Source organism: Cicer arietinum, chromosome 5 (assembly GCF_000331145.2).
Source record: "Cicer arietinum cultivar CDC Frontier isolate Library 1 chromosome 5, Cicar.CDCFrontier_v2.0, whole genome shotgun sequence".
Lineage (NCBI taxonomy): Eukaryota > Viridiplantae > Streptophyta > Magnoliopsida > Fabales > Fabaceae > Cicer > Cicer arietinum.
This window is the reverse complement of record NC_021164.2, coordinates 73,003,140-73,073,113: the sequence shown is the minus strand read 5'-3', so window position 1 is coordinate 73,073,113 and position 69,974 is coordinate 73,003,140. Positions and strand designations below refer to the sequence as shown.

Here is a 69,974-nt window from a genome sequence, read left to right as displayed (position 1 = left end):
AACCAAAACAAAATCAACTTTCAGCATTCCATGTTCAGATACTCAAGTAAACCAGTTTGTTTTAGGCACCGCATAACCAGCTCACCAGAAACTTCCACAATATCCCCAGGAACAAGTTCAGTTGCAGGAAGTATCGAAAAACAACCTGCACGAAATAGACTCCCACACTTCAAATTTTGTATGTCCTGAACTAGCTTTAACCAATTATTTAAAAATACCCATAATATCATCATGCTAAAGGGAAGAAAACACAAAACAATTTGAAAGCATGAAGTCTAATGATTAAACTACAACTACATGGGAAGGGTTGAGAAAACGGAGGTAGACTGGATTGCAGGGGTTTGAAAATATACACACATCCACAAACTATACCAAGTGAACGTTAAAACTCTTCACGAATGTTTTCTGTTTCTTTGTTTCCGTTCTTTTTTAACTTTTTTGTGACGGATTGGGATGTCTACTCCAAGTATTCAGAACAGCAACAATAACCAAAGTCCTTTTCCACTCGAAATATGGCTTACTATTGCAAGTTGCAACAATGCCAGCAGTAGGGTAATACTACCTTGTTTCACAAACTCTGAATATGAAGAAAACTTTTGAAATATGCAGAGATACAACAACAAATAACATACTAAAGGTTTGTCAATTGTCAACAATGGACACACCATTAGCCATAGATTACGTGAACAAGCCAAGTATAGATTTGTAATATATTTCCCAAGGGAATAGAGAAAAGAAATGGATCTAACCTAAACTGTTATCGGTAGGACAAAACATAGGTGTATTTCCTTGGGTGCTATTTTTTTGGTTCTCCAATCACAATTCAACACATTGACAGTGTATCTAGTGGTATAAAGAGAATCGTTTTAAATTTAAAAAAAATTGAAAAATTTGATGTGTCATGGTATAAATGGTGAACAGCACTAACGGTGCCTACAGAACAACACCTAAGTTTTGTTCTGATAGAAATTATTCATAAAAGAGGCAACAACAACAAAGTACCTTAAAAACTATCCCACCCTTTATTTAAATAAAGGTTGTTATTATATGGATCAATTATACAGAGCAAAGACACCGTATTTGATTAAAGTTCTCTCCCCTTACCCACTCCCACACCTCAAAAAAATAGGAAAAAGGATAGAAAGTACTAGCAAAAGCCTATCATCAAAATCAATTTTTTTACTATAAACGACCACCATTAGCAAGGTATTTTACAGAAAAATTGAGGTGAAACAAACTGCGCAGTGGCATGACATATTAGTTATTAAAAAAAAGGCAACACTAGTTTCCATCAAACATATCACAACCAATAAAGTGCATCAAACTATCATACTACTCATGCTACATAGAATCAGACAGGTATAGAAGTTTTGTTACCATTTCGCAAGACAGTTGCCACATCAGCTTGATAGGCACGTAGCTCCTAAGACAATGAAAATATATGGGAATAGATGAAAGTTTGTTCAACTTGAAACAACAAACATAAGAGAATTCGACAATAAAACTGACCTTCTTGTAACTAGTTTTGATTAGGCATATCATGTAAGGTATGCGATAATACTATCCAATATTTAATTATGTGTAGTAAGATTGGATAAACAATTCAAAAAATAACATTTTAAACATAATACATTTTAATATGAATATACTATATTTACATAAATTTGGTATGTTATATTTACTTCTGGAGGAATAATACCCTAAATTATAGAAGAAAAAAATCATGACAAATGTATACATTTAATAAATAAAAAATCAGGTCTTCCGTTTAAAGATTATAAAATTATAACAAAAATTGAGACACAGTAGTAAAAAGTGACAAATATTTTGGTGAAAAAGAGGAGCAAAGCTTCCAAGTCAATGACAAATTTAACAAGCTCTTGCAAGAGCATTGAATTCTCAAGACAGTCTACAGCTGATGTGTGTAATATCTTTTTGATGATCAAATAAACTAGCTCTTTTATTAGCAGAGTTTAAAATTTAAATTAATTTAAATCTCATGGTATATGTAGTTGAATAATTTAAAAATACGATTTTATTTAGGCTAGTCAAACTGACCTGTTGGCTCATATTTTCTTTATTTATAAAATTAGAGTCTACAGTTAATTTATTTTTTTCTACTTGCACTAAAATTCTAAAGTAATTTACATTTAAAATTAATTGTCACATAAAATATGTGACAGTTTTTAGGGTTATAATTCATACCTTGTAATGTTGAAGTTTTTATATGAGCTTATACATCAAAACCTAGTCAAGTCTAATCCCACGCCTCAAGGTTTGATCAAATTATCCATCACTTTTATGTAAAAAGAATGTAATGGATAAGTTTATAAAATACAGTATTCACACCAAACAACTGATAAATTCATAAAATATTATTTCAGTTTATCCTATCAAGCCTAATACGGCATGCCAATCAAGTCCTTACCCTTAAATTTGGGAAAACTTATGCAAACCCAGTGAAATTTTTGATAATACAAAACTCTTATAGGCAAAATTGTTTGGATGTCTAATTTTATCAAATTTACCTCAAGAGCTTTTTCAGCATTTGTTTCTGTGATCACTCCCACAGCTGCATTGGCAGCCAATATCATCAGAATAACCTGCACGTGCAAAAAAATTGGAATCAGAAAAAATGTACAATAATGAAACTAATCCACTAATCAAAGATAATATTCCCAATATGATAAGGACAAGGTCATGCAGCATTCTACATGTGAACTCTACAACTTGAAAAGAACACAATCAGCTCATAATCTACAGCTGCAATTTAAATGCTACAGCTTTCACATCTTTGTGCTAAATTATTATTAAGGAAGGAACCCATTAAAGAAAATAAGTATTTCTCTGAATAGAAGAAACTGTCCACAAAAACATTAAACACAGCACATAAGTGCACAACAATCTTACAGAAGGCTCCAGAAATGCCATCAAGCCTGTTTCGCCATTAATTAATGCCAGAATAAATGATATAAGAGCGGCTGCTATTAGTATCTTTACAAGCAAATCATCAAATTGCTTCAAAACCAATTTCCAAAACGGAGCTCCTGCATTTCAAAATTGACAGGAATTAATTAGTTACAACAAGAATCACTTAAGCTTTAAACATTGAACAAAATATTACAGTATCACAAATCCAACAACAATGAACTGGAGCAAGAACTATGAACACCTCAATCGTATGAGATGAAGTTTCTAACAGTGGTAGTACAATCGTTAATGGGCTTTTTTGGATGACCCTCAAATTGCTTATATCCACAATACAATAAATCTAAATTAATTTATTTTTCTATAACTAGCACAGTCTTGACTGGCCAGAAAACAACTACCTGTCAAGCAAACACTAACATTTTCATCTATCAGATGCAATGTTGAAGTGTAATGGTGAAATATTGTCAATTAAGATCAAAAGCAAACCATACTCTGTACATGCACAACAATAAAAACCACTGAGTTGCCTTACATTACATATTATTTTTTAAAAAGTAAGTGCAAACACCATATACTTACTTTGATCTTCATGCAGCACTGTGTAGCAGGCAGATACCATGCACCAAAAGAAAAGGCAAGAAATGTTCAGAGATCAATAAAATAGCAACAAATTGAATATTGGAATAAAACAAGTTTGAACATATGCATAAGATTAACATCCCTATACTGTGATAAGCAACTTTTTTTAGGGACTCAAAATACTTGACTTTAAATTATAGTGAATCCGCTGAATTTGTATTCGTCCCGGATTTACTTTTCCTAATATAGGGAATTTTAATTTCCACCACGATAGGTGGAATTTTAAAGTTTCACTTTTCTTTTGTAACATTACTTTCTGAAACATACTGTGTTGTAACTTAGTACCCTCAAACGTCTCAAAACCCATTCATGATTTAAACCTTGGCTTATTCATTCTAGCCTTGAGTCAGCACACTTAAAGGGTTTGCATCAATTACCTCCTCTCTTGTCTCTTGTTAACATTTGGCACTCCTCTCTCATTCACATCTTTCAGTTCCCTTTCTTCTTTGTTAGAGTTTAGATGGGTTTGGAATGTTGTGTACGATGAAATGTTCATGCTTGTTTCAGGGTAAACTGCTAATAAAATGAGTATTTGTTATGTTCTGTGTTTGAAACAGTTTAGATCACATGCTTTGAGTTCGTAGCAAATGTTTTGAGTCTAGATTGTAGAACCGCTGTCAAGTACGAATCATAGCTTACTTTAAGTGAATTGGATCTGATTTATTTGATCCATTCCATATTCAACCAGTACCCTTTTCTATTTTTGGAATAACTTATTTGATTATATGGTGGGTGACACTCATGCATCTCAATTCAGCAGTCTTATTCAATTATGTATCCAATACATAAAAATCTTCTTTTGAGGAGTCTTAGTGAAGGAATTTTAATAATTTTATATATATAAACAAGGGATTTTATAAATGAAGGAAATTCAATCACTTCATAACAACAAAAGATTTTGAAAATGAAGGAAATTCAATTAAAGCAACTAAACTCCCTTGTATTTTAAATTCTTTCAAATTTTAAAATAGCATATCCCAGCTCACCCTTAATATACCAGGTTCAGTAGTTGGTTTTTGCCATCCTGTGTACCATCAATATAAACTAGGTTGTTACATCACTAATACAAATTCATTTGAATTTAAAACCACATTCCTTGATATCACTTGTCCATAAACCAAAAATTACTGAAGGAAAAAAAGTTAATAAGTGCATGGTCCTATTGAAGGCGTACCATTTGTACCATAAAGTCTACCATGTTGTACCACCTGGGAAAAAAAGAGAAAAAAAATTAATTATTTGGAACCACTAACATTGTGACCGAACATGGAGGATAAGGAAAACCCAACTACTCCTAAATCTGACCACAAAAAAAGGAAAAGAAAAGGAAATTGAAGTACCTGTGTGTCTGATAAACCCTTTATTGGGTCCACTCCAAAGAAATCAAGGACCTAATCAACCAGAAAAAAAAAATATAATATAGTAATCATCACCATCATTGTTATCTAGATGCTAAATGTAATAAATAAGTGAATTATCATTTCGGTCCTTCAAATTGTAGGGGTCAGACAATTCAGTCTTCAAAATTTACGAAATGACAAGTTAGTACCAAAAATTGAAAACTGGCAATCAATTTAGTCCCTCTGTCAGATTAGATATACTGAGTTGGCACATTTTTAGGGCATGCTTAGTTGGAGCATGTTTCCAAAATTTTGTTTAGAGCTTTCGTTGATTTTATATTTTGCGATCAAGAATCATCAAAATTGATTGACAGAGGAACTATATTAATTGACGACCTTCAATTTTAGGGACTAATTTGTTATTTCCAAAGTTTGGGGTACCAAACTGTCCGACCTATACAATTTTGAGGACTAAAATGGTGATTCACTCTATAACAAAATGACTCTAACAATCTCAGAACACGCCAAATCATAGTTGCAGAAAATAGAGATAAAAATTGATGCAGAATTTACAATCAATTTTGCAAGAAAATGTCACTGACAGCAGCAGTTTATCAACATTACCACATTGTGGGATCATAAAAATTCTTGTGTAAAGTATAGATACTACATAATAAGTTGCACAACAGAAAACAACCAATTTAACATTCCAAGCAGGTAGTGAGTTAGAATACCGACATTTTATATTGAAAACAAAAAATGTTCTGCATCCAGAACTTCTTTCTGAAGTTATAATAAGATTATGTGGTTTTAGCAGCAACAAGCAGTTAGATAAGCAGTGGGAGTTTACCTCGGGAATAGATCTACCAAAGGCGTCGTCCATGAATGGAGAATTGGATTGGAGACAAGAGCCTCACGAACTAGGCTTTGTGTTGCTTGAAGTTTTAGAGGGAATGAGAAGAAGAATGTTTGAGTGTCATGCCCAATTCTTCAATTTTCAGTCTCAGTGGCTTTGGGTTTTCCTCTGGCACCTATTACTGATATGGGGCAGCACCGCCTTTATAACAAATCAATGTCGTATTTGGCCTATTTCATCCCAATTGTTTTGGGATTTCTAGGGCTCGTTGCCAGTTAACACAACTCAAAACTTGGCATATAGATAGCATGCAGTAGAAGACCCTTGGAAGTTCACTTTGGCCTCTGCCAGCAACAAATAGTGCATTAGATTAAACTTCACTGTAGAACTAACTTATAATACACTTCCAAATATGTAGTTTCTTCAGAATCTAAAACCTAATGCAAAGGGAACGCAATGCAGGTGACTTTGAAAAATGAAATATGAATCCAATATAATGTCAAGTTGAACTATGCAAAGAAATCTAAAGAAAACACTAACTGCAGTCAAATCATGCTAAGAGCCTTTTTTGGATAGAACACAAACTACATTCAACAATAATAATAGAACTCGTATATTTCCCCCAATTATAGTTTTCCTCCAACTCAATATATAAGGAATCCATTTCTATCTATCTTTCCATTGCAAGAATTACTACTACTTCAAAATGAACATGAAAAACAGATTAATTAATAACCAGCAGTAGTAAAGGTTCACAAACAAAGGCATTAAGTAATACATCCATCACGCGACTATACCAAATTCAAAAAAAAATAAAAAAAATAAAAAATAAAACAACAGTGTGATTGACGAAATTTCTCAAATCATATTAAACAGACAGCGTAATTCGATTCAGCTAAGTGCAGGCAGAAAATAAAAGCATTCGAGAAATTCATTCATGGACAAATTTAAACACGCAAATCATATCTATAGAATGAGGCAAAAAAAATTGATCACACGGCGAAGGATTACCTACCTGAAATGGCTCGCCGGAGTTGCGATTTCTGGAATAGAACGGAAGAAATCGCAACGGCGGCGAATGGTGATTGGGATCTGAGGTGGGGTCCACGGGATGCGGTGGTTTGTGCTGAGAGAGAGTGAGGCGTAAGTGAGGGACAAAGGTAGAGAAAGTGTAGATTTGTTGTAAGAGTTTACTTCTCCATCATCTTACCGGTTTCTCCGCAGCGGAGGAGTTAAGTTTTTACGCGGGTCCCACTTTTTTTTTTCTTCCTTTATTTACTTTTTATTGCATCCAAACAAGGAAATACAGCTCGATGGCTTCGTTTCTATTTATCTTTTTTTCTTCTCTCGAATTTTTTTTCGTTCCAAACAAGGGGTAACTTCGTGCCGACTCATTGTGTTTTGGATGATCTTGGCCATTCACTTATAATCTTACAATTTATTATGTTTTAATATATTCATGCGCTTTAAATATAGACGGTTGGATTCTGATCAAAGGACCTAAAATCTATCGACGCAGGAGTTCTTTGACGGCAGGGGGTCGAGATCTTTACAATCATGGCTTTTTTCACAATATTGTAAGTATTTCTCCAACGTTGCCCAAAGTTAGACATATCTAAAATTATTATTCATTTATATATATTTTTATAAAACAATTACATATATTATTACTACACTTTTATACTGAATAAATACAACATAAAATAAAAATGTGATAGATCCAATAGTAAAAATATCTATATACTAATGAATAAAAAAATAACTCATATCAAAATTTGCATTTCATTTTCTCCATAAAGTATAAAATAAATAAATGTCAATTGTATTAGAGGAAATATAATTCAATAGCGTATATAGAATTAAGATGATCAAAATCGAATATTAATGAATACATAAAAATTTACGAATTTATAACTTTTGATATCAAATCAATTCAATAATAAATTTAAAATTTGATAACTTTGTAATAGAACCGAATTAAGACACGTAGATTCTCAAAATTAGAGTAAATTTGTGTAGATTCACACTATATTATGTTCTTACCTTAATTTAAAATGTTGGTCCTATTTTTAAAGTTTAACTTAAAATCCCACTTTACAATATTCTCCAATACCTTATGCATTATCTCTCACTTCAATATATTCAGCAATTTATGCATTATAATAAAGCAAACATAATAAATTGGCAAGTTTGATACGTGTCAACAGGTTAAAAAAATGTCAAATTTCTATTAATAGAAATAATATGTGTTTAAGTTTGAGAAATTAATGACCAATTAAAAAATAAAAGGAATGAATTAAAAATAAAAAGTTTTTTTTGTAAGAAAAGCATAAAACTTCTGTTATATCACGATCTTTGTGGACGATACATCCGTTGAGAATTTAATGGTCAATTAAAAAATTAAAAATAAAATACAATACACCAGTTTTTTTTATCCGACCGTTGAGAAGTTAATGGTCAATTAAAAAATATGAAAAATAAATTAAAAATAAAAGATTTTTTTTAAGAAAAAAATAAAACTTCCATTTCATGAGAAATGCAGAAGTGAACGACCAATTAAAAAATAAGAAAATAAATTAAAAATAAAATATAATGCACGACCTGACATTTCACATTTTATGGTTGAGAATTGAGTCGCAATTGAAAGGTAATTATTTTTAAAGCACTACTTTAGCAACCGCTACTTCAAATTAATTTAATTAAAAAAATTATTCTTCTTAATTCGCCGTATTCCGTTAACCGTCTCTAATGATCTCTCATTTTTGTGTTTATCTTTCTCCGAAAAAAACAGATTTTGTTGCTTCAATTTCTCCAAATAAGGATTCATGGAATTTGGTTGATAAAGTTGTGACATTGTTCGTGTCAATGTCAAAACATAAATTTTACGCTGGAAATGGTCTTGATGGGTGATGTTAAGGTTCAATTCTTTTGTTTATAAATTCAAATTTTAAATTATACAAATCTTATTTGTTATTACCAAATATGTGTTTCATATTTTTAGGGGATAAAATTGAAGCAATCGTGAGCTTTTATTTTTGGATTTGAGATTAACATTCTTGAAGGAGCTATCTACAACAAATTTGTGGGGTATATGAAACAATGGAACACTATTTAATATTGAATATGCAAAATGGCACACATCAATTATTTTGGTAGATGTGTTCACATGAATTACTGGTAAATTTATTTCATTGTTATTTTATTCTATTTATAAATAAAAAATTACTATTTTGTTATATATATTTTATTATTGTTTATGTTTTTAAATTTTGTTTAAAAAAATTATACATTTGTGTATGTATATTTATAAGATTTCTCCCACACATAGTTGTTGTCGGTCTTAATAATTTTGATTATAGTTTATCTAATAGACTGTGTTGCCACATAGTTGTTATCCGTCTTAATAATTTTGATTTTAGTTTATCTAATAAACACTGTTAGCACAAAGTTATATTGAAGAGAAAAATAATAATTTACTTAGGTAAATTAATTTACATAGGCGCCATTAATTCAAGTTAATTTTCAGCGAGGAGAAAAATAATAATATATTTAAATAAATATAAAATTTATTTAGGAATTAAAAAAATTACAATTCATTATCGATTCGACGGTTTTTATATAAAAGTAATGGTTTTTCAAACTTAACTACTGATTTAACAAATTTGTTCCACCACGATTTGACGAGTTTTTGTGAAAGTGTGTAATGATTTTTTTAAAACTACTTTTTATGTTAAAATAAATTATAAATTAATAAGTAGTAATAAAAAAAGAGAAAAACATCAATTTAGTCCTTAAACTCTATCTCCAATTTAGTCCATAAACTATAAAAAAAATATAATAAATAGTCTCTGAAATTATCATTAATACATCAATTTAATTTTCTGAATTATCATTCATTCTTATACTTTTAAAATAATTGAGAGACTAAATTGATTAAAAAAATTGTTTTATAAATAAAGGGAAAAACAAAACAGAATTTGTTGAGAAAATTGCATTGATAAAAAAAAAAATTATAAATAAATAAAAGAAATTGATCATTAATCCATTGATTTAGTTTGTGAACTATCATTCACTCTTATAATTTTAAAATAACTGAGAAAATAAATTGATGTAATTTTTTTTATAAATAAAGAAAAAACAAAATACAGAATTTGTTGAGGAAATTGCATTGATAAAAAAATATTTTTATAAATAAAAAAAAAATGATCATTAATCCATCACTTTAATTTATGAACTATCATCACGCTTTTATAACTTTTAAGATGATTGAGAGATTAAATTGATTAAAAAATTGTTTTATAAATAAAGGAAAAATAAAAGATGGATTTTGTTGAGAAAATTGTATAGATACAAAAAAATTAAATAAATAAAAAATTGAGAATTTAGACGAAAGCAACATGTGTCATAAATTCTTAAATTGATAATTTGTTAGAATATTTAATTCCCATAAGAGTAATATTTAAAGATGATTTGCTTTTTAAATTAATTTTAAAATTATTAAATAAAAATGTCATTTATTTATCTTTTTTTACCAGTTCCTATCTCTAGGGGTGAATATTTTGAAATATTTAATGCTTCATACTCCACATTTCATTATTACTTTGTTTACTTGATACTTCATAGTGTATAAATTTTTACATTTCATTACTTTATTTACTTAATACTTCATAGTGTATAAATTTTTAGTTTCACACGTTCTTGAGTCATCAAGGTCTAGATAACTTTGTAAACATTAGTGACAAATATATTTAAAAACTCTTGTCGAAAGAGGCAACTCTCTTTATTGCTCGCAGAATGTATGCTATGAAAAATTATGTTAGCAACTCTCTTCCATATGTTGGTCTTATCCCTACACCCACAGATGTTTTTATCCATAAAGTACGTACACCAACGATTTAAGTTGTTTATGTATTTACACTGTTATTATTTTGTTATATTTATATAAAAAAAATGATAAACATATAATATAAACAAAAGTGATGTATTAATAATAATATTTGAAAGAATGCAGAAAGGGCAGGGTATGAGATGACTATTGAAAAGATTGGGTGGTGTCCGTATCCTAAAAATCCAAATTATATTTCTAATAGATCCATGGGTTGGTTTGAGTCTGAGGAGGATACAGAAACACTTTGAATAAAAGATTTTGTTGGATATCATATAAAAACAAAAACAATAATTGTACCAAGTGTTATGTATGGATGAGATTTGAGGTGGGTAGGGCATGAGATGAGATGGTGGTGGGGTTTGGCTGAAAATGAAGCTTTGTGTGTTGGTTTCATTTGGATACGTTGTCTATTTTAGGAGTCAAGCAGCTTAGGTTGCCTTATTTACCCACCCAAGGTGGTTGAGAGCTAGCCTGGCAATAGCTTAACTTAATTAAGTGGGCCACAACTTTTGCTTTCTTAATATACATCACTTATACTCTAGACCAACTCCTAAGTGGTTTAAGTAGGGTTTAATTGTAAATCGTAGACCATTATTTTAAAAAAAATTAACAAAATCTTTTTATTTTTTTCAGAAATAATATTTTATAATTATTATTGTTTTTATAGATAAAATAATAGTCTTATTAATGTTAATTTAATATAAAATATATATTTAACTTTTCTACTTTATCAAACGAATATTATTTAAATTATTATTTTAATTATAAAAATAAAGATAATTAATTGACATTTTCTTTGAAGCTATTAGAATTTTAAATATTTTTTTAAGTATATCCATAGTAGATGTGGTTGATAATCAATCTAAAGAATGTTTATTTTGATTAAAAAAATACTTTTAAATTGATTATTCTGTATTTTAAAAGCTCTTGAGAGAATAAATGATGGAGAAAAAAAACTACCTGAAATTTGTCTTATATAATTATTCGTGTTGATGACTAGTCACTAAAAACTGCCCTATCTCTCTTTCCTTCTGTCTGTCTTGCTGGCTTCTTCCTTTCCTACAAATGGAAATCCTTTTCCTTGGATATTGGCTATTGAAAAATACATACAATATTTAACTTATATATAACTATAGTCTTCCGGCTTTGATGTGTCGCCAAATTATAGGTTTATGCTACTTAAGATTTTAATTTAACTTTTTGTGTGATTGTTTTCATGGCAAAAGGCTTATGCCGTGCATCTAAGAAAAAATTATTCTAATGTATAGTTTCATTGTAATCACATGTCTAGGGTATTATGAATGTGGTTCCAAACATTCATTCAATGTTGGTATTCGTGAGACAAAGTTTTAAAGATTAAATAAATTTTTAGTATTTTTATAAAATATTATACAAATTGTTCTAGTTATAGGTTAGAGTGATAATATATATATTTTGGATAAATTTCTTTTATATATGTTTATAACTTTGTAAAAAGATATTCTACAGAAAAATAATTCAAAAATTGATTTATAAATTTACATTTTTGTTATTTTTATCTTAGGTTTATGATATTTAATAAATTCATATTTAATTCTTCTCAAATTAAATACTTTTAAATTTATGTAAATTAATTTTTTATAATGTTATAAATATAGTTGCAAAAAATTATTAAAAAATTTAAATAATTAAACCAATTAAACGTATTTCATTAAAATAGGACTACAACTATTTGTATGATATTTTTGTAGGGATTAAAAATAAAATTTTATTTTATATGAACTAAAAGTAAAATTTTAAAATTTTATAATGATTAAAAACTTATTTAACTCAAATTTTAAATAAGGATTGATAACTAGATATGATCTTATTGACACTCTAATGCCTTTTGGGATAAAGATCATCTTCATTTTTTTTAAAAAATTTGAGATATTCTTAGCTATAATTTTTTGATATATATAAATAATAGGTTTAAATGCACTTGGTTCATCTATTTTGTCAATAATATTTTGAATGATGTAACACTTTTATTAATTACGTGACACTTAGAGGACATATGTGAGTTGAATATTTTGTATGTCGTTATTGTTGTAATTAATTTTATTTATATATTAAATTAAAAAACAATTTATTTTATTTTATTAACTATTAAAATATTTTAACTTTATTAATTTTATTTATCTTTTTTAATAATTTTAAAATTTAAAATATTTATAATTTTATTTTTAATATTTAAATTGGTTACATTTTTAATATTTATATATTAAAATAAAAACTAAAATTTTAAATTTATTTATTTTACCCAATAATAATTCAAAATTTTAAAATATTTAGATATTTAACATTTTATTTTAAAATATAAATAAAACAAAATTAATTACAATAATAATGAACTTAAAAAAATATTTTATCTAAGTCATAAATGTCATATAAGTGTTACATCATAATGAAAATATCACATAATAAACAGTGATGGAGGACAAAAAAAATTTAAATAATTAATCAATAGAGGACCAAAAATTAATTTTAAAAATAATTGACTAAAAATACATTTTTGATTCAAGAAAATAAAAAATACTTTTAAATATAAATAATGATTTCGAAAATTACCGACATTAATTAAATATTTATACACCAAAATTATTAAAATTGAAGAAATAAAAAAGATATCGATTTGAACTTTAGCACCTCCATTTGGATCTTGACCACAATGACAGCAAAATTATCTGCATTTTTTTATAATACTTTGTCATATAAAAAATTATCCCAATTATTGATGAACCTATAACATGATTCCATAAAAATTGCTCTACACAATTGATTTTTTTGTAGTATATTTATGAAATTCATTTTATGCAGAGCTGGTTCCTTTTTATGTACTTAATAGTTTTAATTTAGCTGAGCAGACCATTTATTTTCAATTGGTTTATGTTTGTTAATGGAAAAGAAAAGAAAAAGGAACGAAGTTAGACATGTATGGTAATAATTAATTAAATAATTGACTAAGAAATTGCAATGAGAAACCCTTTTTTTACATTGTTCCAAACTGCTTTGGCAATGGGACAGCATCATATTAAAAAAACAGCAAAATTACAGAGAAAATAGCTATTCCTTCTTTATTTGAAGCTAACCCTTTGACCTTTGTCCTCGAACACCTTGCATATCCTTTCATACCCCTTAATTTTAGCTTTTGCAGCAAAGAAAGCTACAGCTACAATTTTCATTTCCTTTCTTCTTCATTACAACCACCTAATAAACAATCCACACAATTTAGACCCTTCGTTAGCATTTTTTTATGTTCATGTAAGTCTTTCCAAGTTCAACATGTCATACGCTATCCAATAAAATCACACCACCTAATTTAATATGAATCAATTGTGTTTGAATTTGTAGAGATAAAGTACAAACAAAAATTCTACCGGAATTAAAACAAAAAAAATATTATAATTGCATATATTAATCATATTTAAACGGCTATTAAATCACCTGGTTCCTCTGAAGCTTGTTTTCCACCAAGAGAGCGCTCTAAGAAACTTGAATGCTTCTGTAATTTAGTCTTTCTCTGCTGAGAATTACAAATTTAGTTAAACACAATGGATATATATTGGATCAATTAATAATAAAACTTGAGATATATACATTTATTTACCTTTATTATTCTTGTTGCAGAGAAAGAAGGGGGAAAATCAAGTGTGTTCTCAACTGCTCCATTCCCTGGGAAATTGACTTTCATCTATTCAATTAAAATAAAAATCCATTAGCCCCACACACACACAAAATGTTGCTTAGGAGAAATTAGTTATGAACACACATATATAATTATGTGAATGAGAATATGTTCTTCGTGAATCATAACAGCTGATTTGAGTTGAAATCCGATAATTTTATTTTATTTTTTAATATTAAATTAGCATTGTGACTTGCCTTGGGATAATTAAGAACAGGGGAACTAGCAGTATCATCAAGAGGTGAAGGTTGTTGACTTTTTCTACCATATTCTTTGACTTTCTTTTTGGATTCTTTAGAAGATGAAGAATGCCAATTTACACAATAAGGTTGTTGTTGATAATCTTCCTCTACATGATAGTGTGGAGGTCCAGAAGAAGCATCAGAAACCATGGATAAATCTTCTTCTTCCTCTTCCTCTTCCATTGTTGCTCCTTTTCCTTCATATTCCACTTTCCCACTTTTCCTATGAAAATGTTTTTCAGAAAAAGAAGAATGGTTAAAGTAATTAGTCCAACCAGATTCACTTTCACTATTGTATTGTGAATTTGACATATCCATTTTTTTTTAAAAAGAGACCCTTTTCTTAATTTATTAGACAAATGCACTAAGATAGGAATAACTAACAAGACTCTTATATAGATTTTGGTAAGTGAGTGAATATGAGAGTAGAGTGGTGAAGAACCTATAGAGCTAGAATTTCTTTTGGTGCTTGTTAATGTGTTTGTTGACACAGTATAAGTAGAAGGAATAGAGGAAGGTGAAATAAATAAATAAATAAATAAATGATTAATTAAGTGACATAAAGAGGCAAAAAAGAGAAAGAGAGGGAAACAAACGAATCACACTAGAATTCTAAACTGCTTGTCCCTTTACTCACTCCTTTCGCCTTCTTATTTTATCTTTATGCGAATGAAATCAATATTTGCCAGTTGGCTTTGTGTGCATGTGTACTACAGTGTCAGTTAGTGTTGTAGACTCACTGCATAATGTGAGTGATTGAGAGAGAGAGAGAGAGAGAATGAATGAATGAAGAGAAAAGAAAGTGAAAGACAGAGAGATTATACATGGCTGAATTACCAATTACCATGATTCCATATATATGAACTCAACATAGTGCTTCTGTCCTTTCAAGTTAAAAAATAAATACTTTTTATTTATTTATTTATTTAATGTTTGGTACAGTTATCATCACTAATGATTTTTTAATTATTATATATTTTTCTTTCCATTAATGGTTAATAGAAAACATAGTACCAACAAACTAATTTATTTCAAGTATTGTGTTTTTTTAATAATGTTTTTAGTGAACAGCTTTGACACTACAATATCAATTATAATGCAACATATATAAACTTAGGTGAATTTGTATATTTTGTGTTGTGCTCATGATTCACTTCTTATATTTTCAATTATTTTGGTTTCTTCAACATTTTAAGTTGAAAATGGTGGGGGTGCATGGAAAGTAATATTGGATGTAATAATATAATGTAACAAAAGGATTAGACACCAATCCATTGTTGGAGCTAGACAGTCCAATGTTTCATAAAGAGAAACAATTGTGGTAAGCACAAAATTTGAGTGTAATAATGCCAACAAAAAGAAACTATGCTTACAGAAAAAATAAAATAAAAATGACTGCTATAGTTATATATTTAATGAGTGGAATATTCTCTTTAATTTAATGCTTAAATGCCCTGCATGCAGGCATGACCATGATAGAGATTTTATTTGGACAAGCAGAGGACCCTCTCGTTTATGTACTCTTTGGATTTTTCCTAAACGTTACTCAAGCATAGTATAGTAGTAACACTTAATTGTAATTTTTCATGATAAAGATCCAATTAAATTGAGAAATTGATTCATGGCTTGAAAGGACACAGTAGAAAAAAATATGAATATATACTAAATTATAAGTTATACCACGTGTACAAATTGCTTTTAGTGACAAAAAAACTCAGGTCACCCAAATTTGAAGAAAATCCATATGGTACTTATAACACTTATATGGCCCAGTACAGTAACTAGCTATTACCATATGTGTGATTTTGTACTGGGAAAATAATGTCACATTTGGGTAACACTATGCTTGGGATCCGACACTTTGTGCCAGATATCTACCTGGCTTACTATATCTTATGCATTGTACAGGTAGAAGATACCTTTCAAATAGTAGTAAAAAGTGAAAATGCAATTGTTCCGTAACGACAACTAAATTCTTAACAGTAACAACATTAATATGCATTCTCTCAATTTTCAATTTCGGATTTTCTACTTCAAAATAACTCATCACTGCACTATTTTTACCTATACATTTTTCATATAATCACACTTCTCTCTTTCAATTTCCACAACACACATTAAGACTTTTTACAAATTATAATTGTCATCTATCAGATTTTATTTTTAAAAATATTGAATGATTTTTTCATTGTTAACATTTTCAAATATATCACTCTATATATATATATTTTACAAATTATTCAATCGATCGTTCTCAATACAATTGTATATTTAATTCTTCACAAAGTTCATAGTACAAAATTAAAACTAATTTATAAGTAAATATATCATTAGATACACGATATATTTTTTAAAACTAAAAGATTTTATAGAGACTTAATAAAAGTAATAGATTATTAAACTAATTTTTTATTTAATTGTGCGGGCAAGAGCTCCATTAGCTCTCTACAGTGGATCCGTCCCTCACTATAGTACATAAAGAGAATCCTAGATACTTTTCTATATTGGTTTTGGTTTTGAATTGATTTTGTAAGTATTGAATTACTATCAAGTAGTTTATGGATAATCAAATAACTCAGTGCCCCTAGCTGATTACAAGCAGCCAATTCTATTCATTATTTATTTTTATTTAAAAAGTTATTAGGTCAATTGACATTGAAATGTGACTTTACGTAAAGGTGTCCCGCCATTGTAATAGATTATGTCCTTTTGCAATTTTCGGATTTGCATGTTACTCTGTTAAGCACTTGAGTTATCAAAATCATATCTACTTCCGTAGTCAGCCAAAGCTTGGGCCCTCAACTATCTTAAACTAAAAGTAAAAAACAAATTCATTGGAATTTGGGATTCTGAGTTTTTTTTAGGCAAAAGATTCTTAATGTATGTTTTGTTAAAATTGCATTGATTCATCTTTATTTTAGAAATATAAAAATTTGTACCACAATTATAATTGTTATCATTTTAATTTTCATATGAATTCATATGATATGTATAAATAAGGTTGCTTGTATTCTTTAATGATCAATTGATTAAGTTAATATTTTTCTCTAATCTATACTTTTATCTAGAATTGTAATACTTGATTTCGTTTATTTTATTTGTAAATTCAACATATACTGAGTTTTACAGAATTGAAAAAAATTACATGTCAAAAATGTTTATCTTTTGATTTTGTTCACATAGGGGAAGGGGTTTAAATAGCAATTTGAAATTTTTGTTATGATAGTTCGTGTAATTTGTATTCAAATAATTAACTTATTTAATTCATAAAAACATTTTTAATTTGATCCGAGAATTACGTGGAATTTATTAAAAAAATATAATAAAGAATATGAATATGAACATTATATTACTAACACATTTTTATCTGTACATCAATGTGGTTTTTTTCTATCCACACTAAAATATAAAAAAAAAAACATATATTTTATGCTTTAATATGCAATTCAGCGTATGAAATATTCATACAGATATTATATAAGTTGTATTTAAGGTAACTATACGATAATGCAATTTATTGAAATAAAAAAATAAAAAATAAAAACAAGTATATGACAGAGTGTATCTCCGATAGGTTTGGGTTTTGTAGTCGTTATCATGCCAACAAGATGAGCGTCACTGTATGAGGATGGGCTATTCTAACCGCACGAGCTTTACTACTACTACGGTCACTTTCTTATGCCAAGGTCAAACATTGCACATTGCGCAATGATACCAACACCACTCATTTATATTTTATATACATGCTTAAACTAAATTCTTATTTTTTGACAAGATGCTTAAACTAAAATCTCTCAACAGATTTATTACTTTTCCTTTCACACTTGAGAAAATCAACCTAGTCCATATCACATGTCAATTCCCCTAACAGCAAGTACAAAGTTGATTGATTAATTAATCATCAACATTACAATTATTATTATCAATTAATAAAAGTGTACGCACGAACGAACGATATCTTATCAATTATTAACTGGATTGCATTGAATAATGATAATAATAGTACCGTTGTTATTCATGAACCACTAGTTTTTATTTGGACGTTGCGACAAAAAACATTTATTAATAAAAAAATAAGGTCCTACCGGGAGTCGAACCCAGGTCGCTGGATTCAAAGTCCAGAGTGCTAACCACTACACCATAGAACCAATTTGATGTTATGTAAACAACATTTAATAATAAAAAACTTAACAATAGAGAGAACAAATCAACTAACCACTTTTTTTTTTTATACAATGTGTATGACGATTCTTGATGTCACAACAAACTAGTGAGTTAATACTTTCGTCATTTTAAGTATGCCCTCCAATCAGTTTTTATTTTTTGGTTACTGTGTAATATTTTATTTTTTATTGCAAAAACTTTTTTTTTAGTTAGAAGATGGATTTGTTTAAAAAGTGTTACAAATTTCCTTTTTATGTAGTAATCAATTATTTAAATTTGGGACTTATACAATATATTTGTAAATTAATAGATTCTTATATTATTAAATCTAGATAAATAATTGAATGATATCACTTTAATAAAACAGTTTGATTATGTTATAAATTTAACACTATTAAACTTTTAAATTTTGTACTTTTAATATATTATGATTTTTAATTATAAAAATAATTTATATAATTTTAAAGATTAAATTACATAGACAAATATATTCATACTATTAATTTAATTAAACTTTAATATACAATATACGAATATTGACATGAATGATTTGATGAAAAATTAATTCCACTACTTCATCTATCTCATAATATAAACGAATTAAAGAAAAAAATATATGTGATTCAAAATTTTGAACTACATACATTTATTTTATTTGACATATTTTTATTTATATAATAAAACAAATAAAACATTAATTAAAATTTTGATAATACTAATATTATTTTCTAAAGTATTGTAAAATTCTCTTTAAACTTTATTTAAGAATTTTGAGCCACAGTCACGTTTCAAGTTCCCACGACATACAAAAAAGAAAAGATAAAATATCCATATATACTAGTTTTTATTTTATAGGAATCCATATAGTATATAGTATTGGAAACACTAGAAGCTAGTTGAAATAAATTATAATACGAGGAGGCTATAGGAGAGGAAAAGCGGCGATCCAGCTTCAGCTGACCATGTTTTCCGGATGAGATGACACTCGTGTGATTATTAAGATTCACTTCAGATGCTATCTGGTTTCTGTCCAAACATACGTACAGATCAGCATGCCAAACACCACCACGCTTTCTCTGTTTTTTATTGGCAAAGGTATCGTTGCAAAACGAGTTTAATTACACCTCATGATTCTTATATTATTACATAGGTTAAATATATTTGTAGATAAAGTTTATCATTTTAATTTTATTGTTTATAAAATAAAAATACAATTTATAGTGTTTATAAAAATTTTCTGCAATTAATTTAGTTTCTGATAAAATAAAATATGATAAATTGACCTTTAAAATTAATTTTTCTTAAATGATTTTTTATAAGTATGTTCAACATTATAAAAATTTTATTCAAAAAATTTAAATTTTTTTAACTTGAGATAAATTAAATATGAATTTTTTAAATATAAAAAACTAAAAATAAGAGTAAAGAAAATGTTGATTTAAAATTCGAATTTAAATTAATTTTATCTGGAGGAACTTTTTATTCCATTATAATAATACTTGAAAAAACTTCATTAAAAAATATATGTTAACTTAACAAGACCAAAATTGTATGCATGATAATTTTATAGGAACTTATATTTTTATTTTACAAGAAACTAAAATTGAAAGGTTGAGGTTTTATATATGAGTTTAATTAATTGTGGTTAATTGATTCTAGTTAAGGACGAATCGAGTTCGAATGATCAAGGAGCTTGGTTAGACTCCCAACTAAACTCTAAATTATCGGAACTAAATTCTCATGAAAACTGGAGAATCGAAAAAAACAAAAAGTCTAATTAAAATAATTAAATTATAATTATCGCACATAAAAGTAATATTTATTTATTTTTAACCTTTTTAAGATTTTTTTTTGTCTATATATGAGATGATGTAATTATCACCAAAAACTTACACACAACTGCAAATTTTTAAGTTTGAACTCAAGATATGATATCAAACCTAACATGTTAATTGAGGTAAGACTTAAGATACTTATCGAAGAAGAAATCTAATAATCCTTTTGTCTCTCTATTGCATAGTTTATACACAAATATTATAAAATTGTCTTTTGTGAATATATGTATTTAATATTAATTTTTTATATTTCGAGATAAATTATAGTAATTAGTAATGTTTGAAAAAAAAAATCATTTAGTAATTTAAATGAGCTTATATTTTAAGATAATTATTTTTTCTTTTGATTCCTATAATTAGAGAAGAAGGAGGGAGTAGAAAATGAAGTTTGAGCGTCACCGATACACGTCTGTCTTTCACCGGCAACACTTCAATTACATGATGTATCAGCTTTTATGGACACCACATAATTTAGAAAAATAATTGGAGCACTCCAATAATAATAATATCTCAATTTAACAAAGCCTGGTACATCATATAACCTTCCACAGTTCATGCATATAATTAAGCCAACAACAATTCATTTACAACATCTAAAATGCCTCATAGTACTTAAAAAAACCATAAACTTTGGTTTTATGCTCCAAAAAATTGTAATAATTCAATCTTTTGGACTACACGTGTTGGATCTTTTGTTGGTGGTATGCTGCAGATTTTGAACAAGAAGATGATGAATTTGATGATGATGAAGGTTGTACAAATAAATTTCAAAGCGTGTGCATCACACTAAGCTTTAGGTTCGATTCGCCCCTACCAATCTATATATATTGGATGCAAACGGGTTAATCGACGAATTCCCTTCATGATACTTTGGAATCCTTGAAGTGAATTGCACGTTCACATCAAGCCTATCGATCAATGATAGTTTACAGAATAAAGTTTCTTCATTTACTCTCGTGCACTAGAGAAAAGAAGAAATGACTCAAAAATATTTTTGATATAATTTTGACTCATGTAACATAAATTTTGTGTTGTTTTTCTTGTGTTTTTTCTGCCTCTAAAATATATCTATTTATAGAGATACTCATACCAATTGGTCAAAAAAAACAACTATTCAACTCATACCAATTGGTGAAAGAAAACAACTCTTGTGAAAGATTGCAACTTTTGATAACTTAATAGATGCATTGATTTGAATTAAACCCAAATATTGCAACCCACTTGACCAAGTGATACATTCAATTATTTAATTTTGCTACATTAATATAACTATTAGAAAAATCCAAATATATTTTGGAAATTTCCCTAACAATCCCCCACCATTTTCAAAATATATCTAAGTCCGTTATTCCGGAAATCTCATGGTTTCAGATAAAGGTATCTTACGATTTGAACCATTACTTAGTAAATTATGTTTCCACTCATCCCCAAATAGATTGGTAGACAAACTTTGAACCAACTATTCATTAGAACAAGTGTGCATAACTTACACATGAAATATCGGTACCATTGATCGAATTATAAAAATGACACATTTGATAAGGCCATGTGTCTCATATCCTTTTCGTGAGAATTTAAGAGTCAAACTCTTGAACTCTATGAAGCGGCCCACTTCATTCTCATATTGGTAGACTATATTAGAAATGCACTTGTAATTATACATTCCAGCAAATACATGTTATATGTCCATTAAGAGGAGACTCCATCCTACCACTTTTGTTTTATGGTCCAAGTACTTTTATCCTTTGGGATGTATTTATTGTCAAGTACTTCAATCACTCTAATAGTGTACCTTCATCATTGAACTCAAGACTTGATGCTACTCAAGTGTGAGTTGATGTTTCCACAATTGGTGATTATCTAGATATGAGTTTGTATCACATCCCTAATGATGTTTTCAACACCATGTCCTTTTTCAGACCTTTCGTCAAAGGATCTGCAAGATACTTTTCAATTCTTACAAACACTATGGATATCACTCCATTAAATCATTTACATAGCTATGTCTTAAACCAATATGTATTGATTTTCTATTATATATTTGGCTATATGCTTTTGATAGTGGGTATTGACTATCACAATGTATAGATACTGATGTCATTAACTTTGGTCAAATTGGTATTTCATACAACAAATTTCTTAGCCATTATACCTTTTTACTACCTGCAACTAGAACAATAAATTGTACAGCCATGGTGATGTCGATAATGCAAGTTTGTTTCTTTGAACTCCAATAAATTGCACATTCACCAAGGTTGAAGATCCATCCACTTATGGAAGCATGATCCTCAACATGATTTATTCAACCGACATATGTATGTCCTTCCAAAAGTAAAGAATATCCACTATAGATTAAACTATAGTTAATTGTTCCTTTCAAATATTTTAATATTTTATTAGTAGCATGTCAACGTTTTTTACATGGATTGCTTGTATACCGACTTAATCTTCCAACAACATATGTTATATCAAGTCTTGTACAAGTCATGACTTACATCAAACATTCGATTACCTTTTACATTCTTGATAGTGTTGACCAATTATCACCAAACCATGACCCCTTTTTTTCTTTTTCTTTTCTTTCTTTTATTTAATCTCTTCATATTGTATCACATACAATTTATAAACATTTCAATTATCACAAACACAAAATTTTATGTCATTCTACCTTTTACCATATTTAATAAGCATCTCAATTTAAACTTCTAATTCTATTTTCAATTAAACTATATTCAAGATATATAACATTGAGTGCGTTAAATATATACTACCATAAGTTAACAAAGCATGATCATAAAAATTTCTCATAATCAAATATCATAAGGTGGATCCAAACATGTAAATCATCTACTTCTTAACAAATAAGAATTCATTTCATTTCTATTAAATAAACCATTTCTTCATAGTTATATTATAACTAATAAATACACCATGAATTCTATTTGTTAATTCAAGTTTCATATTTAAATATGTTCTATAGTAAATCCAAATAAGTATCATAATAGAAAATAAACAATGAATACAATCATTAAGATTTTTCTATCGGTTCTTTTCATAAACATTTGTCAATTTACAATAACTTTGAAATTATATGTCCAAATCATTTTTAATATTAAAATAAGCAAGAAATTGACACATACTTTTATACTATCATTACATATATAATATGAATTAATCAATTTTAGATTTAATAACTTCTCATATGAAGCGTCACTATCATTGAGACATATAATTGATATTTATGACAATTTATTTAACAACGTTAAATAAATTAATGTATTAAATATGCATCTTACATATTCATACTTGTCAAGATTTAAGAGACCAAAATTATAAACAAATTTTCTTCCACCGGTCAATCATAAATTCTCGTTCTTAGTCTAAAATCATCAACCATAGGTAAACCAAAATTTTATCACAACATTATATTTCTAATTCCATATTATTAATTTTCCACATCTTATGTCCATATTATTACATATGCATCCGAAAAAGAAAATTTATTATTTATATGCATTTCAAATATGAATGTAATATATAAATGTATTAACACTTAATAACTTCCGGTGTCCAACCATGAATTTTCATGTGATTATTTTCAAGACTAATTAATTTTATTTTTAAAATTCAAACAAACAAAACTCATGCATAAACCATATTAAATTCACATACTTGAATATATTCTAAATCATGCATATCAATCTAACCACATGTTAAATTTAACATAAATACATATATAATTACTTTGAAGAACCATGTATGAATTTAGAACTTCAAATATATCATATATATTCATATAAATTAAATGTGTACCTTTCACTATGGTCAAGAAAGTCCATCTCATTTAAAAGTTGCAGTCATAAATAAATTTGTTAATCGAAAATCGAACCTAAAGATTGTTGGATCTTTTGTTGGCGGTATGCTGCAAATCTTGAACAAGAAGATGATGAACTTGATGATGAAGAAGGTTGCACAAATAAATTCCAAAGCGTGTGTATCACACTAAGCTTTAGGTTCGATTCGCCCCCACCAATCTATAAACGGGTTAACCGACGAATCCCCTTCAGGATACTTTGGAATCCTTAAGTGAATTGCACATTCACATCAAACCTATCGATCAATGATACTTTACAGAATAAAGTTTATTCATTTACTCTCGTGCACTAGAGAAAAGAAGAAATGACTCAAAAATATTTTTGACAGAATTTTGACTCATATAACATGAATTTTGTGTTGTTTTTCTTGTGTTCTTTCTGCCTCTAAAATATCTCTATTTATAGAGATACTCATACCAATTGGTGAAAGAAAACAACTCTTGTGAAAGATTGCAACTTTTGATAACTTAATAGATGCATTGGTTTGAATTAAACCCAAACATTGCAACCACTTGACCAAGTGATACATTCAATTATTTAATTTTGCTACATTAATATAACTATTAGAAAAATCCAAATATATTTTGGAAATTTCCCTAACAAGACGGATGTTGATTAGGGTGAAATTTAGATGACAAACCATCAACTTAAGCTATTGAAAGATTTGAATATCTAAGATTCAAGATAAATGTTACAAATGGAAATTTTATCTTGAAGGGGTGTAACCAATCAACACGATCCTTGTAATTTAAAATTCAATGATCACTTGTTGGTAGCTTACTTCATCTGTTAGTTATAGATTATCCCTTTATCATTTAGCTGTAGCATCAGCCATATCTTATGCAACAAATCCTTAACTTTAGAACTATTAACTAAAATTAATATCTACATGTTTAACAATTCCAATCTATCTTATATTTTATGGTACAAACGTGTTTTTAAATTATTGTTCCAAATATAATATTTTAATGATATAAAGTAATTTGTGAGATTCATTTAAAGAATTTTACATAGTGATATTATTAGTGTGAAAAATACTTTATAATCAGAAATATTGATGTGTCGTAATAAGTCTTTTAGAAAAAAAAACTTATGGCGTGTCTAGAAGCGCATTAAGATATTTTGGCACATGACCAGCCACAAGCTACTATATGTAGCTTCACTATTTAACGTCCAAATCAACATTAAGACGCCAGGCGAGACACACAATTCAAACATAAATCCAAACATTTGCTTAAGCAATAATCAACTCATTACTAACGGAGGTGCACTAAATACATAAATGGATACATGTAATAATATACTTCATAATCGTGGTACAACAGAAAATCCATGTATCATCTTAACTTGTAGATTCATAAATCTAACACACACAAAAGAACAATGAAGCTTTGCTATACAATAATAGTCCACAATTGATTTCTTCATCTTTCATAAAAAATGATATCTAATTAAATTTTGAACATCAAAGAGAAATCCAAATATACCTACAACAAAAACTCACTACCAAGACTAACAACCTTTCAAATCTCTCCATCTAAGGTAAATTAAGCCATCAAGATAATGTGTGTATGCCCCTGCCACAACCAACACATGAAAAAGTTGGTGACTATGACCAGCAATATCAAATTTCCCCGGCATCCACCTCTCCGGTATCCTCGCGACGTAAATTAAAGCTCCCAAACCATACAAAACTCCCATTAATATCTCATATCCTGTAGTCTGCAAGGCCTCAGGCTCATGCCTATACAGTATCAACTTATGCATTATCGGCGCCACGCCCGAAAACCCCATCAAAAAGAAGAGTGAAGCGCGGTACTTCCTAAACTCGGACTTTTGGAAAAAAGGTAGAAGAGAGAAAACAATAGTAGCAATTCCCATTAATGTTATGAAGCCTAAGTAGAGGAAGCAAAAGAAAGGGTTGCACATGAATGAGTAATATACAGGAGGGTAAAATGAAGTTGAAATTAATGCAGCAATTCCAGCATAGTCAATTCTTAGCATTATGTAAGAAAGGCGTTGTGAGTGACAAGCAAGGAGGTGGCATGTGCTGCTGGCTAATAAACAGAACATAGCTCCACCTAAGAAGGCATAAAATGGCCACCTTGTAATTGGTTGGATTATTGAAGGGGATACAAACTCCATTGTTTCATCTTTCAATTCATTCTGTAATCAACAGTCTAACAAAGTGTAAGAAACCAAATTCTTCCAATGTCAATGATTATTGGTAGATGTTAGTGTCTAGTATAACACAGTGCAAATTCTACAGCTAACTACAATACAAGGTATTATTTGTAAACATAGTATAAAAGCATAGTTAAAATGTATGCAAATGCTATATGAAAAAATTGTCTGTAATGGTTTTATCTAAGCACATGTATTAAGTGACCTTTTACAATTTTTGACATATTTGAGGAAAATAAAACCAGTGACCAAAATATACTAACATCTCACTCTGGTTTTATAATGAGTATGGATCGTTTACGACACCTAGACAATGTAATAGTTGTGGAGACTATTAAATTTAGAAATAAGAAGTGTTATCTTTCTAGAACTAATAGTCCTCACAGTCGCTGCTGTAGAGGAATTTGAAGATCTCGTAAATAATTGTGTATTTGAAGTACATTGACCAACTACTTTGCTGTCAATTTTGTGTGTCAAAATCTCATTTCTAGGACCAAAACAAAACAAAGTGACATTTACAAAATTAAGAATGAAAAACAGATAACATTTTCTGAAACTAAATGAACTTTTCATAATCCAAATCCAAAAATACATAACAAATTGAAAACATGTGAAAAGAATCATATATTTGATACTCCATGAAGTGGAATGAGGACTTACAGGGGAAAACTTCTTGGGAAAGCAACTGGTGAGAAGTTCTATAATATTCAAGCCTGATAATGAGGAGAAGTTCATTGAATGAAGAGATGTACTCAACTCATTTTTAATTTTATGAAGATCAGGCATAATGGGGAGTGAATGCAAGCACTTCAAAAGCTCCTCATGAATCTTATTCAAATCAGCTTTTCCTAAAAATTCATGCAAATGTTGAAGGGAGTCCACAACCGTTGGAGTTCTCATAGCTGTGTATATGGTGAGAAAGAGAAAAAGGAAGAACCCAATCAAATGCCTGAAACAATGTCATTCACATTAAGTAAGGAAATGCAAAAAAAAATTGACACCATGATAATTAAATATGATTGATCTCTTGAGCTTATATACTGACATAAAGACTTGTGAGATTGTTTTAGAAAATTTATGTCCATAAGTTATTTTTAGTTTATTTCCATAAATTTTATAAGATTGTTTATAATTTTATCTTTTATTATAGAAATAACTAATATTTTATTTATATTACAATCACACTTATGATATAAATGTTAAAATTATGATGTTATCTGAACACAATCTTAAAGATGCTTACGTCCAAACATTAAGTGTCTCATTATGAATTGAGAAAATGCTGAGGAAGACATGCTTCAATGGCCACTCTGATCTATAGTGACCCAATATGAATTCATTGTCCCTTAAGTAATGGGGCAATGAACTGTATTCTATAAGTTGATATTTTGATTTTTCAAATATCTTCACTCTCTTCCATCCCTTTGATTGTGCTCTTTCCTCTTCACCATAAATAACCTTACTATTTTTTTTAAGAGTAGCATTCAATCCTTCACACGCACCACATGCCATCTCTGCAATGTGGCAACAAAAGACATTAAACAAGCATTTTTCAAAATGTTAACTTCAACAAATCAGTGGATCTTAATTAGATTTAGAAACCAATGTAGTATTAAAGAAAACATTCCTCAATCTTAAAATATAAATAAAATCAATTTTTTTAATCCATTTTTGTTTATATTTTGAGACGAATTAGTAGTCACGTGTGACTTATAAATTAAAATTGCATTATATATATGCATCTAACTTAATTGAATCAGAAGACACACCAATTGTATGAATTCGAACTTGCCTGGAATTTTAGTGGAACTATCCAAAGGAAAAAATGGAAATGCTGGGAAGAGGAAAGAGATAAAATAGTTTCAAAGAAGATGATGATGATAAGGTGGTGCCGGAAGTTTGTGTCCCGGCATGGAACCATACACAGAACCAATGGGTATTATGCATGAAACTGAAGAAAGCTAAATGTGACATCTAATACCCTATTTCTTAGGTTCTACAAGCTCCAATATCCAAACAAAGACAACTCAAAACCTTAAAAATAAGGGGTATTTAGTATTTACCATTCATGACCAATGATCCCGTTTTTTGTGGCAGAATTAAAGGTCAATTTTTTTCTTTCAAATTTGTTCATTCATCCTATTTTTTTTTCTTTTTTTTTTCTTCATAATCTAAAATCACCCAAAAGTTTTAACCTTTTTATTTTGAACCACTTTTTCTCTTAAGGAGTTTATTTAAAATTATGCATATTAATCCCATATGTTTCAAAGTTTGCATATTAATCTTATTTTTTAGAATTTGGCATATTGATCCTATATATTTTTCAAAATTTATAGATTAGTCCCTCAACTTTTTTAAAATTTCCAATTTGACTTAGAACTTTGGACTTTTTTTTAACCATTTTTTTCTATTTATTCTTTTACTCAACTTTTGAAATTAATAAAAATAACTCAACTCTAAATAGTTATTTTTATATTTTATTTAATAACTTTATTTAAACAAATAAGTCAAAGAATTAAGAATTTTAACTGCGTTATTTAAACAAACAAATTTATAAATAAAAGTACCAAAATCACTCGAAATATAATAGTCTCACTAATATGATTCAGATTATTGATAAACAAAAAATGGGTCTAACAGAAAATGAATAAGAGATCTATAAAAATATTTCTTAAAGAAGTAAAATACTTAAGAAGTAAAATATGTTATTTCTTAAAGACATTGTCTCTTTATTTAGACTTTATATAACAAAAGGAATGGTATATATGAACTTTTTTTTCATCATAGATTTCCTCTGCCACTGGTGCAACTTTGGTAGTATCATAAACAATCGTTGTCTTCTCTTCACCTACATAATTTGTTTTAGTTTGTTCAGATCAAACTTCACATATTATTTACTCTCTCAAAGAAAAAAGACTTCACATATTTACAGTTTCCCTTCATGGCATGATGTTTACTTCTACATTATGTGGTCCTTCGGTCAATATTGTGATAGACAATGTAAAAGATTATTCGTGATGTCGATGTCTATTAAAACTTGATCATAGTGACTAAATGACCTGTTATGCATAGTTTCATCCAAGAAGATAGACACTTCTATGCTGCCAACAATCACAAATATTAGCAAAAATTAATTTTAAGTTCCAAAAACCTATCGTGCATACATAAATTCTCGACAAATTTAAAAACAATTTCATAATAATTTTTCCTTAAAGGATTTTCAATTCATAATATGAAGGAGTTTCCATAAAAATAATAATTATTTACACAAATCAATAATCTTAATTAGGGAGTTATCTTCCCCTAGTTTGCAATATTGTAGGCAATCTAGCTATAAGTTATTTTCATGGATAAGATGCTTAGTGAAAAATAGTTTAAAAATATGTACATATTTCTTTACATTTTCCTGTCCTATTATATTTGTGCTAGCAAAATACTTTTCGCTTCAAATAAATATATTTTAATATTTTGGATAAGTTATAAATAGTTTATGCTAACAGATTTTTTGGAATGTTTTAAATTTACTTTAGGCTTTATAATATATCTAAAACTTGAAAATATAATATTTTAATAAAATATATATTAATTTATAAAATAACTCATCTAAGACTTTAATTTATTATTCAATAAGTGTTGGATTAATCGTATGGTTAACTTATTGTGGTTAGTGGTTTATTACAATATAATATATAGAAGAAAATCAAAATGTAACTATTAATTTTGGTCAAACATATTTTTTTACAAATTTATCCTTAACAACACTATTTTTTAAAAATTAACCTTTATGCAATTTTGTATCCTTCTATTTTGTTTAAAATAAACTTTTGATATTGTAATATTTAAAATTGATTTTTTTTTGTCTCTATTAAATTTTTTTTGGGTCATCTGTTATTTCTGATAATGTGACACTCAATATCGTACTTAGATGATATTTGTAAGTTATATAAATATTTTGCATGTCATTATTATTGCAATTAATTTTATTTATATATAAAAATATTAAGAGTCAATTGACTTTATTTATTTATATATTAAAAATATTAAAATAATAAAATATTTAAAATGTAGTTATTTAATTTAATTTTTTTAAATATTTATAAAATATTTAAAATTTTAAGTATTTTTTAATAATTAAATTTATTACATTCTTAATATCATTTAATATTTATTTTATTTATATGTTTAAGTATTAAAAAGAAATTTATTTTAGTTTATTTAGAAAATGAAAAATATTTAAAATTTAAATATAATATTTTATTTTAATATATAAATAAAATAAATAATAAAATTAATTAAAATAATAATTATATGAAAATTATTTTATTTAAGTCATAAAACCACTTAAATGTCACGATATTAATGAAAGTGACAAGTAATAAAAATAATGGAAAACAAAAAAAACACTTGATTAATGGAGGGGTCAAAAAGCTAGTTTTAGAAATATGATGACTAAAAGGTAATTTTTTACAAAATAAATAAATAAATAAATAAATAAATAATGCATTTAAATCTTTTAAATTTAAATTTAAATTTTAGTTTATATATATATATATATATATATATATATATATATATATATATCATTTCAATCACATTTAATTTATTTGTAGAAACATTTTATTGCTTCATTAATCTATAAAATTGAGTAAAAAAATATAGAAAAAACTTAATTAAAGTTTTAATCATTTTACTTTCATATGTTTATAATTAATCTCCGCATTTTAAAATATCTCAATTTTTATTCATCCTTTAGATTTTTTGTCTAAAATTTGTGATGTTTTAAATGATGCGACATACAACCTAACCATGTGAGATAGTTAACAATTAAGATATTGCAAGAAAAATCTTCTAAAAAATTTATTTTCAACTTTATAAATATCATTTTTGTAATTTAATTAATAAAAAATTAAATAATCAATTCATCTAAATAATTTCAAATCATTATATCATATTTCACATCAATTAAATATATTACATCACCATTTTTACTTCCATAAATTTTTGAGAGGACCAAAAATGATAAATGTTGAAAAGTGTAAAGTTGTTGAAGTGGTCATGCATATCTACAAAATTACAACCATTTCTTTGATTATCAATGGTTGACATTACTCACTTTATTCTTTAAAATGAGTAGTTCACTTTAGAAGATAAATTCATTTTTTAGAGTTTAATTTTGATAAATGTACAATAGTTTTTATATAATTTATCAATTATAAAATACTTATGTGTGACTTTTAAGATAATTATGATAAAATAATTTTTTTAATGAGGTGACAATTTATGATCAGTTGATGATATAAGAAACCTTTTTAAAGCAAAATTGAGAAATAGTCGAATTATAATTAATGAAAGAGGCGTTAATGACTATTAATTGACATTTTTATTAATGTTTGCATGAATTTGTTACCTAAATATTTTTCTTTTTCTCAAAAATTAATATGATACATTTGTTTGAAATAAAATATAAAATCAGTTTTATAAAAGACTTAACTTATATACACTGATATTATAAATATTTTTTACACTATCAAGTTATAAGAATTGTCGAGTCATTAAAAACCTTTGAATTTTATCATAAAAAATTCAAAAATCACAATTAAAAATAACTGTAATATATTAATAATATAAAACTTTTTATCAATAAATTCGTAGTAATTAAACTCTTTTACAAAATTAAAATGAGCCTCTTCAAAAAGAATTTTTCCATATAAAACACTAGCAAATTTTCCAAATACGCTCAAAGGGGAAATTTTGAGAAATTTGTCCATTTAAGCAAACCACTCGTTCATGAATGTTGAATTATAGCCATTTGTGCGTGTATATTATTAGTGCACTAATAAAAAGGGTGAGATTACTTGTGAATTCATTAACTCATATTTAAAAGCATATCCAAAGATTTTCTATATAAATAAATGGAATAATGGTTGGGACGTGGGGTATTGTTTAATATGGTTCTGGTTTAAACATCAACCTTATTATTTTTAATAGATTTTAATAAAATATTATATTTATTCTTATTTTATTATTATAAAATTTAATTTTAGCATAAAGAAAAAAGGTTGACATTTGTAATATTTGCATTTATTATTTTTCGGGGTTAGATAATTTTCCAGTTTTGGTCGACTGTCCAAACAAACAACACCATACGATCCACATCATTGAGAACCAACGGCTGTGATGAAATATCATGTTGAAACCAAGGTTCAAAATTAATTATAACCGCGTTTCCTTTTATACGAAAGTACTAGTAATTTTGTATCAGCATTATTCTTCGCCCCATCACCCACTAATTAACAAATATATATAAGGTACAATTTATTTGAAGTTTTCTTTCACTCTCAAATTGGTTTGAGAAACTTTGAAAATTAAGGGTGAAAAAAAATCCAAAAAGTGAAGTGAGACATGGCTTACTACAATCAAAATCCTCCGTCAGTAAATGTTAACGTTTCTGCTCCACCTCCTGCACAAGGTGCATTTAATTACCTTGATTACTGTTGTTGATTTATTCTATATACTGTTACATTACATATGTATATTAAAAATTATGATTTGTTATTAATTGTTTGTTTTTATGGAGAATATATCTGTGGCTAATTTTTAAATTAATTCTTAATTTACGAATTAATTTGGTGACAAAATTACATAGGATATCCTCAACCGGGTTATCAACCAAGTTATCAAGGGTATCCTCCACCCCAACCCCAACCTCAAGTTTTTGTCACTCAAGCTCCACCTCCGGCTCCGGCGGCTCCGGCAGCGGAAGCCGGTTTAATGGGATGGTGAGTACTCATCTCATGTATTTTATTTTTGGTACAAACGTTTGGATATGTATTATTTATGCAACCAAATTAATACTACTATAAATTAGTACATATTGTCGATATAGACATTTTTATTCTACCAATCAATTCAAATCGGCAAATCATTAAAAAGAAAGTTTTAATCATAATATCTTATAAAAAATATAGTTTTAATCATAATAGTCAGATATCATATAATGGTAGTTTTAGTTGATGATCTAAATTATTTTATGAGGACCAGATGTAGAATTAAATTTATATTTTATTTATTTATTTGTATGTTTTTGTTTTATTTAAATTTAAAATAAACATCGATTAATGTGATTGATATCAAATACCAATTAATTTTGGACAAAATTAATTCAATAATTTGTTTGTGATTGTTTTTCCCATTTTTATCAGTCTGTCACAGTCACAACTTTGCTATTTTTGTGTTGCAGCCTTGCCGGGTTGTGCTGCTGCTGCTGCTTGGAGGAGACCTGTTTGTTGTGTCTTTGACTTTAATCACATGAGGAATTTACATGTCCTGCAACAGATCGAGATTGCGAAACTTTATTTGGTTTTGTTATTCTATGGTTATTGACTTAATATTATTATATGCATAAACCAATATATTTTCCTTAAATAAAAAAACAATGTATTGGACTAATAGCTGCGCAAAATCAAAAGATGAGTGCAAAAACAGGTTTTTTTTATTTAATTTTTTTTTAAGTCACTAATATACTCCACATTGCACCTCCTCCTGCAACGAATTTTTTTTTTAGGTAAATTGAAAAAGAAATATAGTTGAATAAATGTGACAAAGTATTATATTATTTTAACAATTCAATTCTATTTTATAGATAAATTTATATTATTTTTACAACACCTTCCTATTTTACAGATAAAGTAACAATTTAATTATATTTTGTTAACAAATTCTTCATATTTTTTTTTAATCTAAATAAATAAAATTAAAAAATAATAATTAGAAAAATATATTAATAACATCAAATAAAATACATTAAATTGAAGGAAAAAAAACACATTAAACTTAATGCGGTTGAATATATGTACAAAACAAATAACTTGTTATATTATTATATCAACTTAATTTTATTTTATTAAAAAATCTCCTCATTTTTTTCTTTTGAATTTAATGTATTTTATTTAACTTTATTAATATAATATTTCTTTTTTAAATATTTTTATTATTTTTAATTTATTAAATAAAAATTATTTTATTGTTAAAATAAAGAAAAAAAAATTAAAGATTGGTACATATTTTGGTGACTTTTTTTTTTTATAAAAAAATGATATTTAAATAAAAAAATAACAGCACAAAGCGTATAACGTTCCATTTGTGGTTTTTTATTTATTGAAATATCATTTTTTTTTGTGGAATTTTACCAAATTGTCTTCTTTATTTTGCATATATTAGCAACTTAATTCTATTTTGTTAACAACTTGCTCTTACTTCTTATCAGGATCAAATAAATAAATAAAAATAATAATAAAAAAATTAATAATTTCCATCTAAATGTCCTCACGTCTCATCAAAATACATTCAAACCCAACTCGTTAAAAGAGCTAGACGAGTTATACGTAGATCTGGAACTGAAGAAAATTTAGATGGCAATCATTAAATTAAATGTGATGTATTTATTTTTTCAATTTAATATATATATTTTTTTTTAATTTAATGTATATTGTTTCTTCAATTTAATATATTTTATTTTATTAATATAATTTACTTTTTTTTTATTTGAGCCGGAAAAAAATAAGAGTGACGCATTTTTTTTTATTACATTAACAATATTTGATTATTACTATTTGATTTTTGTTTATTAGATCAAAGAAAAAATATGAAGCAATTGTTAAAAAAATAGAACTGTGTCGTTATTTTATCTACAAAATATTATGGATACTTTATTTGTTTTGACAAATGCACTAAGTGCCTTATTTGTTTTGGCTAGTCAACCGCACTAAATTTGATGTATTGTTTTTGCAATTTAAATTAATTTATTTAATTTTATTAATATAATTTGTTTTTTTTTATATTTTAATTATTTTTTATTAATTAAATTAACAATTTATTTAAATATTAAAGTAAAAAAATTAATATTTTTTTCTTGCAATTTAATGAAGTTTTAAAAAAACATGATATTTCAATAAAATAAAATAAAAGCTCCATTTGTTTCTTTGTTGTAGTTTTGTATTCTTTACAACAATAACAACAACAACAATAAAAGCAGCAACAACAACAACAGTAACAACAATAGGAAATTATACACTATATCCCATATTTATATTCATATTCTACATTTATACAAACTATTTATTTTATCATTTTCATTTTTTTAAAATAAAAATTTATATTTTATTAAATTTAACTTGATTTTTGGAAAATTTTAAAAAGAGTTTTTCCAATTTGATTTTTGAAAAATTTAATAAATTTGTATATCAAATTTTTTTTCTCAAGTTTTTCGATATACATTTAAAAAATCGAACTTTGTATATCAATTTGTTTCTTTAAGTTTTTTAGTACACAAATGTCTTTTATAAAATTATAATGTTGTATATCGAAAAACTTAAAAAAAAAATTTCGATACACAAATATATTTTAAAAAATCGAACTTTGTGTATCAATTTTTTTTAAAATTTTTTTAATACATAAATGTATTTTTAAAAATTTAAACTTGTATACCATTAAAGTTTTTCACGTATTTCAAAATATTTTAATTTTTTTTATATATCAAGATTTATAATCCTGACATACACCGTACACTAACGATTTGCATTAAACACGATGGTTAAGCAGATGCTGTTTTGATTTATACTACTATTATACTTACGTAAATAATGTAATTATTCTTATGTTAAATAGACCACAATTTATTTATAAACCTATATATGTATAATTATACTATACCATATTCAGTCAAAAAAATTATACTATACCATATGTAAATATACTTTATTCATTAAAATATATTTAAAATAAGAACTAAAATTAAAAGAATATAATAGAAATATTTGATACTCCACTCTTTAATATAATTAAAATTAAATTGTAGTTTTAAAATGATCATTGATATTTATTTGAAGCTTTTCAAATGATAAAAGATAAATAAAAGGATATATCTTTAAAAAAAAAAAAAGAATATATTATTCCAGGACGACAATAAGAAAGAAACAAAAAGAAGATACTTTCATGACATTTATTTGATTCACATTAAGAGGTGGATGATAACCACCTTAGAATGAATCAAGGGAATTTTGCCCGATCTTGATAAACTACATTCCAAACTCATGAGTCTTCCCTGTGATAGCCAAACAACATTGCACATTGCCAACAATTTTATATTCCATGAGCGCAAAGTAGATTACCATTTTGTCAAAGATAAAATACTAAAGGGATGTTTAAACAGTTTATCTTTAAGACAATGAAAGAAGAAAAAAAAAAAAAAAGTAGACAAATACCACTCTTTTTAGCAGTAGCACTGTTTCGTTCTGAATCACGCATAATAGAGACCAACTATTAGTCTAGTGTTAAGGGATATTGAGAGTTACTCAATCTTATATATAATATTCATTTGTAATTCTTTGTAATATGTTGTTCAATCAATTAACAAGACTGTTAAAAAATCTTTCATTTTAATCTCTCAACACAAAAACAAATGACTGAGACTCAAACACCCCTAACAAAACCTTATTTGCCACAACAATAAATGACAGTACCAAGTAACAGTAAATTAAGCAGTAGAGCTAACATAAAATATAGTGATCTTTTGTCAAAACTCAATGATCTCATTTCATGTCTTAGTCAGCTGCAGCAACTTCACTGTTAGCATTCTTCTCATGGTCACCTTCAAGCTGGCTTAAATTCCCCTTCTCCTTAATCAGTTGAACATGGTGATGTTTGCAATACAGTTTTCCTTCGTGTGCTATGTAATTGGAAGGACTTATAACACACCCTCCATGAATGCATTTGAAACAACTCTTGTGATAAGGTGTTCCATTCACACTAACCTGTTATTATCATTTCAAAATCAAAATACTTATTGTCACTCCTGCAATACATTAAAGTATTCATTCCTCAAGCAGAATGAACATTTTCATGCTTAGCTAGCTTAAGGCCATCAAGTTTCTAGATCATGGAAGATGTCATGAATTGTTTGCATGTAAGTGCTTTTTACTTGTATACATTAGCAGAAAATAGCTGTGTGTTGAAATTCTGCTACATTAAAGTGTAATAGTACCGCATTGGTCATTATGTAACAACATTTTATACTAAACACCACAACAGAATAATAATAATTCGTTAAAATTCCACTATGTTATAGTGCTGTTGTAACATCTATTTGACAACACATATAGTTACCATTTATCAATGATGGCATTAAGATGTATTAATAGACTAAAGTTATAGTTATTGTAACCTTTTCAGTGGGATATACTGTTTTCTGACAACCAGAACATTTCTCTCTGGTTCCACCAAACATGCTTGACACTTTGGCTGCTGCAGGTTTCTGAATATTGAAACTCATGAAAAATTAGACAAATGCTAGAAAACTAACTGTACTGTTGTGCATTGTAAATCATCAAGATTTGGGATTGATTACCTCATTATAACTACTTTTTTCTGGTTTAGCAATTTTTGGTGTTCCTGATCAAGCAAAATGAAGTAAAGATGAGTCAGCACCATTTGAATAAACCACTTAATTATCCTCTTATAGTATAATTGCTTATGATATAAACTAGAAACTATAAAATAAAAGGATATTTTATCCTTTGATTACCTTCAAAGCTTTTGTCAAGACTGCCGGTTCTTTTGAAGAGTTGGTCAAAGTGTGGCCTGCAGTAAAGAACTCCCTCAAAAGAATTATAGTTGCTAAGCTGCAGAACAGTAATCTCTCAGTAAACTAATCTCATAAAATTGAATATATATATATATATAGTTTACATGCCTTAATACACCATAAGGATAAGAGATTTTAATATTATGTGATGGATTTTGGAAATTGATTTGAGCATTTTAGGCATCTGATGAAGAAAAAAACAAAAGATTGTGAAATCAATTTCAGTTGACAAAGTGGAAACAGTAAAAGGGAGGGGGTATTAGATCCATCCACCTTACAAGATAAATTAATAGAAATGACGAGAAACATAAAAAAGAATTGGTAAATGGTCAACTGTAGACATCAAATCGAAGATACCTTGAGGGTTCCTTTGCAATGGTGGCATCTGAAGCAACCTTTGTGGTAAATTCGGTTATCTGCAGTCAACTTATCAACTAGATAAACTGTTTTGTCACAAGACATACACTTCTGAGTTGTTCCGGCAAAAGCCATGGTTGATTATCTCTATGTGTTATTTGTGAGTAGTTGGAGAGAAGAAAGAATGAAAAGGAGATAAGGATAAAGGAGTGGATAGGCAGCAGGAGATTGCGGAGACAAATTAAAACACACTCGAATCGATCACTCACATATTACGCGTTATTCTCAATCATTTTCTCTAAAATTTAACCACCTAACTACTCTTTTTTTATGTTTTTTCTAGGGGAAACCACCTTACTAGTAGTCTCTAGCCCTCGAATATCTTTCACCTGCTTCTCTTTTGTTATACATATTTTATAAATTAATTAGATATATATTTAAAAAATAATTAATAACATATATTTTAGTAATTAATAAAATATTAATGACATATATATATATATATATTTTAGTGTTAAATTCTTTTTCTTTTTAAAAAAAAAAAGGTTTTTGTTAATATTTTTGTCAATTTGTATTCCAATAACACCGTTATTCCTTCTTTTGATTCTCTCGCCTTATTGGCGGCTTAACGCTCTGTCGTCTACCATATATGCTCTCTTAGTTTTTTTGGGTCTTGTTATGTTTGAGACTTCCCCCTTCTTTTTCATAAAAAGAATATATCAATCATGTAATAGTGAAATTTACAACAACATAAACATATAATAACATTAAAATAAAAATAAAAATTTATAAAAAAATAACTAAATAATAAAATTAAGATAGTTTTATTTACAATAATTGAATCCTATACTTATAATATATATTTATTTTAAATTATAATAAATGAAATATAAAAAGTAAAAAATAATTTTAATTTTATTTAAAATAATTAAAATAAAATTGACAGACAAATAATATACTATAAATTATAAATTCAAAAACTACTTAAAATAATTTATATTTAAAAAACTCTATAAACAAGTAAAAAAAATTATAAACTTATGGTAATAGACCGTTATCAAACAAATCTTTTTTCCGAATGAACTTATAAACTAATATATTTGTTAGCTATCTTGTTTGTGTCGGCAAATATGCTGGAAATCTGAAATCCAGTCGAGGGTAGCAATCGCATTATTGGTTTGATATTTTAGTTCAATCAATATAGGAATTACGTTGGAAAGGTACTTCATAATATTCTCAAATGGCAGCTGCTAGCACAGCATCATCCAACATCCAAGCTGGCCTGCTTTCACTCTCTAATCTCACTTTTGAAATAATAACGCATATTTTCTTCCGCTACTCCAATGCCCTTAGACTGTGCTAGTTCAAAAATAACATTTCTTCCGAATTGAATTCTTCTTTTTTTTTTTTATGGTCAATACAACTTGCAATGCTAGTAATCGTACGTTTGCATTTATCATTCTGAAATTGGGCGTAAATTATCCAGCTGTGTAAATCTCTTTTAATATACTAGTTGTACACAGGCCAGCCAATATCATGTGTAACAAGACCAACATGGCCCAATTTTTTTTATAAAACTATTAGAGTCTAAAAATACTTGTATTAATATCTCTAAAATAATTTGATTTTTTTAAAAAAATATATTAAGAATTTAATTTTTAAGATTAAAATACAACGTTGAAAATATTTAGACCGACCTAGTAGTTATATTGAACTTTTTTCTATAAAATGTGAATCAACATGTGTACCAACTTTTTGTAAAAGTGTTTTAGATCAATGTAGTGGGTGTAATTTATCAATTTGAGCACAAAGAATATGAAGTTATGGACTTGGTGGAGGCAATGGATACCACAAAATTACAATCTCTCAGTAGGATCCTAATTATGACGACAATTTGTGTTTATCACTTAACATCCACGTTTTAATATATATGAAGATTGCATAAAGTTAACATCAAACGGGCATTTGGTCTAGTGGTATGATTCTCGCTTTGGGTGCGAGAGGTCCGTAGTTCGATTCTCCGAATGCCCCTTTTTCAACAAAACAAACATGTGGAATTTAAAATAAAATTGGGTTTTGTAATTATTATTTTAATGATGAAAAAATCTAGTCCTTTGTCAAAACCTTTGCTGCCTATCAAAATGATCATCCAAATTTCCTTCTAGAAGACACAAGACTAATTCAATAATGTATATGCGATAAAATATCGGGTAGATTTAGCCATATTTTATGAATAAAATTACTTAGATAGTTAGACCGTTTCAATTCAAAATATTCAACACCCTCTTCCACAAGTAACATGTCCTCTAATTTATTAATTCACAAATCATTATTCTAAGCAACCATCGGATTTGTCACAATGTCACGTTCTAAAAAGAATAAATTAAACTTAACTTTTTCTTCCTCTTCAATTTTTTTTAAAAAATAGCCACGTTGGAAGTAATACTATAGTATTAAATTGAATTTCAAACCTTTATTTTTGACTTTGAGGCGTGTACTTTGAAAATGGATCCAGTCAAGTGTTGTCTCCCAAACAACCTCGACTAATATATATACATTTCTCAGTTTCCCCTTAAAATCTAATCTACCAAAAGTTAATTAATTCCTCAAAGCAATTTCCATAGGATGAACCATTTAGTTTGCGGCAATTTCCAACATCAAGAAGAAGATGATTTACCATGTCCAAGCCCAAGAAAAATATCCAAAAGAAAAGATAACAGAGAAAATAACCCTTATGCTTCAAGAGGCTTAGACAAATTTTCAACCCTTTTAGATGAACTTGATCAAAGAAGAAAGAAAGTTTACTCACAAATGAATCCACATGACATATCTTTTGTTCGTTTTACATATTCAAAAACTGATGATTTCGTTCCCATCGTTGTCAAAGTGAAAAATCATAATCAGAAGAAACACAAGAATGATGAAGAACACAAGGTAAAACGTTTTACATCTTTTTCAGAACCAATGGAACAGAAACATAAACATAAATATGTGGAAGAAACAAAACAACACAAGATGGAATTATTATCTCATCATGATTGTGATAAAAAGGAAGAGAAGAAGATTGAAAGCTTTGGATTGTCTTGGAATATGCCTTCTTTTTATGTTCCAGCTGTTATGATATTGATTTTGTTGTTGTTGACTGTGTTTGGAAGATCATTTGCAACGGTTTGCACATGTGTTGTGTGGTATATAGTTCCCATCTTGAAAGATAGTTCGAATGATCAAGGAAAATCAATAAAGAAGAAGAATATAGTGGTGACTGAAGGAAAACATAGACACCAGAAAAGCTGGTGAAACTAATCTTTTTATATGGGTTTTCTTCTTCTATTTCTGTTTTTGGATTTGGGAATAGGAGTTTTCTTTGTGTAAATTATTATATGTGTATGTTTTCTTGGTGATGTTCTTGAGATAGGTTGAAAAATATTGATTCAATCCTTCTATTGAGGACGTTTTCTGAGTGTAAATTATGGTGTGAAAAGGGCTTATGTAAATTGAGTAGTTAATTAGTTATTATATGGCTTTGTAAAGTTCATTTATTGATAAAAAAAAAAAAAAAAAACTTATCTTTTAATCATGTCTTTAGTGAACCATGCATGGAATGTCATGTTGGATGAAACATATATGAATTAAAAACATGATGCAATCTACTAGAATGAGGGATGCAGGTGTGTAATAGAAGATTGTGATGGTCACTACTCACAACTTTCTTGTCATCATGCATCCGGGTTGGCTTTTATTTTTATAGCATCCTTGAATCCATATGAAATTATTTGTGAAACTCATTTACTTTTGTATTTTTAGGTGTTTATTTTGAAGAAGAATTGTGTTTGTTACAATTTGTTTTAAATAATTATTTTTACTAGCTCCTCGAATAAATTATTTTTTAAAATTGATTTTAAAAAATAATTTACACTATACGAAAAATTGATTTTAAAAAATAATTTACATTATAGAAGACAAACAAAACAACTTCTTATTTTTTAAAAATCTCCTAAAGATTTTCAAATTATGAAATATTATAATCACTTTTGTTTTAAATATCTAACAAACCAACCTTACGTGTTTTATAATGCATTAACATTATACAAAAATGAAACCTTTTAGAAAACATGGAAAGCAAAAATAATCTAAAATTAAATTTACTTAAAAATTAATTAAATAAAAATAAGTGATATTAAATGATTTAGTAGCATGCAAAAGAAAACAAAACAAAATGGTACTAGAGTGTTTACCCAAAGTTTATTGTAAACTCTCCTACTCTATTAAACCCTCCTACCCAACGATCAATCATATGTAATTATATTATTTTTTTATATATATTTTTTTAATCAATTTAAATTTTATATTTTTTTGTCCTCATATATTATGGTACCTAAGAATTCTCCATTAAGTAATCTACTTTCAAGAATGAAAATAATAATTTCTGTTTAAAAATAATGAAATAAAAAGTAGAAAAGTAAAAATTTAAAATATTGAATGGCACGACAAATAAAAATGTTAATGTGAATAGAAATATTAGAAAATAATATGAAGAAATTAATTGAAAATCGATTAACTAATAAGTATGTTTCTAGAAAAACCACTCCGTTGACTTTAATTCAATTTATATCGAGTTCTAATTATAATTTATTTAACAATGATTTATTGTTGTAACAAATATATAAAGTGGATGGATGACAGAAATTTAACGCGGAATGGCACAACAGATTTTGATAGAATAGAAACATCTAAAGCACATAGGTTTTTTGTCGTATAAAAAATGTTGTTAAAATCAATATTAATATAGCATGTTTATTACTCATCATCGTCCTCATCCACAATAGAAGGGGAAAACAAAACTCCAACCAAAAAGGGGAAGGCATTCAGTTTTTTATAAATAAAAAAAAAAAAAGAAATAAATAAGAAGAAGGAAAAATTGATTGTAGAGGCCTATAGGCCAAAGAAGAGAAGAGAGGGAGAGAAAGAAAGAAAGAATGGGGCTGTGCTTTGGTTGCTTCGACGGAGGCAACAAGCGTATGACAAAGGAGGAAGAGAGATTAGCCTCTGAAGAAGCACGCGCTAGAGCTGCTGAAGCCGCCCAAAAAAAGTACTTTTCTTTTTCTTATCTCATTCTCTTCTTCTTATATGTTTTATTATTATTTCACAAAAAACTTGTTTGCTTTTTTATCTCCTTATATAATAAACATTGCATTCATTCCTCTCAATCTTTCATCAATTTATAATTGCTTTCTTCATTATTTGGAATGAGCTTTTATAAAACTATCTATATCAATTGTTGTCAATTATATATTTTCATTTTGTTATGGTGTTGTTTGATATGAATGTTGGGATTATGATGATCAACCCAAGTTGAATTCTAGGTAAAATAATATTTGAAAAAACTTTATTTACATATTCTAAATTATTGGTCTCATAATTTTCCTTCAGGTTAAGACAAAAAAAAAAAAAACATATATTCTCACTTATGGATAGGATTTTGGCAGGCATAATATGTCATGAGATGTTTGTGGAAGTCCATGTGTTACAAATTGCATGCAAAACCCATTGAAATGATTCATAGTAAATGAAGTTTAGACTAATTTAGGTGTTGATATATAATAATAATTGCAGGCAAGAACAACAAGGAGATGTAAAGGAACCTGCAGAAAAGCAAGCTGAAAACTCTAACAATGGCGAACCATTTGTAAAGGTCGAGTGATTCAAAGGGACGCTTAGTTTTTGGCAAGTATCCACTCATATTTTGTTTAAATTAAGCTAAAGTGTTATCATACAAGTATTGACATTTGGCTAACAATCTTTAATTTAATTTAGAAAATATTCATTAATATGATCGTATGGTTTTGACCTTTTCATTTGTTGACGCAGAGGCAGATGGGTTGAGGTTAGACAATTTGTCTTGTTTATTATGTGTAAGGTAAATGATCTCTCTGTTTGCATATGTTTTTATGTTTAGGCAATTTCTTTTTATGAAGAGTGAACATTATACTCTTCTATCAACAAGATCATTTTTATAAATACATACATATATTGTTGATGATAAAAAAAAAAACCAAATCGTGCTTTCCAATAGCGAGCAGTCAAATTAGAAACAAAATCCTAGTGAATTTCATCAAGTCATTTTACGTTTAAACTTTTACCTTCTTTTGTGCACAATGAAATGTAATTTAGATTTTAGAATACCATTTTCCTGATTGATTTTTCCTTTGTTGTCTTGCAGTACTAAGAATAGGTCCAGTCAAATTCTCTACTGCCAGCTTTCCTTGTTCCAAGGATGAACCAACGGTCTTCACTACAACTGTACCATCTGTCGAATTTGGTGTTTCCTAGACCAACAAATATTCTATTTCATTACAAAGAATTCGTGGTGTAAAACAAACGAGGATAAAGTTTGAGAATGTAGTTTGGTGTTTTTATTCCCTGTGTTGATAATATTGAAGCAAACTCCATTTTCTTTATGCAACAAATTTGAAAGTATATATTAACTCAGAAATTGACATGTAATCAATCGCATTAATTTTATAGGCACTACTAGTCCTTAATATGTTTGAGCTAGAGCCTAGAGAGAAGGATTAATAAACCATAAGAACAAATAATTTAGTACTAATATAAAATAGAAAACTTTACAAGATATAAGATGTCAATAAGAAGTCAATCACGGACGCTAACCAAAATATTTATTTAGGAAGGGCCAAATTAATATACTAGTAACTTATTTGTAAATTGCTATAATTTTTTTAATATACAGTAAAATTATAGTTAGGCAGCTCAATTCTTCTTTCTAGATCTTACAATAAATATATAAAACAATTTCCTTAACTCCTGACTAAGAAACAAAATCAAACCCATCAATAAACTAATCCATTTATTGACTAAGAAACTAAAAATGTAAACCACCCAAATTAATTTTTCTTGTTGGTGTTGAGTCCATGGCACAACAATGATTAAAAATATTATGCCTTTTCATTTTATTCTTTTGTAAGTGTTGAATATGTAGCCTTAATAGAAGCTTAATAGAGAATTTTATAGGTGGACTACAATTTAAACGAAAGAAATGATAAAATTTCCTCTTAACTCTCAAATTTTCACCTACTCCACTAACTATTTGATTATCTAAATTATTCTTCATCTTAATAAATAAAAAATAATTTTCAATTACTTCAAGCAAACTCAATATTTGACTTTATCAATAATAAAAGTAGATTACACAAAACTTAAATTTGACTTTACTGAAATTTCAACAAACTCAAATTCAAACTTTGTTGGAGAATAGAAAAATGTATTTCAAATATTCAAGTTTTGAATTTTGTTATATACAATACGAATGTGTTATGAGTTTATTGGAATCTCATGAGTGGATAACTGAGTTTTCAAAACTTTTGTTTTAAAAAAGTATTAGGGGCAAATTTAGGATTTAGGAGGTTTGTAGGGTAGGACATAGGAGATATAAATTAAGGGTAAAAGTGTAAAAGCATGGATAAAATTGGGCCCATAGAGAAGTGGGTGAATGGTAAACTGAAATCCAATGGGCCAGAGATGAAGTCCAGTTGAGTTTCAGACAGGTGGAGAAGAAGGAAGAAGAAGAAGAAGAAACCTCTGAAGAAGACAACTTGGTGTTTATGGTGGAAGTAGTGTTAGAATAGAGACATCACAAGGGTTGTTCGTTGCGTGCTGAAATTCTTGAACTAGAAATTGAAATCAAAGATGCTACGAATATGCATACGTGTAAGAATATCAGAGACAGAGAATCCGGGAAATTACGAGCAGATTCTTTCGCTAATCGCATAAAATCCAATCGCATTTCTCAACTCGAGCTTTCAAATCACAAAGAACTCGTTTCTCCTCACAAAGGCGCAATCAACTCTCTTCAGGTTCTTTGCACTTAATCTTCGTATTCTTTATTATTATGCTTTCTTCAAACATTTCCTTATGTTTCCAATTTTGACCTTGAATTCAGATTGATTTGACAGAGGGAAGATATTTGTTATCTGCTGCATCGGATGCATCGGTTGCGGTTTACGATGTTCAACGGCCGAGTGGTTATGAAGGAAACGGTGTGATATCCAAACATAGTTCATTATTTGTTGTTGATAAGCAGCATCAATTAGGTCATAAATATGCAGTTTCTTCAGCTATATGGTATCCCATTGATACTGGCTTATTCGTCACTGGTTCATATGATCATTATGTTAATGTTTGGGACACTAATACCACTCAGGTCCTCTTCTATCTTATCATCATCACACCCTCTGTTTTAATAATTAGTTTTATTAAATGTGTATAGCATAATCGCATATTATATAAGTGCTTATGCATACGCACTAATAATCAGTTTAATTAAATGTGTATAACATAAGCTTTTATAGAATAAACACTTACCATAGTGTGTATGTATAAGCGATTTCTATAATAAATGATAAAATAAAGTCAAACTGTTTTCATATACATGAGATGTTTCATAAGCTATCTTGGGAAGTTTATGGAAATAATTTGTTTCCATAAATTCTCTCAAACAGACTCACAGATGAGTATACTAGTAGTTAAGTTCAAATAAGCTAATTCAAACATTTATGTATAAACTATAAGCTGTTTTCATTAGCTACTTGGAAAACATATTGAAATGTCATAAATTGTTTCCATAAACTCTTTCAAATAGTCTAAACTGTAACTGTTTATGCCAGTAATTAAACTCAAATAAGTCAATCCAAACAGGCATGTAATCATAATTTTATAATTCTCCATTCCATACTCAAATTTAAATCCATCAGTGTATTGTACTATTGTAAATTGACTACAGGTGGTGGTGAATTTCAAAATGCCTGGAAAGGTGTACAAGACTGCAATGTCCACATTGTCAACATCTCACATGCTTATTGCTGTTGGAACTGAGGATGTCCAAGTTCGTCTTTGTGATATTGCTTCTGGGGCATTTGCTCATACTTTGTCTGGTCATCGTGGTATGTCATGTCGATGATCTAATTTCAAGCTTCAACCTTTTAATTTATTTCATCTTTTGAATCTCTCGTGTGTGTCGGTTCTATTCATTTTTGAATACTAGTAAATATCTTGTGTTTGATAAAAAGAAAAGTAAAAATCTCATCAAAGTTGTACAAATATGGGGAAAATGATGTGAAACAGGTGTGAAATTACACCATGTGTCATTAGGAGAATTTTTTTCTTAAAATAGATAGGTAGATAGATACGCACTTTCATGTTCTGGACTGTGGCCAAACCGATCTCTACAATAGTACAATGTAATCGTGGTTCTATTTGACAAGAGTCAGTACTCAGTAGTTGTGTGGTTCTATGAGACATCAAGTGTTAGTATATATTCTGTCAAATTATTTCAGATTTGATCTCATATAACATTACTGGGAAGTAAGATGTCTGTCTGTGTAATTGTTCTTATTGCGCAATGTTTTATTAAATGAAGGTTTTTGCATCACATGATTTCTATGATGGCAGATGGTGTAATGACTGTTGAATGGTCTGCTTCAAGTGAATGGATCTTGATTACTGGGGGGTGTGATGGTGCAATACGTTTTTGGGACATCAGGCGTGCCGGTTGTTTCCAAGTTTTAAATCAATCTCGAACGCAGCTTGGAAGACGTCCACCTATACTCAAACGTTCTGTGACAACTAAGGTTTATTTAGTTTAGCTTATTCCTTGTTTGTAATTTGAGAGTCTGAATACTGATTATTGCAAATCATTACTATTTTGTTTGTGTAGCTGAAATTTCACCAAGTACTTAACATTAATGTGAATATTTATGCTTGTTATAATCCCAAAGCTTTACTACTCGCAGGATTCAAGTACAAAAGTGCGTTCTGCACAGAAGAAATTTGGCAATGGCAGTGGCAGTGGACAACTGCCGATAGGCAGGCTATCATCCAAGGGGCAATTGAAGCAGAAACTACATCCAGGATTGCTTTCTACTCAGGATCGTGCAACTGCTCATTATGGTGCTGTGACAGGATTAAAAGTAATAGATGACGGCATGTATCTCTTAAGTGCAGGTTGTTTACTTTACTAATTATTTATCATACTAGAATATAGACCTTTTCTAACCATGGGTCTTGTAAAAGACTACAGAAATTTAAAAAAGAAAGTTTTGTTTTGAAATGTGAAAACTTGTATATTTAGACATTACAACTTCAAATAGACGATTATGATTTTTTTCCCCTTAAAAATCGAGCTTGAGCTAAACTTTTATCTTTCCAACGTTCTATGTTCTTTGAGAGGAGCTGTTTGTTGACCATGCATAAAACATGAAGTGTCGTTCATTTTAAATAGTTTGACTTGAAAATGTACAAATGTGTAATTTAACTTTAGAAGATATATCCCACTGGAGAAAAGGATGCAATAGTTTAATATTCATTGAGTAATTATTGACTGGAAAAATGCATCTTATTTGGCATATTTAAATAAGCTCTTATGCACTGTAAGTACAGTTATCCTGTTTTTTCACTGTTAACAATCACTGTCAGATCAGTATAAAACACACATACCTTCTTATACTAAACATACATACGACAAATTGCTTTCAAATATTTTCACAAGGAAATAATTTAACTACCCTCTGTCAGTCTGCAAAGCATCCAAATTTGCTACAGCTAATCAAGGGGAAATCTTTGGCCTTATCTTATATTTAATGGTCCACGACGATTTTCCTCCTCTGTATAATGAATATTTCTAACACCAATAATTTCCCAAAACAAATGACAAGACATAAAGCATGGTCTTGGACAGGTTCCAATTCTTCAGTATAACTAGTTTGTACACTGGAACCTATAATCTGTAAATCATAAGCGAATATTATTTGCAGACTAAAAACTTTAACCTGGAAACCACATAAACATAATGATTTGTAAATTAATTTGTCTCCAAATGATAAAATAATTGAGGTTCTGAAAATGAGGTTCTCTCTTTGAAAATTAATATTGCCAATATTAAATATAAGGAAAGACATACATCAGGATGAGGCAGAGAAGCATTGCATGTGTGTGTGTGTGTGGCATCCAAATGAGAAATGCCTACAAACATATGTACAGCAGTAGTCTTGCACTCAATTGGACTGGCTAAGGCACAAAATTACCCTACATAAAGATGTATATCCCTATATAAATAAGATTTAACTTGTGTTTTAACAAAAGCTTGGGGACCATAAATGGCAAAATATATTATCATACAATCATTGACGAGGGGGAAGGGTTGTAGAGAAAAGTCCTCCAGATAAACATGAAAGTGCAAGACAAATAATTGGAAATGTGTCTCCTTAACTTTAAAGTAATATTTTTGACTGTACTCAGCTACAGAGGGAAGACAAGTGAGTACCTATAGCAATAGTAAATAAATGCTTTGCTGCATTAGTCTCCTTGTGAATGTTCAAGACCAAAAACAACGAATGGTAGTCACACAAGAGGCAGCAAGCTTTGACTGGTACCAATCAAAGAGCAGCTTGGAATAAATATCTTTAATGCCAAACAAAGCAAGCTTTTTATGTCTTAATGCCAAATATAGCTTAATTTTTGAAGCAATTTGAATTTTGACACAACCGAATGTGAATGCTAACTTGAAGAAATATTATACAGTCATATATTGTGGAATTATAAGAAGTATATATGTGATACGAATTTGACACTGTTGTTACAGATTGTCTTATAATGCATCAATATCTCGTTGATTCTAATTTTTTTTCTCTCCCTCATTGATGTGTTGTTTGATCACAGGATCTGATTCAAGATTGAGGTTATGGGACGTCGAGTCTGGCTGTGACACACTTGTGAACTTTGAAACAGTCCGCTTGCAAACAAGCAAACCTATTCAATTAGCTACGACTCAAAATTCGGCCCTTGTTTTTGTTCCTTGCATGAGAGTTGTGAAAGTGAGTCGCTCATTTAGTTTATTGCATATTTTAACTTCAAAATTAGATGTACATATACCATGAGGAATACTTATTTTTAAGCATCAAAAGAGGCAGTCAAATATTAAAAAGAACATAAGAGGTACTCAAACCCAATTACAACAAATACAATAGAGTGAACGGAATTAACATCAAAATAAGCTAAACCCACCCCCAGTCCCCCACAACTGCTAAGTTGCTAATTCCTAAGAATGCAATGAAGAATACTGATCTCACTTCTGGATTATTATTCAGGCATTTGATATGTGGTCGGGGAATGTGCACATGGTATTACGTGGACACTATGAATCTGTGAGCTCCTGCTGCTTTAATCAACAAGATCAGGTATGTTCAACAGGTGGTTGTTCACTTTTTTCTTGGTCCCCAATAAGGGGTCCGTCAAAGTGGTGAAATCTATCGGGTTTGTCAGTTCCAGCATGTTCATTTTATAGTTAAACATATTTTTTTATGGTTATGAATCAGATGAACGGAATACAGAACTGAGGAGACATTTACCTTTTTATCCATTGAAATTTATTGAGTTCATTATATGTATCACACCCCGGCACACATACACATACTTCTTATCTTCTTTCATCAACACATACAGCATATGCATGGCCTTACTTTCCTTTCATTTCCTTCCCTTTTTTGTGTGTGTGTTTCCATTTTATTTTCCTATTCTGATGTCACTGTTTTATAGAAAAGAGAATGGAAAGAGATACAGACAAGGTCGATGTAAATTGTGTGTATATGGGGATTGGGTGGGTATCATTTGGAAGAAAAGAGACTTGTATGAGGATTCTCTAAAATATGACCATTCTATAATCATGTTTAAATATGGAACTAAGGAGAGGTGAAAATAGGCAATGTATATGTGACAAAAATCAACATAAAACCTATCAAGGATCTGAGGCAAGCTGTACCAGCCCACCACCACACCCGACTGATTTTATTGAGAAATCATTTGTTGTTAATGCTCATTCTAACTAGGTCCTTGCTTGTCTTGCTATCCGGTACTTTTTCGGCAAAAATTGAATGGACCTTAAAAGGAAAATATTTTAATTTCTTAACTCAGTTATTTATTCCAAGATAAAATAACAACCCATAAAGCAGCAGTGGCCCCAGATATGGATCTCAATTTACTTCGTCATAAATATGTTATAGATTATATGACATCACTCTCCAACTCTACTGGATTGAACAATGCTTGATATGTAAGACTTGCTTGCAGAACCCAAACTCCATGTACTTTTTAATGATTTTTGTTGTTGTCACAGGAGTTGTACACAGGTGGAAATGATAGACAAATTCTTGTATGGTCACCTGCTAGGTCAATTACTGATGAAATGGTGCACTCTTTAATCGATTTATTGAAATTATATTGTATATACGCATGATGAGAGCACTGTACCATTTGTCATTGTCTGACCTTGTGATATACTGCAGGACGAAGGAGCTCCCGATGACCAGGATAGCTGGAGTAACTGAGTTTCACCTCCATTTGTTTCAACCTGTTATCCTTGCTCATAATCATCCTGCAGTTTGTATTTTGCATGTCTGTGGGATTTGTAAATAAAGATTGTTCTGGTGTTTTGAAGCATAGGTGTAATGCTTAGACGGACAAAACTGCAAAATTGTGTATACTAGTAGCCCATTGCTTTTGTTGATAGATTTATTTTTCTTTCGATTTTCGTCTTCTTTTAAACTTAGTGTAAATATCAGCATGTTTGCTTCCTTTCCTGGTTAATGGTTTGCCATAAAAAAGGTTGTATGCTTATGTGCAAACTGAAATGACATTGCTATTATCCTTTATTATAATTCTTTATACAGATACAGATCTTAGTTACTGATGGTGTCGTTGAAACATCTATGATCAATTGATCACGATGATACTCCTAGCACTTGGAGTTGGAGTACCATCGCCGAGGATAAGGATGGGGCACACAATTTTGATTAAAAATGCAAGAGAATCCAAGGTTCTGAATCATTTTGCAACAATTGTTAACTAATATTCGGGTGGAAGTTATATTATCATAATGACAGGAACAATGTGCTGAAGAAATTTTCCTTAGTTTACATATTTAAATTATACTTGCAAAATTAGTACAGTATAATATGAAGAAAAAAAATTAATTGACTATCAGGAGTGCAGAATACATGAAATCGATGTTCTTATTTGTAACACTGTATTGAACATTTACACATAAAAGTGACTAATAATGACTCAAGATACTTTATTCAATGTTCAAAAAGGATGAATATCCACAAAGATCAAAATACTAGACAAACACCAAATATCGATTTGAAAACAAACAAAGATTAGTTCCAAATTATATCATTAAAAAAATTACATAACTCTGACCATCATAATATAACTATCGTCCAGCAATGCAAGACCATATAGGTCTATTCAGTGGTTTAAAGCACATGATAGTGTTCTGAAATTCTAAAAAAGTATTGTCAATATATTGACGCCTTTCTTTAGCAGTTATTCTAGCAAAACCAAAAGATTTTGTCCAAGTCTCAATAGCCTCATGGGATGAGTGCAAAAGTATGCTCTTTACTCCTAGTAGACTTAACTGTTCCTCAAGCTCATTCATCAATGAACGACACATTCCTTTGTTTCGATATTGTTCCTTGGTGGCCACGAAAACTACCTCTGCAACCTTTTTGCCATAAATCCTTATAGTAGCTACTGAAATCATTTCACCCATTTTCTCTAAAACCACATTATAGAAACCACTAAAGTTCAAGCGAACATGTTCTGAATCTCTACTAAAAACAATATCTTTAATCAATTCTCTTCCTGTTATAGCATCAATAGTTGGGGTAAAAGTGTCATACAATACACCAAGTGCCGCATTCAACTTACTCTCCTTTGGACCAAACTCATCAAAAGTAAAATTTCCAACATCATCAACACTACTCACATTCTTCAACAATGTCCAAGTTAGATTATCACCAACCGAAATCGGTTTCCCTATCAGCCTTTGTAGACATAAAAACATGTTCCCACAAACTACACTGCAAAACCAATTCTTCTTTTTAGCATTGCTGTCCGAGTGACAAGAACTAAATCCGGTAGCATTTACGCACCCAAAGTGATATTTTTGCTCACATTGAACACAAACAAGAACATTGTTATCAGCATGATTTGCACATTCTTCTTTGCATCTCGGTCGATAGCATATTTTACAGCTACATGACGGACAAAACCAATCACCGTCGGGGACTCGATCAAAACCTAAACAGATTAGGTGAAACGAAGAAGGACATCGATCGCACAGTACTATGTCACCTCCAAAACCACAAATAGCACAAACATTGTCGTTAGTTTCATCAGACTTTTCATCACTCAAAAAATGATCCCCCTTGGGATTACGCAAATTCAGAGCTTCCCTTTGACATTGCGATAACGATCTTCCATCCTCCAAGCAGATACTCGTGGATGGTCTATGTCTTGTACAACCGGCGTGAGCCTCAAATCCAGTGACAGTGAAAATCACGTCGCAACAATCACAAATTATACCATCATTAGAAAGCCTCCCTTGTTTTACCACATTGTTACTACCACGACATAACACATTAGTCCCTGAAGCCAAAACTCGGTGACTTATCAACCAAGAAACAAGAGTATACCTTTCCCTCACACTCATCTTTAATACTTTCCCTCTTTTACCAGAACCCTTTGAATTATTCATCTTGAATGCTTTCCCTCTTTTATCACATCCCTCTAAATTCTTCTCCTTTGCACCCTTCTTAAATACCTTCCCTCTTTTACCAAAACCAACTGAATTAGTAGTAACCTCTGGTTCAGATTGAATCACATTTTTCTCTTTTTCCTTTGATTCCTTCCAATTTGAAACCGTACTCGATGTAGCTTTATATTCAGAATCCTCCTCAGAAGTCGAATCATTGGTTTCCTCGAATTGTCTCGGTCGCTTCTTCGGCTGTGACGGAGACAAAGAAATGACAGTTGCCAGTGCGGTTGAAGGCTGTTTGCCACTACAACCTCCTTCTTCAATGCAACTCTCACAAGCCGTTTTTAAAGAAATATAGTGTTTACCATTAGTAGGAGAAGTATAACGCAATTCCCACCTAACTTTTTTATCAATATACCAAAACTTCCAACCCAAAGAAAGAAGATGTTGTTTTGCTTTCAAAGCCAAATCCTTTCTACTAGCACTTTCTTTACGATCTTTTAAACTCGTTACACGGTACCATTCAATCACAGCTTCTGGACAATGCTCAGGTTTAATGTTGATATCAGGAGGTGATGAACGTGAATCCATCAAACCGTTAAATCATATACCTATATCCAAAATTCAAAACCGTTAAATCATATACCTATACGCACATGCATAATTCAATACGTCACTTTTTTACTTTTTTATTTATCAGGGTTTTCAGATAAACTCTTGTATCAAACAAAATAGAAACATCTACATTACGTTCTTAATCATATCATTAGGAAATATTAAAAATTCTCTAAAAACATTCTCAAATATTCATTGAAACTTACCTTATAAAAATAAAAAATGAAAACTAGTCGGAAACAGAGACACAAGTAAATGAGCAAACGAGAAACGAAACTGTGCGATAATAGCCGTTTGAGAGGAAGCTGAAAAGGAGCGGTAAAGGAATTCGGCCGTTGGAGGTCTTCCGGCGAAGGTTTGAGTTAGGTGATGATTACCGCCGGCGAAGGTTTCTTGGTTTTGGAAGAATGAAGTGTTACTCTGTTTGGAGCTAATATATAAACGGTAAGTTTCATTATTTTTCTCCCATATTGGGCTTAACATTTGGGCCAGATTTGAAAATATTAACTCAAATCGCTAATAATTATTACAGAAACACACCACTCATTTTACTTTTGACTTTTTTAGAACATTAAATTTTTAATTATTGTTATTATTTTCTGAAAGTTACTTAATTTAAAAAGATCTTTGATTGGGGTTTTTTTTTTAGCAGATTGGTTGATTATTTAGATTATATATGGATGAATTGATTACAAATAGTAATTTATGTTAATTTAATATTTTAAAATATTTTCTTTCACAAACTAATATTTCAAAAGATTACTTGTAAAAACATAAAATTTCAAAAGATTCTAAGATAAAATTAAAATTGAGATGCTTAATTATAAATGATTACTTTAAGTATTATTTTTAAATAAAAACTATAAAGATTTGCATAACCACAACTCTTTTTATATGTCCATTTTTCATTTCAAATTTAGAGTATATTGAATTTATATTTTAAGAAAATATTTTGGAAAATAAATCTTGAAGATTTTAAAAGATTCTATAAGAATATATTGAATTTAAAAATTAAAAAAATATTACAATCTGGATTTTGTACTTTAGATTTTAATTGATTTATAAAACAAATATGTTTTTTTTACGAAAATAGCACAAATATTTTAAGATTTGAAAAGATTCTGGATTTTTTTACAAAAAAATCAAAATTATAAGAGTGAATATAAAATATCATAAATATATTGTAAGGTTCATATAATGAAAAGTAAAATTGATTTATGTAAAGAAAGTTAAATTGATACAATATTTACATCTATTAATAACAAGTGCTGATTTCATGCTCTTATAAATAGTATTTGTCCATATATCTAGAGATATTAATAGTGCATAAATTAGAATCTTGTGCTCTTAACTTTATTTTACGAGAACGATTCCTGTTTCTAACCTGTCAAAAGTATTGCAAATTTTTTTTTTTAATACTCATTAAAAAATTTAAATATTTAATTTATAATTAAAAATATTTTAATTAAAGTTGAGTTATCAAAATTTGTAATTTTTACAACTATAAACAATGTTGATTTACAATAAATTGACTATTAATATCATTTTAATAATTATTATATTAGAGTTTAATTGTCATGTGTCCTAAAAAAATGTACATATATATGTCATCATAATTATTCATGAATATGATTCAGATAATTATAACAAAAATCAAATATCTAATTATGTAACAATTATAATTGATTGACACTTTACTTTCATAATATATATAATATTTATGAATTAAATTTTTATAATAATTAATAATAAAATAACAATCAAACAACGAAAAGTTAAAAGTAACTTGAAAATAACTCATCGCCCTTTTTATATGTCTACTCTACACAAGATTTTGAATAGTTGTTAAATGTCAATACAAATATTAATTTACTAATTAAAGTGTCTCATTTTGTTAAAGTGTCTCATTTTGTTAAAGTGTCTCAAACCTAAAAGTGGAATTTCTTTTTCGTCTTTGTTATGTTTTGATAAGGGAATGAGTCATTAGAATAGTATTTCACATTGATGAATAGGTTATGAGACATTTAATGTTTATATTATTTTTTATATAGATATAAATATGTATATGAGACATTTAATGTTTACATTATTTTTTATAGTGGATATTTAATGCTTAAATATATTATTTTTATCAATTAACTATGTTCGGTGAGTTGTGATCATATCTATTTTCCATAAACAAACTTCCCCCAAAAAAGATAGATGTTGTTTTGCTATCAATGCCAAATCCTTTCTACTAACGCTTCTTTACAATATTAATAAGAAAATTAAGAAAACATCAAAAAATATGTTTTGATTATTAGTGTATAGATACGTCTCTAAAATTTCAAAGTCCAAAACCCGTCTTTTAATATTAAAGACCCTAACGATAATTTTTAAGTTTATTCTATTATTTGATTATTTTTAGAGGTTCATGTTACTCATGTTTTGTAAATTGATTTTTTTTTATCAGAAAATATTTTAAATTTGTTTTTCTAGGAAAAAGATTAAATAAAATTGAAAACAAAATTCTCAAAAAAGAAATTAAATTATTTTTTTTTCAAAAAATTTTAATAATAAATTAAAATACTATTTTAAAAAATAAAGTTTGAACCGAAGATTCTTGTTCTTCTTAAATCTATTGAAAATTCTGAATTATATATCTTACGAAAAAAAGTTGTAAGTTCCTCGATTGCAATAAAAAAAACAAATAAAGATAATCGATCTCCTCATTTTAAACGTTTTCAATAATATGATAGAAGTAAAAAGCACAGCTTTTCATCCTGAAAATACCATTTTTTGAAACATAAACTCCAAATACTTTCAACCTACTGAATAGTGTTCCAGTCCCTTCTCAAAATTGACTTTAAGAAACAAACATATGTATATAGGAGGCACTCACATAAGGGAGACATATGCGAAGCTAGATATGGTGTGGATGGACGGTATAGAAATAAATCAGAATTGTATCAAATATATGTTGAAGTTATTATGGTATGATATAATTTTTCTATTTATTCTTCTATATTTTGTTGCGGTGGTGTTTATGTCGTTGATTTTTTTGTAATTTATTTTTGTTTGGTTTGGTTCTCTATCTTGAAGAGAATTTTGCGAAGATAAAAATACAAAAAGAATAACAAAATAAATGTCGAGATTCATAAAAAGAATTAATATTATCACTTTGTTATTAATAGATTTAAAAATTGTATTGATTTTAGTTTTTATTATTTAAATCTTATAATTTAGAGGATTATATCATACATCTCCACATTTAAATCTGACACTCCCTTAAAATACGTGAAAATATAATTTTACTTTTTTAATTATTTATAATAAGTTTAAAAATTGATAGTTTCAAAAGTTTTAAATTTTCAAAATAAGGATTACATTTTCAAAATTTAGAAAGTTTTGAAAGTTTTCAAATTTGAATTGTTTGAAAGTTTCAAAAATTCTGAAATTTTTTATTTCGGAAGTTTCGAATTATTAGAAAATTTTAGAAATTGTTATTTCGAAACTTTAAAAACTTTCGAATATTTTGAAAAAGTGATGAAAAAATGAGAAGTTAAAAAAGTTGAAAGTTTTATAACGAGCAAAATTGTATTTTCATGTCGATTGGAGAAGTAATGGTTTAGATGTAGGGATGCATTTTACAATTTAACTATTACTAGTATAATTGACCCGTGTCACATATTAGTATTCACTTATAACAATATTAATTATTAGAATAGGATATAAATTTTATTTATGTTATTATTATTTTAATAGTTATTATATTTCGGTGTAACAATATTGTGAAATTAATTATTAGTTTCTGTATTCAATGAGACAAATTAACATATTATTATTTAATTTCAACGTTAGTTAACATAAGGTTAAAATAATTCTCGTTATCAAATTTAATTCCCAAAATTCAAAATTTACCACAGTTTATACTCCAAAAAATGTTAAGTCTCGATCGTCTCACTATTGTCTCCCTCACGAACTTTAATTTGTTGCGTTACACATGATTTTTACTTTTTTGATGTAAAAAATTAAAATTTATAATTGAATGATTTAAAATAAATTATTGTGTTTTTTATATTCTAATTTATCAATAAATTTTTCTATAAAAATGTTCTCCTTATAGTATATTTATTGTCTATAAATTAAATGATAATACATTTTCATAGGTTGTTCAACAAATAATAAACTTTCATAGAAATAGAAATGTATTTTAATGTAAAATAAAAAAAAATATTATTACATATAAAATTATCTTTTTCCGTGTGTTATATTATTACTCTTGGATGTTTATTTATATAATAATATACTCTCATGTAGATAATCAATTTAATTAGATTAGTTAAGTGAAAAGAAAGTAAACAAATAAATAAATAAAATTATTTATATAAAAATTATAGCAATTTTAAGGACTTTACACACATTTTTATTGTAGTGTTTATTTATTTCAAATTTACCGATCTTGCTTCAATCTAGTAATAATGTAAATTTTCAATTAATAATTGTAGTTTCTTCAAAGTTACAATTCAAATGATATAGATTTTATGAACACTTTAAATTTATTATATTTGTAAGATTAGTTACATTTGTATTTATTGTGTTGTTTTAAGCTATCAATTTAGATGATGTAAATTTATTTGTATATTCATCTTTTTTCAATGTAATTTTAGCGGTTTTCAATTGTATTGTTCTTGTTTCTTATTTCTTAATTTCTCTTTCAAATCGCAGGAACCCTAACTTACATCTGGCAAGTCTAAGTGCAATTTCAGATAATTTCTTAATTTTCTTCTGAATATCTACTTAAGTTTTGTGTGTTTTGTTTTCTAAACATTTGCTTTGGTTCTAGATACGGTGTTTTAGTGAGATTGGATTGTTTTGCTTTCATGCTTGAAAGTAAGAAAATTATGTTAAGCTTTAGCAAATTTTGAGAGGCTAGACAAATTTTCATATGTCAAACAATGTGAATTAAATAGAATTCCTTGTGTTTCCATAAGAATTCAAGGGCAGGGTACTGCTTAGTGGGTCTTTGTAAGTATTGAATTTGTTGACCCTACCATTATTTGTAAAATCATCAGAGTTGAGCTTTTGATTTGTGCTGAGTGGTGGCATCCGAAATATGTTCTTTCTAATTTTGCAAGTTGCTACATTTCACTAATAAGAGTCTCATACCATTCATCCAGCTCTTCCCTCAAAATAGCCACTTAGATTTCCGAGCATGAATAACCTAACTATGTTTACTTATCTGTTGCAATTTATCTTTGTGTTTGTGGAAACTGACAGCGAAGATATTGGGAAGCCTATTTCAGAATACTTTGGTGTTAGTCGAAGTGATCCAAAAGTAAGTATTCCTTCATCCCTTTTTAATTTTATTTAATGATAAGTCTTAAAATTCATAACATTAACAACATATTACATCCTTCGAATGACTTGGAAGTACATTTTTAAGTAATCAGTGGAATTTCAACCACAGGCACTTGCATACACCAGAAATACGTGCTTGAGAGTGAGGTGACTCTTGACAATATCAAGGTACTATTTTTATATCTTTTCTTATGCTGTTAGTTTTGCTATTGTGTTATATAATATGAATGAATTCTTTTTTCTTTCATTTTAAGAGATTATAAATTAATATTTTGAAAAAAATTCAATTCATTTTATCTCAGGAATTTGGGGAAGATTTCCCTTGAAGACAAACTAAAATCTTTTTTTAACTCAGAGTCAGTCAGTTCTTAAACTTTGTTTACAGAAATTAATTACTTGACTAGTATGTAAAATAAGTAGATTTTCTTGGTGTTTTTTGTGACATAAAGCAAATTCAACTCATTGTTTCTTTATGCCAGTATGTCTCATGATTGATTTCATCATTCACTTAAGAGTTTCTTTCAGTAATTTATCATGTAAAACTACTCAAATATGGTGAAATATAAGTGGTGTTGAATGTTAATATTTTTTTGCAAATGGTTTTTGAGTTTGTCTTACCCTTATTAATCAATATCTTGTATATAACCTTTTTAGCAAACAAAGCTATTTAAAAACAAATTACGCTGATCAATTTCAAATTTGTTACTATCATTTTGGCAACAGACAAAAGAAGAATAAGAAGAATGTTTTTCAATTGAAATTGATGAGAACAATCAATGTTGGCAGGATTACTTTGCTCATGAATCTGCCAAGGTAAAGCTGAAACACATTAATATCTTCAAAATCCTAATGTAAATATACATATTATTTGCAATATTGTTCCAGCACTATAGAATTATAGTTGATAAGTTCTTCATTCTTGCCTTGTTGCAGAATCAAGAAGTTTTTCATCTCAACTAGCTTGTGATACTAATCATTTAGCAAGTGAACTAAAAATTAATCAACAAGCAAAATGTACACAAGGATAATTTATAATTTCACCTTATTAAACATTGTCTAGCCAACTTTAAGGACCAAAAACAAAATTATCTAGCCAACCAGATTCAAAACATGACCTTACATTTAAGAGTAGTAGAATGATTATATATGTTAACAATTATGAAATTTAAAATAAAAAAAATAAAAAAACTACATATAATTGGTCTCTAATTTGTAGAATATGCACAAAAGAATGACGTGAAAAATGTACAAATCGAATGTCAATGCACAAAACTCTGAGACCAGATTAGCATGATTTTGAGGTTGCAAATGAGAGAAGAAGATGATAGTGACAAGGACTTGATGATAATTGATAGGTGTCGTTGCTAACAATTAATGGACTTGGATCTACCATTGATATGCCATTGCTATACTTGGATCTGCCATTGCCCGCTTAATGGACTTGAATCTGTCATTGCTATACCTGGGACTTTTCTTTATTCACAAGCGACAACTTCAAAGAAAGCAAAGAAAATTGAAGTTGAAAACAGTAGTTAGAGGAAATGTTAGAAAGAAGATGAAAACTATTTTTGATTATTTGAGTTATAGTTTTAGTCATGCTGGGATTTTTCAAGATTGATGTTTCTAAGCACTTTTTGTGTGTGGTTATTTTGGTTAATTTTCATGTATATAATTCCTGCAATATATTGATTTGAGTGGACTATCAATTTAATATTTTCAAAAAAAATTGATGTGAACTACTTACAGAATTTCCTACGAAAAAATATTTGTATACAAAATTTCATGTTAATTACATGCGGAATTAGGCTTAAAACACATTCACAACTTATATTTCTGCATGAAAAGTAAAAAATGTCTTAAATTTAGTAAATGTTTGTGGCGGATTTTGTTTATTTTTCCTGTGGAAATATATGTAGATTAATAACATGCGAACTCAAAATTTTCAGAAAATAATTATCCATAAAGAAAATTTGTAGGTAAAAACTAACTTTTAGTTGTGAGAGATTTTGATTCTATAATAAAAAAATTAATATAATAATTATGATTACAAATATTTTTACTCTTTTATTAATAGTTAAAATAATTTCTTTTTTATCATTGAGATATTTATAAATTAAATATTTTTATACAATTTCATATATATGAATTTATAAATTACAAATAAAGTAAAATAGATTTTTTTAGTATTATTATATTAGTATATATATCAAATTCAAAAGTTGTTTTTCTTTTAATTTCTTAAAAGTTTTTTTTATTAAATTTTTTTTTGAAATTGGACAATTCCGTTGTATCGGAACACATTTATTTTGTAAAAAAGAAGGAAGATACTTGTCATATTGAAGACATATAACAGACGCGAAGAGATTAATGGACAAAAGAAGGTCCAATGAATAATTTGATAAAAAAAGTTGATTTTGAGTTGATATTTTTACAAATGTTATGAGACTTTTATCATAAAAAGAATAAATGTTACAAATACTATATTAAGAAAAAACACGTTAGGACAAATTCCAATTTGAAGTTCAATTTTTTTTGTTAGTGGCATACTATACCTATTAGCTTTATATATCTAACTTTTTAAGAATTTTACAACTTCCCTCAAGGATAATATAGTTACCGTTCTTTATTAAATAATCGTCGATTAATTTAAATAATATTTACAACACCATCTTCTATTATCTTCTATTTCCTGTTACTTGGACATAATCATTTAAAAAAAAAACTACAAATAATATAACAATACAAATATATATTTTTTATTTATAAAAATATGAAACTGATGCATAACCAAACAAATAAAAAACAAAAAATAAAAAACAAATTTTGTAATTACAATTGGTATTTACTATGATAATCTCTGCCACAATAAGGAGGTTGATAACAAAGCAAAAAATAATAATAACTTTTTTAAAAATAAAGGGACACTAATTTCATGTTCTCCATATTATAGGCAACTTTCGTGCTCTTAGTATTTATCCACCAGAGTTATACTAGTATTCCACAAATTAGAGTCTTCTCACTGCACTGCACTTTATGGTTTGTAGAAGTGGTGAGAAACCACGGAAAGCGTGTGCGGTTTTTTAATTAAAAAGATAAAAGTAAATTAAAAACCAACTCACAAAGGGATAAGAATGACATTTAAAAGGATTTGTGAGTTTCGCGAAAATGCTATTCAATACTATTTAGCTGTGGTGATTTAAAAAAAAATCTCAATTTGGTTCAAAATTTAAAGGATGTGTTAAGAGTGGTATTTAAGAAACGAGTTTGGAAAACAAATCATAAACTTTTTTAATAAAATAATTTAGAAGATTTTAAAAAACTTTATTCAAATGTAAAGCATTTTTTTTAAAATATTTTTCAGAATTATAATATTAAATTTTGAAAGGATCCTATAGATTTTTAGCTAAAGAAAAATCAGTTATAAGAGTGGATGAAAAATAATAACAAATTAATAGTAAGGTACGGAATAAAAATTTCAAATAAATCAACATAATATCACATTAAGGAAGTAAAAGGTGTTTATGACATTGACTAGGAATGACGAACAGATGTAAGCATTGGCCAGAGTAGTACTCCGTATTACAGAAACGTCATACTAGGCGAATCTAGTTCGCAATGAGTGAGTCAAACAGTTCCGAACAGTGCCACAGCCGACACAATAAATATATGTCCACTGAATAGTTAAAATCCCCAAATGAAGCATGATATAAATTTTTGTTCTCACTCAAACTTATGCTTCATCTTCAACCACACTAACTGCATAATGGCCGGCGTTCCTGCCCTGTTAATCAACAAAAAGAATCCAGTTAAACAAAATCAACAATCTGGAAACAAATTAAAAGGGGCAAAAACACAATAAATGTGTGCCGATGAAATTGATGAGATGATTGCATAAATGACAGTCAGAAAAGCTACTGTGTTTAGATGGCTATTCTACTCAATGTTCACTGCACCAATAGTTTTCACAATGGTCTAGATTTTGAATTGCATGTGTAATTTAAAATGAAGATGATATTGAATGTTCTTTGATATTGTAAGAATGGTATCCAAAAAATGGCAAGAATGCTAACCTCGGATAATAACCTCTGCTTATTAAGTAATTGGGTCCTAGCCTTGTTCAAAACCGAATTTGGAGACTTAAACATTCTCTGAAGGTAAAAGAATATGTAGATCAGCAGACAACGAGTAAAATAAGAAAATACGCCAAAACTGAGTGTTTAACATATACAGTGGAAGTCCTCAACGAAACCACGAAATAATATAGCACAATCACCAGTTCAAACTCACCTTTTCCCCACCAGACATTCTATGTTCACTGTTGAGATACTTTTTCTTGGGTGAGAAACCAAAGACATCATGGAGGAAGTCGTTTTCCTAAATACCAACAGAGGAAGAGAGAATGAGGGGGGGAACGCAAAAACCAGATCAAAGTTACAAACTTTGGACAACAATCAGATACAACAAAAAAAAAGGAAAAATGCAACAAAAATCTAACCTGCATATGTTTAATGAATCCTCCTCCAAGGAAGTGTTTAATGAAATTCAGCTGCAAAAATCAAGGTGTCAAAACGCAATACAGGCTGTGTAAAAAAACCAAATGAAAGAGGGCAAGAAAAACCTGTATCATTTGGGACCACGACGATGTCTGTAGAGAATCACTACCAATCTTCATTGAAATTTCAGGGGCGTAACCATCCTAATATGACATATGACAATAAAAGGATAAGTACAGATGCCCTCTGACTCCGATTCATGAGTACTACAACTTCTATTCTCAAATAATAGTATAAAGGGGTGGAAAAAAAAAGGCGAATAAGAATACCACCAACATACCTCAAAAAAATCCAAGATATCTCTGAACAGATTCCTCTGACTATTAAGATCTTTCTTAGCAGAACCTTTTCCACCAGCCTCCGCAGAAAGATTTTTGCATTGATTTATCACTTTTCCTTTTAATCCTTGTAAAAATATGAAACTTTCCTGTGGTTTACTCTCTTGAGTTAAATCACTTGCATTCTTAGCCTCCGTAGAAAATTTATCTACATCTCCAATCTCAAAAATCAGAGCCAGTGCCTCGCCAGCAGCAATTCTTACTGACCTATCTTCTTTATCTAGAAGACTAGATAAATAAGATATTGAACTGCATCAAAAGTAAAATCAATAAGCTGGAACCAAGGCCAAGACACAGCTACACAATGAATACAATTCTATATGTAGCATAGGTAAGGATAAATGTTATCTCTACAAATAAAACAAAGATAAAATGTAAATCTAAAATCATTAATCCTAGTTAATAGAATATCATGTCAGGACTCCAGTTTGAACCATCATCATAACAATCTTACATAATCAAGATAAGTTTAAAAAATAGCAGCTGTAGAAACAACAAAATATGAATGGGATTACAATTCTCTTAAGGATAGCTCACTACATCTCTATTGTGTGAAAGTCCAATTAGTTTCAAACTTATCAACTCTTTAAAAATGAAAGCACCAGCCCCCTCCTCTCCCTGGAGAACAAATTTTTCACCATTCTAGATTGAGTTACATCCTAGGTAGTTAATCCCAGATAGCGGTGCGTCGCGGCCAACCCCAAAAGTGGGATAGCGGGATAACGCGTTCCGGGATGGGCGGGATAGTTGCTATTTTTTTGAACAAATTACATGAATAATATTATATAAACCTATATTTAATGCAAAATTAACAAATGACTCAAACTCTGAAACATTCATAACTAGTAATAAGAATTTACAAGTCTTACTCTTAGTCAAAACATACATTGAAATACAAACAAAAGTCAAGGAAATAAAGATGATCCATATTGAAGTCTTTAACACACTAATAAAATAACTAAATATTAAAACTCACATGCATGTTCTAGCATAGGAATCAAAGATAAGCATCATCTTTATTAGCATATTCTACTTCTTCTTTTTAGGTGAAAGTAGAAACAATAAAACACAGAAGGAAGAAATAATAGCCGGATTTCGCTGGGAAACGTTAGGATTAACTACGCCGGGATAGCGGGATCTCGCCTCGATCTCGTCGGGATCTTGTTTCACGCTATCGCGGACACGCCGTCGCGGTGAGGCACTGTACCGCACCGGGACAGCGGGATCTCGCCGGGAAACGCTAGGATTAACTAGCTAGGTTACATCATCTACGGACAGCAAAAACTGAACTGATGTAAGTAGTGGTCCTATCATCTATGATATTCACAAACAAAATAACGGCTGTAGATAACCTCGTACATGATGCAGGGATGGACATTGGCACTAAGCTAGAGCAGAATGAAATAAAAATTGAAGCAAAAGAAAAAGTTGTGCTTGCCTTTGCCAATGTTTTGAATTCAGCTTCAAATTGCTCACAGTAGAGAGGAGAAAAGACCATGCAGACACCACACTGGTTATTAATTGAGCAGAAGGTTTGACCGCAACAACCTAAACAGTGAATAATCTGATCAGTCAATCTAGGGAATACAATTGGGAATATAGAGGAACTCTTCTTTATTCATCTAGTGTAAGAATGAAAACATCACATTTTTCACATGTAAAATAATGTGCTTATCAGAATTTAAAGCAACAAGTAGTCTAGAATATTTTAACAGACACATACATTGGAACCTAATTTGGGGTGGATCACTCGCCACATTATGTCCATTGATCGCTCTGTTTCTTCTTGATCATTCCCTCCGACAAAAGTGATTATAGCCAAGCAGTCCAGCAACTATACACATAAATGGCATTAAGAAGATAGTATATAACATCAATTATCATAAAAGGAGAACGAGAAAAAATGAAATCAATCGAGGCATTGTGATATTTCTAAACTCCTACTTACCGATGGAACCTTCAAAACTTCTGTACTTCTAGCAAGAGATTCATCCAAAGGAGAAACAGAATCTTCAAAAATCTCTCGTGCATTATCACTACATCCAACTGTCAAGGCCAAACAACCTGCAATTCAATGAAATTTAATATTTAATTAACTGTCAAGGCAAACTAATATACATATAAATAATAAAACAAGCGTAAATTAGTCAAAATCTTACCAATGGCATGAGATGCCAAAGTTATCTCTTTGGCGGACGCCTTCTTGGATCCTTTTTTTATTGAAGCAAGACACTGATGTAATAAAGTAGCAAATCTGATAAAAGAAAGCACATCATGATTATGATAATCATCACTTTAGATATATTCATAGTCAGTTGAAATTGCATGTTATTCCAAAAATTAAGCCAGCAAAAATATAAACCCTAAAAAAAGAAGAATCATAATTGAAATACATAAATATCATACAATTGATTGGAGAGTACTCTTTTAAATATATATATATGTGCACAAGAGATAGAGGCTTACTTTTTTTCTATAAACTGATGCTGCATATTGCTCTTCAAAGCGTCAATTATGGTTGAAAAGGCTTTTTCCCTCGTGGAACCCCTTTCATAAATTAAAAAAAACCTTTAGTTTCACCTTCAAATTCAATGTCCATATCTAATTTAATGATGAAAAACGAAGTACCTTTTTTCATCTAACGCATCGAGAGCTTGGTCAAGCAAGGAATCTTGATCAAATTGAACATCTTCGGTACCAGAAACAGACATGAGATCAGATCGAGCAGTTGATGACGAAGTCACGCTACTATCGTCATCGCTATCGAACATTGCAGCAGCTTTACTTCGAGAATTACCTAAACACAAAATAAACAAATTCATTAATCAATTAATTAAAACCCTAGAAACAGTAATTATAACTGAGTTAGATCAACAAGAAGAACCCCTAGAAACTTACGTTTTCCCATTGTAACGGCTCTTTTTTGGTTAGTTTATAGGGTTACTAGGTTATATATGTTAGAAGAATAAATCGGAATTTGAAGAATACAAAGATGAACAATAATAAGGTATACAGCAACGAGCAGAAACAGAATTGAAGGGTATTGAAATTGGGAAGAAAAGAGATAACACTGTATTTGATTCGGTTGATGAATAATCCATTAAAATTCGAAGTGTATCTTTTAAAATTTGAACCCAAAGGGGACTGAGATAAAGATTTGGTGATAGGATTTTATTTAATCTAAATCGGTGCAAACTTGAAAAAACTGAGGCTTAGGTTTGTTATAGAGAGAAAGAGAAGCACCACACGGCGAGGGTTTTTTTTATTCTTTTTTCTTTTTGCTACCGTGACCATATAAATGGCATATTTTTGCATTGGATGGTGAGAATATTCGGTTGGTTTATCTTTGTCAAAAATAAAATATTCGGCGCGTTTATGACTACGTGGCGCGTCGAGGGCCGTTGATTTCTCCTTCTGTTCTTCGACATTTGTGACACGTGGCTTTTGTCGACCTCCCTTAATTGCTTACGCGGTTGCGTGGAACACGTGACGTGACAAAGTTGGCTACTTGTTTTGCCCGTCGTTTGAAAATTGAAAATCCTTGCGTTTCTACTTTCTTCTGGGAAGTATAGCCCAAATTAAACTTGCAACAAAAACACCTATCGAGGAAATTGTATAGAGTAATCAGAAAGGTTTAAGAAAATCACGGTATTTATTTTCAATGTAACAGTGTTAGAATTAATATTAGTATATTCATGAAAAAAAAAGTTTTGGTTAATATTAGCATTCATAAAAAAGGTTTTAATTAATATTAGTACATTCATATATAAAAAAAGTAATAGTATATTTTTTGGTTCTAGTAGTAATATTAGTATATGCTACATTTATATTTTTTGAAATTAAAAACAAAACTATTTTATTTTTTTTATTTTTACTAAAAAATCATGTGATTGTATATATAAGTAAAATAATATTTATATTTTAGTATAAAATAGAGATTAAAAATGTCTTCTAACGAAATTTTGAACGTTTATATGTTGAAATCGAAATTACTAAGAGAATGACTCAATAAATAAATAATAACTCAAAACGGCAATTTAATGATTCTTCTAAATATTCTTCTTGACCTCTTCTTTATCCGTTATATTATTATTGTAAGTTATGAAATTTATATATATGTCTAAAATGATTTAGTTTATTCAACAAATAGACAAATAGAGTACACAATTAAATGTAAATGATTGATTCTTAATTAGTATTTTTAAAATGATAAGGAAATGATGATATTTTCTCAAAAGTATCAATATTAGTAAAAGGAAAAAAAATTAAGAATAGTGAAATTTAGAGTGCTCTATCTTAATCCCGTCCGTTATCCCTGTAGAGATAGCAAGTATAAGGCATTTGTCAAAACCAAATTCAGCTCAACTTTTACCACTCACTTGATATCATCATCCAAATAGACAACATGCAGTTTGTTTGTATCTATTTTCACCCTTCCCTCTATAAACTAAAAAAGAAAACAACATAAACAATAGAAGAAGAGAGAGATATAAAAATAAAAATAAAATTTAAATAGAGTTTTAGTTCCTCTATTTTAATTAATTTATAATTTTAATTTATTTATTGTTAATTTTGTAATTTTAGTTTATTTATTTTAATTAATTTGTAATTTTAGTCACCTATTTTTAATTTTGTAATTTTAGTTTTTTATTTTAATTGATTTATAATTTTGGTTATTTTATTTTTAATTTCACAATTTTAATCCTTATATTTTTACTGATTCGTAATTTTGGTTCATCTATTTTTAATTTCGTAATTTTATTTATTTATTTATTTCTTAAAATTACGACATTTTGGTCCTTTTATTTCTAATTTCGTCAATTTGGTTCATCTATTTCTTAAAATTGAGACATTATATATATA

The 69,974-nt window shown here is 28.5% G+C and overlaps 7 protein-coding genes, 2 long non-coding RNA genes and 2 other non-coding genes across 13 annotated transcripts in view; 4 read left to right on the top strand and 7 right to left on the bottom strand.

The window, feature by feature from the left end:
* The window catches only part of LOC101497959 (calcium-transporting ATPase 3, endoplasmic reticulum-type), a 28,945-nt gene extending 21,942 nt beyond the window's left edge, over positions 1 to 7,003 (bottom strand). Inside the window, exons 1-9 of the mRNA XM_027334482.2 lie at positions 6,782 to 7,003; positions 5,761 to 6,110; positions 4,911 to 4,961; positions 4,745 to 4,778; positions 3,511 to 3,528; positions 2,911 to 3,047; positions 2,529 to 2,603; positions 1,378 to 1,423; positions 53 to 145 (exon numbers count right to left, since the gene is read on the bottom strand). Coding sequence (XP_027190283.1) covers positions 53 to 145; positions 1,378 to 1,423; positions 2,529 to 2,603; positions 2,911 to 3,047; positions 3,511 to 3,528; positions 4,745 to 4,778; positions 4,911 to 4,961; positions 5,761 to 5,793 — 487 coding nt within the window. The 5' untranslated portion in view covers positions 5,794 to 6,110; positions 6,782 to 7,003. The remainder of the gene's footprint in view (positions 1 to 52; positions 146 to 1,377; positions 1,424 to 2,528; positions 2,604 to 2,910; positions 3,048 to 3,510; positions 3,529 to 4,744; positions 4,779 to 4,910; positions 4,962 to 5,760; positions 6,111 to 6,781) is intronic.
* Positions 7,004 to 13,608: 6,605 nt separating this feature from the next.
* Positions 13,609 to 15,425, bottom strand: LOC101498288 (uncharacterized). Of its 3 annotated transcripts, XM_027334457.2 has the most exons (5): positions 15,343 to 15,425; positions 14,558 to 14,825; positions 14,283 to 14,366; positions 14,120 to 14,198; positions 13,609 to 13,882 (listed from the first exon to the last, which is right to left on the bottom strand). In XM_027334457.2, the coding sequence occupies exons 1-5, from the start codon at positions 15,345 to 15,347 to the stop codon at positions 13,854 to 13,856; spliced, it is 465 nt and encodes a 154-aa protein (XP_027190258.1). In that variant the 5' UTR covers positions 15,348 to 15,425; the 3' UTR covers positions 13,609 to 13,853. The 3 variants fall into 3 exon arrangements, with proteins under 3 accessions (XP_027190258.1, XP_004501512.1, XP_004501513.1); XM_004501455.4 differs by lacking the exon at positions 15,343 to 15,425 and having other exon boundaries at positions 14,558 to 15,200; XM_004501456.4 differs by lacking the exon at positions 15,343 to 15,425 and having other exon boundaries at positions 14,120 to 14,195; positions 14,558 to 15,199.
* Positions 15,426 to 18,678: 3,253 nt separating this feature from the next.
* On the bottom strand, positions 18,679 to 18,750 carry TRNAQ-UUG (transfer RNA glutamine (anticodon UUG)). The gene has a single exon. It is a non-coding gene; the product is annotated as a tRNA-Gln (tRNA).
* Positions 18,751 to 25,451: 6,701 nt separating this feature from the next.
* Positions 25,452 to 28,613, bottom strand: LOC101499074 (heptahelical transmembrane protein 4-like). Its single transcript, XM_004501458.4, has 4 exons — positions 28,453 to 28,613; positions 27,904 to 28,174; positions 27,321 to 27,609; positions 25,452 to 26,642 (listed from the first exon to the last, which is right to left on the bottom strand). The coding sequence occupies exons 2-4, from the start codon at positions 28,170 to 28,172 to the stop codon at positions 25,989 to 25,991; spliced, it is 1,212 nt and encodes a 403-aa protein (XP_004501515.1). The 5' UTR covers positions 28,173 to 28,174; positions 28,453 to 28,613; the 3' UTR covers positions 25,452 to 25,988.
* Positions 28,614 to 36,986: 8,373 nt separating this feature from the next.
* On the bottom strand, positions 36,987 to 39,034 carry LOC101499389 (LIM domain-containing protein WLIM1-like). The gene is made up of 5 exons (XM_004501459.4): positions 38,659 to 39,034; positions 38,242 to 38,338; positions 38,065 to 38,108; positions 37,882 to 37,971; positions 36,987 to 37,471 (listed from the first exon to the last, which is right to left on the bottom strand). The coding sequence occupies exons 1-5, from the start codon at positions 38,791 to 38,793 to the stop codon at positions 37,262 to 37,264; spliced, it is 576 nt and encodes a 191-aa protein (XP_004501516.1). The 5' UTR covers positions 38,794 to 39,034; the 3' UTR covers positions 36,987 to 37,261.
* A 1,583-nt stretch (positions 39,035 to 40,617) lies between these two features.
* TRNAP-UGG (transfer RNA proline (anticodon UGG)) lies at positions 40,618 to 40,689 on the top strand. Its single transcript has one exon. It is a non-coding gene; the product is annotated as a tRNA-Pro (tRNA).
* A 2,913-nt stretch (positions 40,690 to 43,602) lies between these two features.
* LOC140920310 (uncharacterized) lies at positions 43,603 to 45,074 on the top strand. The gene is made up of 4 exons (XR_012163094.1): positions 43,603 to 43,747; positions 44,272 to 44,382; positions 44,527 to 44,575; positions 44,879 to 45,074. It is a non-coding gene; the product is annotated as an uncharacterized lncRNA (long non-coding RNA).
* Positions 45,075 to 46,185: 1,111 nt separating this feature from the next.
* LOC101499900 (WD repeat-containing protein ATCSA-1) lies at positions 46,186 to 52,410 on the top strand. Its single transcript, XM_004501460.4, has 9 exons — positions 46,186 to 46,529; positions 46,616 to 46,876; positions 47,456 to 47,615; positions 48,124 to 48,302; positions 48,465 to 48,675; positions 50,389 to 50,543; positions 50,817 to 50,906; positions 51,842 to 51,913; positions 52,011 to 52,410. Exons 1-9 carry the CDS (start codon positions 46,374 to 46,376, stop codon positions 52,050 to 52,052), a joined length of 1,326 nt encoding a protein of 441 aa, XP_004501517.1. The 5' UTR covers positions 46,186 to 46,373; the 3' UTR covers positions 52,053 to 52,410.
* A 364-nt stretch (positions 52,411 to 52,774) lies between these two features.
* Positions 52,775 to 55,217, bottom strand: LOC101509959 (increased DNA methylation 1). Its single transcript, XM_004501744.4, has 2 exons — positions 55,087 to 55,217; positions 52,775 to 54,876 (listed from the first exon to the last, which is right to left on the bottom strand). Exon 2 carries the CDS (start codon positions 54,854 to 54,856, stop codon positions 52,940 to 52,942), a length of 1,917 nt encoding a protein of 638 aa, XP_004501801.1. The 5' UTR covers positions 54,857 to 54,876; positions 55,087 to 55,217; the 3' UTR covers positions 52,775 to 52,939.
* A 4,349-nt stretch (positions 55,218 to 59,566) lies between these two features.
* Positions 59,567 to 61,100, top strand: LOC113786635 (uncharacterized). Its single transcript, XR_003472915.2, has 3 exons — positions 59,567 to 60,197; positions 60,330 to 60,388; positions 60,944 to 61,100. It is a non-coding gene; the product is annotated as an uncharacterized lncRNA (long non-coding RNA).
* A 2,600-nt stretch (positions 61,101 to 63,700) lies between these two features.
* On the bottom strand, positions 63,701 to 68,393 carry LOC101500237 (uncharacterized). The gene is made up of 13 exons (XM_004501462.4): positions 68,010 to 68,393; positions 67,740 to 67,908; positions 67,578 to 67,658; positions 67,271 to 67,365; positions 67,060 to 67,175; positions 66,835 to 66,945; positions 66,550 to 66,659; positions 65,054 to 65,360; positions 64,839 to 64,916; positions 64,716 to 64,766; positions 64,508 to 64,594; positions 64,291 to 64,368; positions 63,701 to 64,001 (listed from the first exon to the last, which is right to left on the bottom strand). The coding sequence occupies exons 1-13, from the start codon at positions 68,017 to 68,019 to the stop codon at positions 63,951 to 63,953; spliced, it is 1,344 nt and encodes a 447-aa protein (XP_004501519.1). The 5' UTR covers positions 68,020 to 68,393; the 3' UTR covers positions 63,701 to 63,950.
* Between the last annotated feature and the right edge of the window lie 1,581 nt (positions 68,394 to 69,974).

What these genes read in the sequence shown, in the direction of transcription:
- LOC101499389 (XM_004501459.4), bottom strand. Translation starts at nt 38,793, where the DNA reads ATGGCTTTTGCCGGAACAACTCAGAAGTGTATGTCTTGTGACAAAACA. An exon ending in AAAAAAGTAGTTATAATGAG is followed by an intron (nt 37,972 to 38,064) that starts GTAATCAATCCC and finishes TTCAATATTCAG; the next exon opens with AAACCTGCAGCAGCCAAAGT. An exon ending in CAGTATATCCCACTGAAAAG is followed by an intron (nt 37,472 to 37,881) that starts GTTACAATAACT and finishes TGATAATAACAG; the next exon opens with GTTAGTGTGAATGGAACACC.
- LOC101498288 (XM_004501455.4), bottom strand. Translation starts at nt 14,920, where the DNA reads ATGGATATGTCAAATTCACAATACAATAGTGAAAGTGAATCTGGTTGG. An exon ending in CTGCAACAAGAATAATAAAG is followed by an intron (nt 14,199 to 14,282) that starts GTAAATAAATGT and finishes TGTAATTCTCAG; the next exon opens with CAGAGAAAGACTAAATTACA. An exon ending in ACAAGCTTCAGAGGAACCAG is followed by an intron (nt 13,883 to 14,119) that starts GTGATTTAATAG and finishes ATTGTTTATTAG; the next exon opens with GTGGTTGTAATGAAGAAGAA.
- LOC101500237 (XM_004501462.4), bottom strand. An exon ending in ATATCTTGGATTTTTTTGAG is followed by an intron (nt 64,917 to 65,053) that starts GTATGTTGGTGG and finishes ATGTCATATTAG; the next exon opens with GATGGTTACGCCCCTGAAAT. An exon ending in AGCAGAGGTTATTATCCGAG is followed by an intron (nt 64,002 to 64,290) that starts GTTAGCATTCTT and finishes GTTGATTAACAG; the next exon opens with GGCAGGAACGCCGGCCATTA.
- LOC101499900 (XM_004501460.4), top strand. Translation starts at nt 46,374, where the DNA reads ATGCATACGTGTAAGAATATCAGAGACAGAGAATCCGGGAAATTACGA. An exon ending in AACGTTCTGTGACAACTAAG is followed by an intron (nt 48,303 to 48,464) that starts GTTTATTTAGTT and finishes TACTACTCGCAG; the next exon opens with GATTCAAGTACAAAAGTGCG. An exon ending in CATGTATCTCTTAAGTGCAG is followed by an intron (nt 48,676 to 50,388) that starts GTTGTTTACTTT and finishes GTTTGATCACAG; the next exon opens with GATCTGATTCAAGATTGAGG.
- LOC101499074 (XM_004501458.4), bottom strand. Translation starts at nt 28,172, where the DNA reads ATGGCATGTGGTGCGTGTGAAGGATTGAATGCTACTCTTAAAAAAAAT. An exon ending in GAGACACTTAATGTTTGGAC is followed by an intron (nt 27,610 to 27,903) that starts GTAAGCATCTTT and finishes ACATTGTTTCAG; the next exon opens with GCATTTGATTGGGTTCTTCC. An exon ending in TTCCCAAGAAGTTTTCCCCT is followed by an intron (nt 26,643 to 27,320) that starts GTAAGTCCTCAT and finishes TGTTGATTACAG; the next exon opens with AATGAATTGAAAGATGAAAC.
- LOC101509959 (XM_004501744.4), bottom strand. Translation starts at nt 54,856, where the DNA reads ATGGATTCACGTTCATCACCTCCTGATATCAACATTAAACCTGAGCAT.